Below are 72,089 nucleotides of genomic sequence, written 5' to 3' on the forward strand. Positions count from 1 at the left end.
TGAGAAGGTCTCATCATAGTCAACCCTAGCGTTTGAGTAAAGCCATTCGCAGCTAAGCGTGCCTTGAACGTATGCACTTTCCCATCCATGTTGGTCTTCTTTTGAAGATCCATTTGCACCCGGCTGTCTTACGACCCGGTACATTGTCAACCAACTGCCAAACTTGATTGTCATACATGGACTGAATATCGCTATCCATAGCATCTTTCCATTCTGTAGACTCTAGGGCCACCATCCTTGTAGTTGTTAGGTTCATCCAAATTTATCAATGTACTATCGCTGATAAACGTATCACCTTCAGTTGTTATGTGGAAACCATATAACAGAGGTGGAGCACTAACTCTACTGGAACGTCTTAGAGGTAAGGACTCATCAATTGGTTCAAGAGGAATCTCTTCCTCGAGTTGAGTGCTAGTGTTAGAGGTTCCTTCATTGCTTGACTCTTGAAGCTCTTCAAGATCAATTTGCCTCCCACTGTCCTCTTGGCATATGAGTTCTATCTCGCAGAAAACCCCTATCCTCGCAACAAAGACAACATTATCACTCGGTCTGTAGAAGAGATATCCAAAAAGACTTATGTGGAGAGCCGATGAAAATACACTACCCACTCTGAGGTTCAAGATTGACGTGAGTCATTCGTTTTACGAAAGCCTCGCAACCCCAAACCTTGATATGTGCTAACGAGGGAACCTTCTCTTTCCGCATCTCATGAAGTGTTTTGGCAACCTTCTTAGTGGGGACTAGATTAAGGATATACGCGGCAGTCACTAAGGCATACCCCCAGAATGAGATAGGTAACGAAGCTCGACTCATCATGGAATGAACCATGTCCAACAAGGTTCTATTGAGCCTCTCAGCCATACCATTTAGTTGCGGTGTCCTAGGAGGCCTCAATTGTAAAACAATTCCACATTCCTTAAGATAGTCGTGGAACTCGATACTAAGATACTCACCACCCCTGTCGGATCTGAGCATCTTTATCTTCATGTCCAGTTGATTCTTGTGGCAACCCGATATTTTTCCAAAAGCAATGTAACGCTCAAAAGTCAAATACAACGAAAATTGTTTGGAGTCAATTAAATTAACCTCAAAAATAAAGGGTTCAAATATCTAAGTTGGGATACATCAAATGTTAGATATCGTGCCAAGGTTTTCAAAAACATAAAGAGCATTCAAAACCGGGTTATATTGAAGAAATTATAACCACTCGTATATTTACGACACACCGTTAAAACACTATTTAACGTAAAAAGTGAAATTTCAATAAAATGCATTTTAGCCTTAAGTATCTAAACAAAAGATGTAGAGTTCGTTAGACTGTAAACATACATAAAAAGATCGCCCAAATTGGACCTCGTATGAAGAAGTTACGAATTTCCTAAGTTTTGTGACAGTAGTAGAGGGCTAAAAACTCGAATTGAAGATTGAGTGTTATTTAGCTATCGCCACCTAAACAGAAGTTGAAGATCTCCATAATAGTAATAAAATGATAAAAAGACAAACAAAAACCGACATCGAATAAAGAAACTATGAATTTTTAACGGACTTTAGTAGTCCCGGCTTATTAGCAATATATCATTAAAAATAAAGTCAAAACTAGTCGACGGAATCTAAATAAAAGTTGTAGAGCATAATCTCACCTACGCGTGGATATAAAGAATGCAAAAAACGGAGCCCGTATGCGAAAGTTACGGAATTTAGAAGATGAAGACTGGATTACGACTCGCGTAATCCCAGAGTACGCCCTGCGTACTAGACCCAGTGTCAAGTCCCATCGGCTCGAGTGCTCTACGCTAGCTAGACTTGAGTCGTAAGCCATGACGCATTTTTACGCCCCGCGTAACTGAAGTACGCCCCACGTACGAGGATCCTCCAGCCTATAAATAGAGAGGTTGAGCTTCGGGTTTTTGCACACAATTCTCAGATCCTCTCTCACTTTTACACACCCTAGAGCTCCAGAGAGCATCCCGACACCTCGGTTTCCATACCCAAGCCCCCGACGAAAGATCTACGCTACCGAGATCCCCGAAGAGCCCGAAGACGCAACTTTCCGCGGTCAAAGTTTTGCTTAACTCTAGCCTCTCTCTCTTCGAACCAAACGAGTGAGTTCATACCCCCTACCTTTCAATTCTTTTCATGTTTTAGGGGGGGGGGGGGGGGGAATACAAGTACATTACACGTTAAAGTATCATTTTATAAACATAAATGTAATGTCTATCTTTGAATATCGATATAAACATCTTTATGTATAAAGGGCTATTATATCACCAAGTTATTTTCACCAAATGGAACATACTTTCTGAAAAACTATAATGGGTATAGCTAATGAGTCAATCGTACATTTTACATATACATCTTGAAAAACGAAACACTTTCAAAAGAAGTAAAGTTATTCTTATTGTAAACCTATTTATACTAAGCAATGTGAGGTATTCAAACTTCAACGTACACTTATGTATGCATTTCAAGTCCTGTATTATATAACATAATCTCTTGGAGGGAGAGTGTGATACTTGTGTATAGATCTATACGGGATTGACAATCCCGCACCTAAACTATTAGCTATAGTTAGACCGGAAGGTCTGGGGTGACAAATGTCATAACACTACAACACCTGAAGAATGTTGTTACAAGCATTCAGTGTCAATAGTATGGTTATAAAACTCACATAAAAAGTATAAAAACAAGTTTGATTTACGAGATTCATATATGCATTACAGTTTTCTACATTATTTTTCATACAATGTTATCTTTATCATTCAAGTACGAAAAATACTAACGCATTCCAACTCTGGAAACTTTTCAAATCATTTATAGAAAATACTGGATTTTCTGAAAACCTCATTTACCGATTTGCTGCCAAAAAGGATATACTTTTCAACTCAAAACACTCATGAACTCACCAACTTAATTGTTGACACTTTTTCAAAACCACTTGTATTTCTCAGGGAACCAGTAATACAGGTAACCATCAACTTTTGGGAGAAGGAACGCTAAGAACATTTATCGTTAAACATTTATATCATCATATTCTAATATTCTTTTGGAAATATGTGTAACGCAACAATGTATGTTTTTATTATATATATGATGGTTGTGTACGTTCTTTACGATATTCAATTGTTATGGTACTACGTGAAGTCATCCACCCCCGAATGTTTCCGCCATTCTGGTTTGGGGGTGTGACAATTCTCCACTTACTTAAACTCTTTGAACTTTTCAAAGGTTTCCGACTTGTGCTTGGTTAAGTAGATATACCTATATCTGCTATAATCGTCGGTGAACATATCAAAGAAGCAGTTAGCATCCCTTGTGGTGGATCTAAAGGGCCCACATACATCGGTGTGTATGAGATCCAACAATCCTTCACCTCTTTCACAAGTACCAGTGAAAGGTGATTTAGTCATCTTTCCAAGCAAGCAAGATTCGCACGTATCATTCGACTTTAGGTCAAATGACTCCAACACTCCATCCTTTTAGAGTTGGGCTATGCACTTCTTGTTGACATGTCTAAGACGACAATGCCACAAGCATGCCTTGTCCAAACCATTCAACGAGTCAATATGCAACACATTATTTCCTAAGTGTTCTACAACCATCACAGTTTGATATATACCATTACAAGACAATGCTTCAAAATAAGAAGTATCATTATATAAAGCATTAATAGAACCAATTTCATTATTGAATGAAAATCTAAAACCTTATTTATACAAACCATGAAAGGAAATAATATTCCTCATCATCTCTGACGAGTAGCAACAATTATTCAACTCTAGACCTAACCCACTACTAAGAACTAAAGAATAAACTCCAATCTTGGTGATAGGCAACACTTTCCTATTCCTCATGATCAAGTTCATCTTCCCAAGCTCCACATCCCTAATTCTTCTTAGCCCTTAGAAATTAGAACAAATTTGAAAACTACATCCTATATCAAGGACCCAACAATTAGCATGTGATGAGTTGTTAGAATGAATAGTATAAATACTTGTGAAAGTGGGATTTATCTTCCCATCCTTAATATCTTGCAGATACTTCAAGCAGCTTCATTTCCAATGCCCTTTTTCATGACAGTAGAAGCACTCTGCCTCCTTTGGATTGGATGAGGGAGCAGCATAACCACCTTTCCTTTGGATCCATTTGAAGAAGATTCATCATGAGACTTTCCCTTGTGATTCTTCAAGGGATCTTTCCTTTTCTTCCCTTTCCCTTGTCCAATGGCCAATACTGGGGTAGGAGTAGGAGTGGTTGAGACATCATTGCCTTTCAAACCACTATCAGCGGTTCTTAACAGAACTTGAAGTTTGCTTAAGGTGACTTCCCCTTGTTCATATGATAAGTCATCTTGAACCGATCATAACAGGGAGGTAAAGAGTGAAGACTGATATCAATAGCCAGCTCTTCGTCAAAGTTGACATTCAACTTGAGCAGACGATCCATATAGCTTTGCATTCTTTGCAAGTAGCTCGTGATGGACTCTCCATCTTTCATCTTGGTTGTTATCAACGAGGAGACAATCTTGTACCTTTCTTGACACACACTTTGATAGTACTTTTCCATCAAGTCTTGGCACATCTCTTAAGGACAGTAGTCCTCGTAGAATCGTTGCAACTCAGGAGTCATAATGGCTACCATTATACGCGACACCTTTGTCGCGTATTTTTCGTGAGCCCTATACTAAGCTATTTGTTCAGTGGAAGCTTTAGTTTCATCTATCTCTTCAATCTTTTCATCGAGGATGTATTCTTTTTCTTCGTATTGGAGGGCCTTGAGGATGTTGCGGATCCAATAATTGAAATTGGACCCATCGAAAGTTACCCTCCCACAAATGTTCATAAGAGAAAAGAAGTTTGAGGGGTTTAAGCTTGAAGTGTTGTTTGAGCCAGACATCTGAAAAAGAAAAGGGACAAAGTTTAGATTAGATAAGCAATCCTTAATATAACACCCAAATGAAATATTAAGGCTAGGACCCAACTCTACTATTCACAATTCGGAAGAGGGATGTCGTAATCTAATTGCAAATTATATGAAGGTAGGTAAATGACGATTTACCAATTTCCACCATGAAAAATGAAATGAACAATTAAGTTTTAAATAAAATGAAATTCCTAGATTCTTTTCAGGTTCATTGAACTTTCCAATGGCATGTTTAATCTCGATTATACCCTTCAAGTTTGTGGTTGGGATATCAAGGATCACAAACAAGTTGTGAATAACCATGCAAATTAGCTTGGTACTCTCGAGTCATTTACCACCTAATCAATGTGCCAGTTAACCACAAATGCTCTATTGATCTATGATAATTCTCGAGCCACCCTTCACCACCCTTTCTAGTCCAAGTTAGTGTGTCGGATAACTACACACGCTCCATTAACAACTTGGCAAGGTGTAAAGTGCAATTTCATGGAATAACAACATTTTCACATTTTTCCTAAAGTAACTAAGATTGGGAATTTATAAAAACATTTAGTTACTTTATTACAATCATTATACTTATTAATGAGGAATTAAATGCCCTATCATACCCGTTCGTCGGGTGAGAGTGGACATCCGTTCAATCGCCATTTTATAGGCAGTTTCCTTATACCCCCCTTATAGATCAACTTCGTGAATGGGGCCTACTAACGGTAAGACTGACTCATCTTATACATACATACATACATACATACATACATACATATATATATATATAAGTATTAAGATTCTAATATTATAATAGTATAAGGGTAGTATTTTAAACTTTTAAAACACTAGAGTTTTAGAATTTAATATTTCAAAATTAAAACTTTTTATTCAAATTTTAAATTCTAAAACTTGAGTGCGGGTTTTGAAACTATTCAAAACACCTAGATTAATTTTGAAATAATCATATAATTTTATCTTTATGTAAATTTGACCTAATCCAATTTTATTTGGCAAGATAAATACAAATCAAATTTTACAAATAATTAATTTATCATATAATCTTGTAATTATCTTAAATTTGACCATTATCTTTCAATTAGATGAGGATATCCATTACCATATTAGAAAAATCAAATTTTATCAGTCAAAACAGTTTAAGGTAATTATCCAAATCTAATTTAGGCTTAAAATCCAAAAATTCTGCAATCAGACGAGTCAACTCGTCAAGTCAGGCTTTGGACTCGTCGAGTCCCACAATGGGCACGTCGAGTTCATCTATCAGAGGCCAGAAATCGATTGCACTCAGCTTTGAACAATTAACCATGACATCAAACATAATAGAAAAACATCCTAGGCACTGATACCACTGATGGGTTTTGAGCACTATAACATTCCTATGGTGTACAAGCAACCTTAATGCCTTGGATCTAGGTTTTTCTCAAGTTATACATGCAAATCTAATTATCCAAAGCATGAACCCTAACTAGAATACAACTTTTGAGATTTGTAACATAAAACAAAGTTAGATAAATACCTTTTGCTTGTAGTTTGTAGATCTTAACCTTCAAGAGCTTAGTGCCTCAGTTGTTGCATCTCTAGTGAGTCACAAACACCAAGTAGCAATTGGAAGAATATGAGAGAGGTTAGGAGGCTCCAAAAATCGGCTAGGGTATCCTCTTAGGATCAAGTGGCCGATTTCAAGGATCCAATGGGTTCCTTATATAGCTGAGCTGCTAGGGTATTTGACTAAAACCCTAATTCTCTGTTTAGGCCTTAAGCAATCCAGTAGATCCTTCTAGAAGGCCCCTTTGGATGAAATCTATGTGGAATATACATAGAATTTCGTCAACCCTTCCTAAGGATCCATAAGCCCAACTTGCAACTATCATATAATTGCAATATCAGTCCCCGTAATTTAATCAGTCTCTTTTGATCACCGAAATTAATTCCAAATTAATTTCTGATCAACACTAATTAAATAATAGGATTTCTCAATTAATATATTATTCTTATAATATACTAATAAATCATAATTAACCTCTTTCTCCATAATTCATCCGGTCAAGTTGATATGGTGAAGGCAACCCAAAAGGACCATGCTACTATCGGGTCAAGTAGGTACCAATTATAGTTATGGACTTTGACACCTAATCCAACATGTTATAAGATGTATCTGTAGAATATGTCAACATTTTGTGGTATGGGTTGAGACTTTACTGTTATGTGTGTAAGCCAATAGATTGGGGCATTCCAGTCTGATGACTGATTGGGCCGAGGCAATCCAGTTTGATGACTGTGGACCCATCATGCATGTTTGAAGTAAAGTCTGATGACTAAGCTTTGGCATACAGTTGAAGTATTATGTTTCAGGTACTTTAAGGGACATGCGCAATGAGAATGTGTGATCGTACACATCCTTCAGTGATATGTTACGGGAGATTTTTATGATACTCTGATTTTGGATATTTATAGTTGATACTTGGTTTTTATGACTTGGGTTTTTTTGAAACAATGATTTTACTTAAATTGAAAAATAAAAATTTTATTATGATTTTTGGGATGTTACAATTTGGTATCGGTGCCTGGGTTTGAGCGATTTAGATACGCATTTGTGTGAATCCATACTCAAAATAAGGATCTGTAAAGTTTTGAAAAATTGATTTCAAAATTGTTTTCAAAATTAGTTTCAAAATTGTTTTCAAAGGTAACCAAGAAGGATGTGATGTATACAATCAGCCGGAGCAAGAAAGTATACCCCAAGATACGCACGATGTTATTTGCTTATGATGATTATGATAGAATTGCATGGTAGTTTGTAGGTTAGGGATACCCATGAACTACATGATAGAATTGCCTAATGTGTGATGCCTAATAGCCTAGGAGTATTTCTTGTATGCTAGATGGAATAGGCATCATTACTGTAGTTGCTCAGTGTGTGCATCATAGTTGAACATAACTAAGATTGTATAGCCAGAGAATGTTTGATTTAGTTTCATTTCATGTTCCTTGTCTGTTTGTGGGCTTAGGGTAGAATCAAGTATTTGAATGCCTATGGAATCCAACGTTATATATGATTAGCATGCATGAGCGGCTATAGATTTGGTGGAAGTTTCATGAGTGAGTGTAGGTGTAGCAGGCCAATTTGAGGGTGATTAGCCACTCTTGAGAGAGAGTGAGTATAATTGTATGCGTATCCTAGTTGTTGGGTTTGTATACGGGTACTTTGTGATGATCCATTGAGACAAATACGGGTAAGTGTGGAAGGTAGTATGGGTCGTACTATTGGAAGAACAGGACCCATACGTATAGCAAGGAAGTCACAAACCCCGAGAGTTTAGTCTCTGCATGATGGTTGTAATATTATGAATTGTGGAATTTCTTATATATTTTGGTTCATTTTCAGTATGCTGATCACAAGAGGTTCAAGATCTAGAGATACTGGCCAAGATAGGTCGGGGTTGACTGAAAATCAGATTTGGGAGTTGATTGTCGTTGAGGTAGCTACTGTTGTCTAGGGTGCTATCCTGGAGCTATTTAGGTCTATCAATACCATGACGATTGAGCTCTTTGATGACCACTACACTGCCCTGACTGAGAATGTTACTGCTGCAGCCACCATAACTGTCACAGTTGTGGGAGGCTAAGGAGGAGGTTTATTTCAGTATTGGTACTTCAGCAACATGAAGCCCCCATAGTTAAATAGGGTCAAGGACCCAATCATTTCTATTATATGGTTATCAGATGTTGAGGGTCGTTTCTTCACATGTTCCTATCCACAGGACTAGAAGTTCACATGTTCCATGAACCTTCTTTGACTGTGCACTGAGCACTGGTGGAACCTGGTGACAGGTTCTTATGCTCCTGAGTAGAGGACTGCTTTTACTTGAGGTCAGTTCTCAGAGATTTTTGCACTATGTGTATTCCCATGGTAGAGGGAGAAGTTGGCTGAGGAGTATCTGGCATTGAGGCAGACGACGAAGTCGGTGATGGAGATCATCAAGAAGTTTACTGAGAGGGCTCTTTTCTGTCTGGAGTATGCTACTAAGGAGCAGGCCCAAATGACGCGATACTTGAGCATGCTCAAGACTGATATTCAGAACTTTGTGTCTACCCAACGTTACAGTACCCTCTCCGAGCTTCAGGATGTCGCACAAGTATGGGATATAGAGATTGAGACTCAGATAAGGGAGCAAGGGTAGGCTCTCGTTCAGTCATAGCCTGCAGTGATGTGGTTCAAGCCCACTGATTCACGATAGTGGGGACATATGGGTTGCACTTGTGGCAAGTGTTGCAAGGTTCATGAGGGTGTTTGTTGATCTTCTTCTGGGAGCCACAAATATTGATGGACATATTTCTAGGGATTTTTGTTAGCAGGCTCCATTATGAGCACCCAGATTTGTTACTATTGTGAGTAGGTTAGTCATCTGAAGGTCATGTGTCCCTTGCTAGCCGCCAAACCAGTGCATGCACCAGCCCCGACTACTTTGAGGATTACAGATGGACGGTAGGGGAGAGTTAAGGCCTCAAATTCCAGGGGTCGTGCTTTTCAACTCACATCGGAGGAGGCTAGGGCGGCACCTAACGTCGTTATTGGTATGTTTTCATTTATGATTCTGTCAAGTTATTTTATCGTATGCTTATCATTGTATTTCCGTTAGGTACCTTCTTAGTGAATGCCTTATTTACTCCTGTAATTTTCACTCAAGTGTGAGTCGGCCCTTTGTGTGTTAGTCCTTTAGTAGGAGTTTTCATACGTATCTTAGAGAGTTAGAGTGTCTGTTGCAGGTTTCCATTGCTAATGAACACGGTATGTCTGCATTGATCATTTTCTGGGATTGTACCTTGGATATTTTCGGGTTGTCTTACCTGATCGATTTGATCCCTATCTCTATAAGGGATATGTGCGTGATCGTAGGGATGGACTAATTGAGTAGATTTTGTGCTATGATTGACTGTGAGGGACATCAGGCTGTGGTTCGAACCCCAATTGGGGGAGAACTAATTATTTATGGTGCGGGTACTAGAGTTGGTTCAACTTTTTGTTTTGCTGCTAGGGCGCGACAATATCTTCAGCATAGATGTTAAGGATATCTTGCTTATGTGATTGACACTCAGATGGAGAAGGATGTTTTGGTTCCAGATGTGCCTGTAGTAAGAGAGTTTCCAAATGTGTTACCGTAGGAATTACCCACTGTGCCTCCTGTGAGGAAGGTTGAGTTCAGGATTGATTTGGTTCTTGGTGCGGCTCCGATTGCTAAGGCGATGTATCACTTAGTGCCTCTAGAAATGCAGGAGTTGTTCTCTCAGCATTAGGAGCTATTGGGCAAGTAGTTTATTAGACCGAGCAATTTACCTTGTGGAGCGTCGATCGTGTTTATGTAGGAGAAGAATGGTTCACACCGAATGTGCATTGATTACCAGGAGTTGAACAAGTTGACGGTGAAGAACTGTTACCCACTTTCACTGATTGATGACCTCTTTAATCAGTTGTAGGGTGAATCTCGGTTCTCCAAGATTGATTTGAGGTCAGGGTATCACCATATGAGGGTTAGAGAGGATGATGTGGAGAAGACAACGTTCTGAAGTCATTATGGTCATTACTAGTTCGTGGTGATGCCGTTTGAGCACCTAAATGCGTCGACAAGATTCATGGATTTGATGAATCGGGTTGCAGGTCGACGCTCGATCGATTAATTATTGTTTTTATCGATGATATCTTGCTCTATTCCAAGACCTGGGAGTAGCATGAGGAGCATCTTCGAAAGTTGCTTGGAATTTTGAAGAGGGAGAGGCTTGTGAATTTTGGTTACGAGAGCTCCAGGACATAAGACACCTCGTTAATCAGTTGAACGCCTCGTTAATCAGAACAGTATTTTGGTTGACCCAGTCAATATTAAGGCAGTTATGCAGTGGAAGGTCTCGAAGACTTTTTCTGAGATCAAGAATTTTCTGCGTTTAGTAGGGTATTATCATATGTATATTCAGGATTTCTTCAAGGTTGTTGTACCTCTCACTTGTTTGGAGAGGAAGGGCGTGGATTTCTGCTAAGGGCCTGAGCAGCAAGCTGCGTTCGCGATGTTGAGACAAAAGTTATCTGAGACCCTAGTGTTGACCCTCCCGGAGGTTGTGAAGGAATTTGTTGTTATTGTGATGCTTCTATCATTGGTTTAAGGGAAGTAATTATATAGTGAGGGAGAATTATTGTGTATGCTTGCATACAGCTGAAGACGCATGAGGTCCGGTATCCGATGCATCAACTGGAGTTGGGGGAGGTGGTGTCTGCCATCAGGATTTGGCAGCACTATCCATATAGGGTCTGATGTACCATTTACACGGATCACAAGAGTGTGAGATATCCCATATATCAGTCGAATCTGAATATGAGACACCATAGATGGCTTAACGTGGTCAAGGTTTATGACTACTAGATTCTATACCATCTTAGGAAAGCGAATATGGTCACTGAAGCTTTGAGCCGCAAATCGGCTAGTACTTCTGTTGGGGGCTTATGTATGAGGATTTCTATGGATTCGTTGCTTCTGTATTTGATTAGGGAGGCTTAGGCCAATGGAATCAATAAGGAAAAGTGGAAGCAGGAGCAAATCAGGGGTGAGATTTTTGCTCATCATGGTGTTACAGTTTCTATTATACATGATCGGGATGTTTGGTTCACTTCTCGATTTTGGTAGAGGTTACACAAGGAACTAGGTACGAGATTGCATTTAAGCACTGTTTATCATCAACAGAATGAAAACCTTAGCAATCAGACCATCCATATACTCGAGGACATGTTGAGAGCCTATGTTACAAATTTCGGTAGGAGTTGGAACTCTTACCTTCCTCTGGCTAGATTCTCTTACAATAACAATTATCACTCTAGTATCGGTGTGCTGCCTTTTGAGATTCTTTATGGGAAGAAGTACAAAACCCTAGTTTATTGTGGCGGAGGTCGGTTATAGGGTTATAGCAAGGAATGAGGAGGTCATTCTGACGATAGATATTATCAAGCAGATCAGGTAGAGATTGCAGACAACTTAGAGTCGATAGAAGAGTTATGGTGGCAGATGTCGATCCGAGTTGGAGTTCCAGGTTGACGATATGGTTTTACTAATGGTATCACCCTGTAAGGGTGTAATACGCTTTAGGAAGGGGCAAGTTGGGGCCCCAATTCAATGGGTCATTTCGAGTAGTTGCTAGAGTAGGCAGGGTGGCCTATCAACTGAATCTGGCTGAGGAGCTCAAACAGATTCACAACACCTTCCATGTTTCTCAGATTTAGAATTTTGTCGTTGATGATTCAGCAGTGGTTCTTTTGGATGATATTCAGGCTAATGATCGCCTGAATTATGTTGAAAGGACAATGAATATTTTGGATAGGAAGAAGAAGGCCTTGCACAACAAGCTGGTATCATTGGTCAAAGCTCAGTGGCAACATCAGAAGGGTTCCAAATGGACTTAGGAACCCGATGCCGATATGTGAGAGCACTACCCTGAGTTATTTGCAGCATCATACTTTTAGGATGAAGTATGATTCAAGTGAGGGAGAATTGTAACACCCAGATGTAATGTCCCAAAAATCAAAGTAAAATTTTCACTTTTAAATCACAATTCCATAAAACCACAAGTTAACAAAAACATTGTTTACAAATCATAGTAAGTCGAAGTATCAAATTATACTATCAATCAACATAAACCGTGGGATGATGTGTAAAATCATGCCTACACTTTTTCCCGCTCATCAGAAGTACCCGAAACATTGAAATACAAAGTGTAAGACAAAACTTAGTGAGCTTCCCAAAATACCCACACTATAAACAAATACATATACATTACAATCATACATATATGGTTTGTTGGTCCTTGACGTTAACCCAATCATACCGGGTTTGTTGGTTTACAACACAGAGCAGTAAAACCTCAACCCAACCCCCCAGGGTTTGTTGGCACGTGGCCTCAACCCAACAATCGAGGTTTGTTGGCACGTGGCCTCAACCCAATGATCCAGGTGTATTAGCATGTGGCCTCAACCTTACCATATCGGGACCCAATTACATACTGTTAATCCAAAATACTCTATAAGTCCCAAAGTCAAACTTGGTCAAAAAGTCAACGGTCAAACTGGCCAACTCATACCAAGTACGCTCAACGTACTTAGCACATACGCCCCATGTACTCACAACCCAAAACGGGTCTCACGCTGGGTACACTCAACATATGTCCAGGTACACCCAATGTATGCAATGTCTTAATAACCCAACTTATAAGGACTTAATCCATTAAGCCACTTGTTTAAGTCATAGACCAGTCCCAAATGACACTCCAAACCATAAATTTCCAAATTTATGGTTCTACATGTCTACATCAAGCCCAACAACAAAATTAACCTTAACTATTCTTAACCACAAAAGCTCTTAATCACTTGCATGAGGGAATCCAAGCGGCCAAGGTCACATTTTTATAACTCTAGACATGGTAACACGTCCAAAAAGATAGTCCATATATTCTATAGCGTGTCATACACAAGAAAATCATATTTTGGGGACAAAAGCTCATAATATAATCATATAAATACGATCTATCAAGTTGATCACCAAGGTATAAACTTTAAACATTCTGGAGGGCGAGAATAATCCAAGCTTCATCACCAACTTCTTCTTCCATTAAAATACACAAAACACACTCTCAAGCTTCAAAATGAAACAACAGGGCTAGGGTTTGCAAGGGGGAATGTTTCTAGTGATGGAGGCTAGAAATAGAATGAGGGAATGGAACTTAAGGTTCAATATATAGGGTCCAAACCCTAAAGATTAGGGTTTATGTCCAGACATAGTACACCCAGCATAGTCTCCAAAACGCCACCGTTTCGCCTAATGCACCCTACATCCAACATACCATCCATGTACGCCCAGCATAAGGGCCAAAGTTGCAAATATTACAAATAAAGGTAGAAAAGGGAAATTTACGAAGACTCGGGTGTAACACCGGACATAAGATGTTTTCTTATTTGACCCAAAAGTATATTTATGTTGCAAAATTGGTCCTTACGCTAAGCGTACTTGGGGGTACACTTGGTGTAGCTCAATTGAATGGGTAGTTTGTGCATATAAGTACGTCGAGCATCCGTGGAATGTGAGAAACCCATAAATTTTAGGGTTTAAGCCCTATTTAAACACCCTTATCTCTTAAAAACCTTTTCCTCCATCAACCTCCAACGTCGCTTGCAAACCATAGTACTTCGGTGTGTATTTTTAGCGTGAACAGAGTGTGTCTTCGAAGCTCAAGGAAACTTAGATCCAGAAGTATCTCACCCTCAAGCATCCCTTGAAGGTATAAAGCTTAGAACTTGATGAATGTTTTCCTTGGATCTTGCTAGTTCTTAAGTAACGTTTTCATTTTTAAAATCCAACCAAAGCCATGGTCATTTACAAAACATTGTTCCCAAAAGTAATAATCATATATAAAAGTATCCTAAAATCAAATATCATAAAATCAGAAGGATGTGCACGATCAAGCCTTCGCCTTTCCCCGATCATTTGAAGTACCTAAAACCACAACAATCAAATTGTAAGCCAAAGCTTAGTGAGTTACCCTAAAGTACCACACACAACCATACAAATAATAACATGTATATATGAGCCTTCAACATGACTGGACCACCTTGCAGTCCCTACAGTCTATCTAAACCGCTCCCAGAGCCTTCGGCCTGACTACCGCCTCATAGGGCCTACAACATATCCGGACCTCTCTCCGGACCTTCATCCTGATTAAACTGCCTCTCAGGCCTTCAGTATATCCATACCACCCTAGTGATCTTTGCCTTCAACACAAAGTTAGACGGCCTCAACCTAACAAACCAAAACACGTCGACATATAAAGTAACAATAAATGACCAACAACACAGATAATCTTATAGGTCTACCAGTCTAACACATACCCATCATAACATCAATCCAATATAATAGGATACATAATCCAGTGGGCCGATATTGGTGCCTTCGATCCATGAGTACAGTAAGGAGAACTCACCTTACAGTCTAATAAATTAGCTGAAAAATACGTTGCTCCGAATACCAACTCTACCACTCACCTTTACAACAAATAGTGACAAAATCTTAAACTACAGCTCAATATACCCAAAATATCCCTACGTCAAACTTGTCCAAAATCTTGGTCAAAGTCAAAGGTTAAAAAAAGTCAAACTATTCAACTTAAGTTGAGTACCCCCGACGTACTCAGCATGTATGCATGGCGTACACACTATCCAGAAACGGGGACTTAAGGGAGTACACATGGCTTACTCAGAAGTACGCTCAACATACTTTTCTGAGGTGTAATTCTTCAATTAAGTGCTTATTCTCTTAAGTCGTTTCGTCTAAATCCCATATCTAGCCCCAAATAGTGTTCTAAAATATAAAGTTTTCAACTTTATGACCTGGCAAGGATATTAAGTACCCAAATCTTAAAACCCTAACTTATTAAATCATCAATACATCATATCCTTTACATGGTAGGAAAAGAAGGGCCAAGATCCCATTTTTATTACTCTAGACATTTTTAAAACGTCCAAAAGGACAAATCATTTGGTCTAGAGTAGCTCATACCCAAATAGACCAAGAGTATGGGGCTAATAAGCACAAAACTTCACATCTAACAAGATCCAAAGAAATAGCCAACAAGTTCAGAGCTTTTTCCCTTCTGAAGGTTGCTCAAGGAGTGAAGAACTCAGATCTACCAAGCTTGGATTTCCTCTTTGCTTTCTAATGGTTTCCTTCCTTTAAAAGTGGACACCAACACCAAAAATGAGCTCAAAACACCACCAATGGAGATTAGGGTTTGAAAGGGACGAAGTGGGCAATGGATACTGGTGAGAGGAAGAGGTCTTAGGAGTTAATGATGCTTAAATAGGGTCCAAACTCTAAAAAATTAAGGTTTAGGTCTTTGCCACGTACTCCCAACATACATATAGTACGCTCAACATACATAGAGTACGCCCAATGTACATAATCATTTACATGTTTTTCATTTAAATGCCACTTGGGACCAATTTACAAACATATTACATAATAAGGGTCAAAAATGTAAATTAATAAGGCCTCCGTTTGATCCATTAATTGTCCATAGTTCTGAAATAAGAACTTATCGAAACAAGATGTTACAATGAGTATGGCCTACTTTAAAGCATAAAATTTGTCCTTTCAGACGTTTTAGAGTGCTAGGAACCATAAAAATGTGATCTTGGTCCCTTTCTTCCCTCCATGCAAGAGTTATGATGCTTTGGTTCATGTATTAAGTTAGGGTTTTGACTTTTGGACTATTTCTAGCCATGGAAAGTCATAAAGCTGGAAACTTATTGGCTTTAAATGATAATTAGGACTAGATATGAGATTTAGACGTGATATCTTAATGGAACAAACACGTAAGGAGGAAAAGTAGGATTAGATTGAGTACGTTGGGCATACGTGGAGGAACGTTATGTGTAATGGGCTAAGGGCCTGCATTTTTAGCTGAGGACCTATTACGTTGAGCATAGTAACTGAGTACGCTGGGCGTACTCAGTTTGTGTTGACATCTTTGACTTTTTGACTTTTGCAACTTGAATTTGACGAGGATTTTGACCAAGTTTAACTTAGGGGAATTTTAAGTAATTTGTGTAGTAGTTTGAGTTTAGGTCATTGTTTTTTGTATAGATAACCGGTAGTGTTAGCTACATTTCAAACTATAAGGTGCGTTTTCCTCATCGTACTCGTGGGTCGAAGGCAAAAATGTTGGCCCACTAGGATATGTATCCTGGTATATAGGATATTAATATGCTATAGTGATCGGTAGATATGTATGATTATATGTGTTGTTATATGCTTTATCTATTGCGTAAGCCAACCGACCATGACATTCCAGTTTGATGACTGTGAGCCAGGGATAATCCAGCCTGATGGCTGTAGACCCGAGGGTAATCCGATCCGATGATTATGGACCCAACATGCATGTTTTTATATGTTATGTTGTGTGAGGTGTTTCAGGGGAACTCACTAAGCTTTGGTTTATAGTTTAAGTGTTATGTTTCATATACTTTAGAGGAAAAGGGCAAGTCGAAGGCGTGATCGTACACAACCTTCAATGATATGTTCTGGGAGATTTTTCTGATACTCTGATTTTGGATATTTGTAGTTGATACTTGGTTTTTATGACTTGGGTTTTGTTTGAAACAATGATTTTACTTAAATTGAAAAATAAATTTTTTATTGTAATTTTTGGGATGTTACACCCCCTTATTTCTTATTTAAAATTAAGAAAAGTATTAAACTAAATGTAAAAATATACAAAAAAGAAAACGAATGGGAAAAAGTGACCTTTCTACTTTTTTCAATGGACCATAACCACAAAAAAATATTTGAATTTGTAGCATCCATACAAGTTCTAAAGTTTTTGGACCTTATCCGTATTTTTTTGCTAACCACAGATACCAAATTTGTAGTTTAGTCAAATATGTTTAAAGATATTTTCAATATATATATATATATATATATATATATATATATATATATATATATATATATATATATATATATATATATATATATAATTTATAAATACAACCAAATATAATTTTAAAATACATAAATACATATCAATATAATTTTAAAATGTATAAAAATGATAAATTACATATAAATATGTCCTAAAAATATATTTATACATTCATAATAATAATAATAATAATAATAATAATAATAATAATAATAATCGAAGTAGTAACAACAACAACAATAACAACAGAAACAATAACAAAAAAATGAATTTTATAGATATGCATTCTATATAAGAAATTAGAAGATTAAATATAAAAAATTTTGTAGCTTGGTGGATAAGGCCATGACCCATTCTACACACAAGGCCGCGAGTTCGATTCTTAGAGTCATTTGTTTTCTTCCATTGTTGCTTATTTTCTTGACAACATATTTGTTATATATAAGTATTTCGTAATTCAACATATAAACACTTTCAACCTAATGGAAACAACGCTTGTTATGTGTTTAGGAGGTCGGATCTTCGATTCTTGCAACCTACCATTACACTGACGTGGTCCACGCCAGCCACGATTCTATGTTACCGACTTGTTATCATGAAAGTCACATGAAACATGGTAATTGGAAAATAAGAACAAAAGTATGCAACTATTAGACATTAATGGACACAAAAAATGAGTTTCGGTAAAATTGACAAGAAATTGTAAACTTGAGGGTTTTTATGGCATTAACCTTTCGCTTTTTTATTGTACCCTTTTCACCACCACTCTTCCATAAATTCAAGTAGCTCTCTTTCGACTAAAATCCCTATTTTGTTTTAAATTAGTAATTTCGAGAAGGAAAATTCTATGTACCTAGTATGAAAATAATCACCAAATGAGTGTGAATGACCTACAATCCATTCTAGCAGTAAGCCTATTGTCAACAAACATCAGCAACAGACGAAATATCAGTCCTATAATCAAACTAATAAAAAAAAACAAGAGCAATAAAATAAATTAGGTGATAAGGGCAAGATCTAAATTTATGTATCGATTCCTACAATGATCCATATATATATTGGGTGTGTGTAGATATGAAAATTTTGACATAAATATTAGCATAAATATTGATTTGAGAGACAAACAAGGAGGAAATAAAGGAGGTGTGGGGAAAAAGAGACGACATGGGTAGGGATGGTGGTAGCGTTATAGTACATGGGAAAGGTGAGGCAATGAGGTTTTCGAGGTGATGCAACGAGGGATGGAGATGGTTGTTGTCAGTATCGTATAATAACCAAAAATCAAAGATGTCATCAGAGTTGTGCTTGAAGGTGTCTCCGGAAAAAATGATTTCAAGAATGGGAATGGAAGATTAGTATGACAAGAGGTTAATGTGGAAGAAGTTGTGTTCAATAATTAACTTTTAGGGTAATTTATAGTTTTAGTCCCTATTATTTTTATGTTTTAATATTTCTATTCCAAGGATAGGTTGGGGGAAGAAAATGTTGGATTAGTGTCTAAGTCCATACCTATTTTGGTATGTACTTGACCCGATGGTGCATGGTCCTTTTGGGTTGCCTTCACCAAAGCAACTTGATAGGATGAATTATGGAGAGAAAGGATTAAATATGATTTATTAATATATTATAAGAATAATATATTAAAGGAGAAATCATATTGTTTAATTAATATTAGTCAAGAATTAATAAGAATTAAGTTTGTGGCTAAAAGACATTAATTAAACTTAAGGGACTAGAACTGTCAATTGTGTGATAGTTAAATATTGGGCTAATGGACGCCATATTAAAGGGGTGGACGAATTCTATGGTGAAACCCATTAGAAATCATCCAAAGGCTTTTAAGAAAAGGAGTACATGGGTTGCTTAGGGCCTAAGCATCCAAATTAGGTTTTCCTTGTTAGATAACCCTAATAGCCTCACTATTTAAGGACCCCTTGGGCACCAAAAACGCAAGCAGCTGAATCCTTAGGGTTTCTACACGTTTTTAGGTGTCTCCTTTCTCCTTATTCTTCATTCTCTTGCTCTTGGTGTTTGTGAACCATTAGAAGAGTGACATTTGTGACTCTAAGCTTTCTAAAGTCAATACAAGAAGGAATTGAGATTGTTATTACTACATAACAATCAAGGTATGATCTAAACCCTAATTCATATGTTATATTGATTAGATCTAGGGTTATATAGTCTTGGATGAATAGCATGTACAATAGAGAAACCTAGATCTAAGCATTAGGGTTTGTATGAGCACATAGGATGTTCTTATGGCCAAAAACCCATCATAAAAGTGGTCTTTTGGTTTGGAAATTACATAGTTTCCCTTACCTAATTTTCATTTGTTTAAAGCTAACTAACCAAAACTTATGTAGGAAACAAAAAGGACTTGCTATGAAAATCCTTCCTTGAGGACAAAAAAAAAAAGTTAAAGACTAAAGCCTAGATTCTATATGTCACACCCCTAGCTCATATAGCTTGGGAAATGATAAACATAGCTCATATAGCTCAGGAAATGATCCTAGCTCATATTGTTTTTAGAAACAAGCGAAGCTCATATAGAATATCTCGTGAGTGTTGGATGCTAACAATGTGTATAGGCATCTTGATCCTAAGTTTTCCAGTATAATATTGTTGATTACTTATAATGTTTATTGTTTAGGAAAATGATCTTTGATTTAATATTTAGTATTTGAGATTTGTAATACTTAAAAATGATTTCCAAATTTAATTGTCTGATATGATAAAACTTGGGTAGCACAACAGTTGTTTTTGTAATATTTTCTTGGTTTCAACCAATGTGAAACTAACAATTCCATAATACTTATGAGTCACAATGATTTATGTGATAAAATATTCCGTAATTAACAATTTTTAAGTCTTGAAGTTAATCACATAAATTTATGCAACAAAATCCATATCTTAGTAAAAACGAACTATATTTTTATAATTAATGTAAAAATATATAATAAATTTTGCATTCCTTTTTACTTAATTTATATACTAATAGTTAATTATTTGAGAATTATAACTAACAATTATATAATTTCTTAAACTTGGTTTTTGCACCATTTATGCTAATGTACTTTCCTTTTTATGTATAATAACATTTTTAGTCATAGCTATATCTTTTCAATTCATTCCTAACATACTTAAACTTAAATATACAAGGATTAAAATTTTATGACTTTTCATAACAACTTATCTCATTATAGCATTCTACTTATAATTTATGATTCTTCTTATCTTTTATAACCATTTTTCAAACAAAATTCAAGAATATCATAAATAGCATTCTACTTGCTTATGAGACCTTTTCAATGTAAAATACCATTTTTGGTTGTTATTTCACAACTTTCAAAACATTACCAAGTTACTATTTTGTGCATGAAAAATCATAACAACAAACATATTTTTGACACACAACATGTATTCTCCCTCAAACATGAAATCTATGAAAATGGGGCCATGCAGACTCATCCTAGATGCATGAGTCGTGTTTTGTCAGGAGAACGAGAAATCGAACACTAAAGTGATTTTTGGAATAAAGAGCCTTGGGATCAATCTTGACATACCAAAAAGAAAACAATATGTTAGAACACTATAAAAATCAGTTTGCAACCAAAATCATCACCATAACCACCTCGTTGGAGCTCCACGCGCCGCTGGCCACGATGGCGCATGGCGGCTGTTCTTGGTGGTTTTTGAGCTATTTTCGACAAGGGAAAAGAGATTCTCACCTAGAAATCGATGGATGAAGCATGAAATCGATGAGGAGCTGCTGTAGGGCTGAGATAGTCGAGGAAAAGAGGAAACAAAATGTGGTTTATCATCGTTTTCACTCGATAACCGGAGCTCGACAAGGGCTGTTGATCAGAGAAGGTTGTTGACGACCTGTAGTGGTCGAAGGGAGGTGTTTGGGGCTTGCTTCTCGTCGAGAATGGAGGTAGGAAGGGCTCGAAGGAAGGCGGCAGCCTCTGATTCTGTTTTGGGTTTCCGACAGTTGAGAGAGAAACGATATATATATATATATATATATATATATATATATATATATATATATATATATATATATATATATGGCTGGGTTATAATGTGGTTGGACAACTATTGTGCGGACATGTGGACAAAGCTATTCTATGAGAATTACTAAGTGAATAAGTTTTTTAGTAATGTGAATACGTTTAACCTCACAAAAATATCATCATTTTCATACATTCTCACTAATTCTTATTCAATTTTGTTCTCATACATTGTTTTTCATTGACTTTCATTCTTACAGAATATGACTCAATAAACATTCTGACAGCATTCTAACAGAATGAGAATACTAATAAAAAATCTATAATAACTTTATAGACGATTTAATTATTGAGAATGTTTGATAATGACAATAGTTATGTAAGATTGAACGTATTCATATTATCAAACAACATATTTTCTATCATTCTTACAGAATAACACTGTTCACACGTCCGCACAATAGATGTCAATCCACATTTGAACCTAGCTCTCTCTCTCTCTCTCTCTCTATATATATATATATATATATATATATATATAGAGAGAGAGAGAGAGAGAGAGATAGAAGGGGAAGAGGGTGAGAGTGTTTGCTATGATTAATGCAGAAGTAGGAAAGATATATTATCAGATTTCTCAGTGATGTCATGGTACCAATATGATCAGTTGAAAGATCTTGAAGGTACACATACATTATTTCTTTAGATCTTTTGCATGTGTGACATAGTAATGTTTTGTAAGAGTTTGGCTTGCATGAGGTAGAGCATGTGTGTAAGAGTGAGTTTGTGGCGAGTTCAAGTGTACCATGTATATCTTATATGGATGAGTTAGTATACTGTCATTTTTGTGTGCTGATAGATCTTTTTATAAGATTTCCCATCCATTCTTTGTTTTCCTAATGTTATATACATATGTGTATTTATTTAACTTATAGAAAACAATACTATAATACATATAATGTATACATACACATTTCATTAGTTTGTTATATACATATGGATTATATTCATGGAAATCAAATTTATATACTAGGAAGTGTCAAGAACCTAAGTGCCAAGTCTTAGTCCTTTAATGTCATATATACATGACCCTTATATATAACCATGTACATTTTAGTGTTGTTATTACATTACTTATGTACATTTCGATTATTTAACATTTGTTTAATATGTATAGTGTATATTTCTATAAAAACTCTAGCAATTACAAACTTTTAATTGACCATAAATAATGTCCCTCGCACATGAATCTAGAAATATTGAACTATTTTCATCGTTAGAATTTATATTCACCGGTTCCTTGTTGAAAACAAATTTATCATTAAACATGATTTTGGACAATAAGTATAACAGAGAAATTGACGTTATATACGCAACACTTTATTCATATATAACACTTAAACAAAAGAAAAGAAACAACCCCCTAGTTAAATATTATAGCAATATGATTGTTATGTTGGTTGTTTAGAATGATCTTCAAAGTTTTGACAAACATGACTACTTATTTACTTGTTTTATTATTTTACAGTTATAATATGCATTCAATGCAAACTAGAGATATCTAATCCTTCAAAGAAAACCCAATACTACCAAAACAATCGATAAAATATAACATACCATCGTTTGAAAATAGATATTTCTGTTCATTTGTTGTAAATATATTAAGAATTTAATGTAGTATATACAATTATATGTATACTTTCGCCAGTTCGATTTTTGGCTATGTTTTCAACCGTCACTAATTTCGCCCATTGAAAATAAAACATAATTTAACTTTCAAGTCAAATTTGCCATCACATGAAGTCCAGAGCACCCCTCATAATGAACATAAAAAAGGAACCTTTTTTTTTGTTTTATAATCTTGATCTCAGTCCAATAAGTAGCAAAAGGTTTCTATTTTGTCCTGCATAATTTAAAAAAAAAAAATGATAAAAAAAAGATAAAAAGGAAACCTACATATTGTTATATGGGAAGCTGATATTTACCTCGAGATTATAAATGTATGCCCACAAAGCTTCACTTAATTTCATTTTCAAGTTAAGAAAATATATCAACCTGAAAAATATATAAACCTCAACTTGTCATGGGGATGAACACTAAACTAAAACTTAAAAAAATGTTTTGTAATTCTTTATTATAGCATCTTACTTTCATTTCTTATTTACTAAATTACCTTATTTGTCCTCTAGTCTACAAAATTTTGCAATTTTAGTCCCAAAAAGTTCTCTTGCAATTTTGGTCCTTAGTTGACGTTCTTGAACATTTTTTGTAACTATTCCTAGTAAAATGACTCTTGGTCCATGATTTTTGCAATTTTGGTCCTAAAAAGATTTCTATTGCAACCTTGGTCCTTATTTCAGGTTCTTGTAATGTTTTTTTGGTCCATATTCCACATAAAATGACTATATTTGATCCTTGATTATAGCTAAATTTTCTATTATGGTCCCATAACATACTTATTGTACATGGAACAGCCAAACATGGACCAAAAAAACATTACACAAACCTCTAACAAGGACAAAAACTGCAAGAGAATTTTTTGGGACCAAAAAATTCTTTTCAAAGTAGATATAATAATTGGGTATTCTTTTCAAAGTAGAATGTTGTAATAAAAAAAAAAAAAAAATCTATGTATGTTGCGATTTAATACCTTCAACCATAAAAACAAGACAAAAGAAGGAAGCGACTGACCTTCAATTGGGCATTCTGCAGAATGTGTGGTACCCGTAGGCATTGGATTATTGGGCATCGAAGGAGTTTGACCAGCTGGCATCAACATTCTGATCTAACAATTTTTAATAATAAATAGTAGAATTAATACGATGATTTGAAATGATGCTACTTATTTTAAAAAACAGTACCTGAAGATTAAGATCAATGTAGGCAAGTATTATAGGTTGGGGTTCCATATCTATTGGGACCATGGAAAGATTATCTTTTATTGCGGGCCCACGAAGCTTTACAAGCTCATATAAAAGAGTTTTCACCATGCGGAAAGGCCTCTCCTCGGTTCCCGCTCTATAAATAAATAGTTAGAATAGGAAAAATTAGGAATATATTTTATTAATTTAACTAAATTTCTATCATGGGTAACAAAATATAGGTAATAATTATATATATATATATATATATATATATATATATATATATATATATATATATATATATATATATAATACATGTAAGAAATAAAGTAGATTGTCTATATAGATAAAGAAAAAGAGTAAAGTACGTTGCTATTTTCTGTATATTTCCTTAGGATAATACAAACCTCCTTCTGATTTCCTCCACCCCGAGTTCTTCCAAGTATACATGAATGCTTTGGAGAATGCGGTCAATGTTGACCTCATCTATGGTATTTTCAAGAGCCTTCATCAATGCGAACAAAAGATGGTAAGTGTATAATTTACAATGTTTCTAGTAAGGAAAAGAGTAAATTATATTTATGGTCCCTGAGTATAGCTGATTTTATCAAATTTAGTCCCAAAAAGTTTTCCCATGCAAATTTTGTTCCTTATTTGACATTTTGTAATATTTTTGGTCCCTGTTACAAGCAAAATGACTATACTTTTGGATCAAATCTACAAAACCAGGTAAAACTCAGGGACCAAAAGTAGTCATTTCATTTTGAACATGGAGCAAAAACATTACAAGAACCTCAAATAAGGACCAAAACTCACAAAAAAAAAAAAAAATAAAAAAAAAAAAAAAAAAAAAAGTAGCCATACTCAAAGACCAAAAATTTAATTAGCTCTAAAGGAAAAGAACATTTTACCTTTGTAAGTTTGATCAAGCATTTGACCACTAACTCAGAGAAGTTGATACTTCTTGTAGCAAAAGACTCATTTGAGGGATCCCCTTGTGGTTTTAGGAGACTAATGAGTATCACGAACGACAAAGTCCGCTCTGCAGTATCCTGCATTTACAAAAAAGTCAATACACAGTTGAAAGTAGAGTAAATTACATTTTTGGTCCCTATGTAGAGCCGATGTTTAAAATTTTGGTCCCAAAAAGTTCTCTTGCAATTTAGTCCCTTTTTGAGGTTCTTGTAATGTTTTCTGGTCACTATCTGATCCAAGTAAAATGACTATCTTTGGTCCCTGAATTTTTACAATTTTCGTCCAAAAAACTAATCATTTTACTTGAAACTGGGATAAAAATGTTACAAAAACCTCAAATAACGACCGAAATTGAGAGAGAAATCCTTTTGGGACGAAAACTAAAAAAACAACTATACTCAAGGATCAAAAATGTAGTTTACACTTGCAAATATGTACATGAGTTCAGTAGGGGCACATATGAAAATTCACCAATATCTTGAGCACTAAAACATTTAATGCTTTCAGAAGTTGACTACCATTATCCATCCTTGGAACCCTTTCATCTAAAAGCCAAAGCAAAAGCTTCGTAATCAGATTCTCAAGTGTTCTCTCGCTGACCACATGAGCAAGTCTTTTATTTTGAAATATCTGCAAAATATATATAAAAAAACAAAAACACAATCCCATAAACTTAAAGTAAATCATATTTTTGTTCATTGGGTTATAGCTGATTTTTGCAATTTTGATCCTTATCTGAGTTTTTATTGACGTTTTTGGTCCACGATCAGTTATGCTCAGGGACCAAGAATAGTTATTTTACTTAGAACAAGGACCACAAACATTACAAGAACCTCAAATGAGGACTGAAACTGCAAAAGAAATCTTTTTACAACCAAAATTGCAAAAATCAGCTATACTCAAGGGCCAAAACTGTAATTTATTCTAAATTTAATGTAAAAAAGTTAGAGAAGAAATGTAAAGAAAATGACACCATTTCACCTGCATGAGTGTATTAAGAACATATTTACACGGCCTAGAAGATTCACCCATCAAGCTGAAGTCAAAAGTAATTGCCACCTGGCAAATAGAAAAACAAAAATAATCTTATGTGAAAAACACACATTTTCATCAAAAAAATGAGATCAAATTTACCTTATATGCTAAACAACAAACAATTCTGTCAGCATCTTTGGCTAAATCATCCATTAAACTGCCTTCGGGGTCATTGGTTGCAGTTTCCAATTCTTGGCATAAAACTTTCATACCTTCCACAGCCTGCAATCAACAATTTAAAGTGTAAAAAATTTACAAAAGTTATAGAAAAGGTAAAGAGGTTGAATTCACACCTCATCAGGAGAGCAATATGTAATGATATCTAGAGCTGTATTGAGGGATTTTAGTTGTTCAGTTATCTGCAGGATAATGATCAAAGGCTCATTAAGGTGGTTTTGGTATGCCGTAATTAAAAAAGGAATGGAATGAAGCATTACGGCTGAATGAAAAAAAATCACGTTTGGTTGCTACATCGGAATGGAATGTGATTCCGGCTTACATTCCACTCATGGGGAGGATTGTTTTTATTTTCATTCCTTGATGAAATAGAATGATATAGCATAGATATATATTAGTTGTATTTTTATATCTTCAATAAAAGTAATGATTTCATTAAAAACTATAACTTCAATATATATTTTTTTTTGTTATTTTTACATTATAAATTTATTCTAGGATTTCATGGTATTTAACTTTTTCTTGTAAACAAATGTTTATTGTAATATATATTTATTAGTTTGAAATGCAAAGAGTATATATTACTTTTCTTTATTTATCAATTTTATTTCATTTAGTTTTGTAAATTGTACATAAAAAACATTATCTTTGAATGATCTATTTCATTCCTTCAAGTCAACCAAACATGATAATGGAATGTAAAGATCCATTCCATTACTTTGTGATTCCATTACCTCAACGTAATGATTATCGAGCAAAAATCCAACAAGGTCACCACACACAGTTCTTGTTCTGTTATTTCTAGAACGCAAACCTTCCATGATATATGGGAATGTTTTAGAAGCAGAATAACAATATATCATCTGCTTCATTAGTTCCCGCATTTTTTCTAGCACATTCTCATTTTCATGACCACTCTGCACAACAAATTAAGAATAGAGTTGATATTAATATCATCAAACATCCACCATAATATAAGTTTTCAGCACATATAGATTTAGAATAACCTTTTCAATCAAACAAGGAAGAAGAATGGAGGCTTCAGATTCATTCATGGTGTAGTTCTCATTCCTCAATGTCTCAAATAGCTCTGGGAGGAATTCCAGTACCTTATTATAACCATGTTTCAAAAAATATATAAGTTTTCATACGAATTCTTGTTATGGAAAGGTTTATTCATCAAAATAATCAAAGGGGTGTGTGAGTAAACTTTTGAATTTGTTGGAGGGCTTAACATTTTCATTATTAACTAATTAAAGGATCCAGTGTCATTATTCTTAAAAGTTTTCTACATAAAACGAGGGAATGATAGAAAGTTCACCTTAAGTAGACAAGACGTGTTGGATTCACAGATTCGCAAAACAAACCACTTTAATAGTATATCTAAAACTTCAATTATCTCCTTGGTTATTGAAGAAAGTTCCTGCGTACAGAATATAAATATATACAAATGTGAGTGAAATTAAACATAAAATTGAACTTCTCAAATATTATTTAAATAGAAAACGTACCTTTTGAAGCATCTCAATCCCATCAACTTGTTTTTTGAAGTCCGTGCTCAAAAGCTGTGTGTGCAAATCCTCCCTCAAGTACTTCATCAGATCATTCTGGTTGAAGACATTTAATTAATTTTTTTGAGTTTTCAAATACAACCAAAACAATGTCATTATATATATCAACCTCAAGATCTTGAATCTGCTCTGATTGTAACTCTTCAAATTTAAACCTAAGAGCCACACTTCTCTCCCGTTTATCCTGCAAGTAGATAAAACTTTATGATTCTTATTTATTTTCCAAATAACATATAATATTTATGGGACTTAGAGGATAGTACCTTATTAGAGTCCTTGACAATTAGCAAAGCTTGAGGCTCTGGCTTAGACTCCTTTGTTGAATCCACTTTCTTGAATACATAGTAGAAACAATAAATCTGATATCTATTTTATAAATTAAAATGAGCAAATTATAAAAGATGTATCATACCGAAGATGCAACTTTGCTTCCATGTTTTGATCCATGGCCATTAGACTTTCCAACCTTTTTTTTCACTGCTTGCCAACTTGAGCTTGTTGTTTTTGTAGCATCGTGTATTTCTGTATGAACATAATTATATACATAAGGTTATCAGCCTCAAAAAAGGAAAGTAACAACAAAAAGTGTACTAAATGCAACATAATTTTCATGTATTTTGTGTATTCGTACTTTCATTTTCTTTATTAATTATTATAGTATTATAATTTCAACATTTTTTCTTATTAAAGCATTGTATTTTGTAAGATCTGGCCAACTATAACATTATACTTTCAAAACTTATTAGACAAGATAATATTAGAATAGGGGTTAGAGTGTAACTTAATGTATTATATATATATATATATATATATATATATATATATATACACACACACACACTAGTTGTGAGACCCATGTATTACATGAGTTAATTTAAAAAAAATTAAATACAAAAGTTTAAATATTTGAGAACTTTAAATTTATAAGAAAAATAATGAGTTATTATATAAGAAATGTTTTTTATCTTGTAAATTTAAAAAAAAATAAGTTAAATAAATAAATAAATAAAACTAATGAACTTTAATTTTGAAAATTTTAAAATTAAAATGTAAGTTCATTAATGTCATTGATATCTTTTTATTACTATATTTATTGTAATTATTATATTGAAAAATTATGTATAAGTTAATAAACTAGAAAAACTCATAAAATGACATTTGACAAATTGAATAAGAATATCAAAAAAAAAACATTCATTTATTAGAGACGATATATATATATATATATATATATATATATATATATATATATATATATATATATATATATATATATATATATATATATATAGTATTTTGTTACATGAATTAATATACAATCACAATTACCAAATCTGATTTTGTATCAGAGCTGACTTCAACATCGCCTACCCTAGGGTTACAACCGTAGCTTTTGATCCCCACAACTCAACCTCCAGAATCGATCGACACAACTGATGAATCAAATGGCGGCGATCATAGCCTTCTCCACAACCTAGAAGACTTCTCACATTTCTCATAAGTTCCCTTTGACCCTATCTCTTACTAACTATGGTTTTTGGAAGACGATGATTCCACTGTTTCTTATTACCAACAATCTCTTTGGATATGCTGATGGCACTATTCCAACTACACCGGCGGGAGATAAGGCCACTTCAGCAGAGCCTCAACCTAATCCATCTCATGTTGCCTGGTTATCTAATGATGCTTACGTACATATGCTTCTTTTATCTACCATCTCTAAAGCTTCATATCCCCATGCACAAGCTACAACATCCAAAGATCTTTGGCTCTCGTTACAACGAGCATATGCCCCTCAATCATCTTCTCGTGAGCTTACACTAAAAAACAACTCCTCAAACTCAAGATGAAGCTCGATGAAACATCCTCCACTTATCTCTTGTGTGCTCAAGAGTATTTTGTTGCACTTGCCAATATTGGTGTGTTGCACTTGCCAATATTGGTGAACCGGTTAAACAAAAAGACCTACTTGAGCTTATAATTTGGGGTCTACGTGAGAAATATAATGGACTCAAAGCCTCCATTCTTGCTCGCCAAACTCCTCCATCATTCCAATACCTCAACGGACTCCACTGCCCATTCCAACCCTACCTCGCTGCCTTCCTCTCGTGATAAGTTACATGCTCTTCAATAGTTCCTCTTCCAACTCGGCTTGCAAACTAAACCAACCCCCCGGCCCTTGGGCGTTTTACACCAACCGTTCCAGAGGCTGTGGGTCCTACAATCACAGAAGAGGCAAGCGTAACTTCACCCAACCATCAATGAAAATCGGACTCAGTTTTCTTGGGCTTCTACACAAAACACCGTTTTTGGCACGTGTAACCGATGCGGTATTGGAGTATAGGACACATTCCGTCACAATATCCAAACCAAGACCCTAACACCATGCGTACCCGTCAACAACCTATGGCTAATCTTGAAGAAAACCGTTGTCAAACTACCACCTGGTGCCAGATACGGGCTCAAACAACCATGTTTCTCATGATTTGTCATCTTTTAACAGCCATACACCTTACTTTGGCGAGGACTCTCTTCACGTTAGAAAATGGTACGGGTTTTCGCCTATTATTCATATTAGTTCTACTCATTTTTATTCACCCTCAAAAACTTTTTCCTTATCCAATGTTCTTCATGTTCCGGAAATCCAAAAGAATCTTCTTTCTGTACAAAAGTTTTGTTTAGAAAATAATGTGTTTTTTTTTTGAGTTTCACTCCTCTTTTTTTTGCTGTGAAGGACAATCTTACCAAAACTGCCCTCCTTACGAGTCCAAGTAACAATTAGCTCTACTCCATCAGTCTTCAATCCTTCCAGCGTCTTCCCAGAGTTGCATACACTTCTTTTAGTGCCTCTTCCAACATTTGGCATAACAGGTTGGGCACCCTTATTCGCAGCTTTTGAATTTTGTGTTCTAAATATCGTCTTCCGGTTTTTAGCAAATTTTCAGACTCATTTTGTAATTCGTGTCATATTGGAAAATTCTCAAAACTACATTTATCTACTTCAAGTTTTAATAGTAAACATCTTTTTGATCGTTGTTTGTGATGTTTGGGGTCTGCCCCTGTCACCTCTTGTGATAGTGACAACTATTTCCTACTATGTGTTGACGATTTCTTTCGCTTTATGTGGATTTTTCCTCTTAAATGCATCTCTGATGTATTTGATGTGTTTAAACAATTTGTGAGTGTCATTAAACGTCAATTCTCTACAAAACTTAAAGTTATCCAAACTGACTGGGGTGGTGAGTTTCGCAAGCTCACCTAATTTTTTTACCTCCCTTGGAATTATTCACCACCTTTATTGCCCTCATACAAGTGAGCAAAATGGCTTAGTTGAGAGGCGTCATCGTCATGTGCTGGAAACTGGTCTGACCTTACTTGCTCAAGCGGGGGTTCCGAACACTTATCGACACTATGCATTTGACACAGTGGTCTACCTTATTAATCTAATGCCCTCTCGTACCACCTCTCATATTTTACCTTTTGCGAGCATCTTTAAACGCAAATTGGATTTTTTCTTTCTTAAGTTGTTTGGGTGCAAGTGTTTCCTTTATTTACGGCTTTACAACCCATTAGGTCCACTGCTTGTATTTTTCTCGGGTATGGCTACTTTCATCACGAGTACCGGTGCCTTGATCCTACTACTAACAAGTTATATATCTCCCGACATGTTCGTTTTCATGAAACCTCATTTCCCTTTCTAGTGCCTAAACGTATGCCAACCCAAACGCCTGCTATCGACTCGCTCCATGTCGTCTTTGAAGATACACCTGCAGCCCCCACACTGCCCTCTACCGATCCTCCGGTACCACCCCCATCCTTCCGCACCTATTAACGTACCCGTAGGCACTTTGCTACTCAAACTAGTGCACCTTCAACCACAGGCGAGGCCACAGCCACATCACTCACAACCGAGACCACCATCGCCCCCACCGAGGAACTACCAGTCCATACCAAGGCCCCATCTGCTGCTCGGCCACGTCCTACCAAGTTACGCCCAAACCCAAACAAAAAAAACACAACTACAACTACTCCCGAACAAGAGTCGACCACATTTTCTGTTGCCGTTAAACATCCCCATTGGGAATGAGCAATGGATGAACATGTGGCCCTTATCTGGAATGGAACTTGGACTCTCGTTCATAGTCACATAATTCGTGGTATGCTTTGGTACGGGTACATGGTACGCAATTCACTAGGTCCCTGAAGTTCAGTACGAGGGGGTAGGCTCATTTTGGTATGCTTCGGGACACTCCGGTACGATGTACCAAATATTGTAGTACCATGTACCAAAATTCAAATCATATTAGATGAACTTAAAACTTGCAGTCAAATAAACATCAAAAATTCAAATTAGATTACATCAAATCCAACAAACATCAAAAGTCAAAACATAAAACATAAATTTAAAATTTAAAACTCAAACATGTAACCTAAACCCTAAACCCTATTATTATCTTCGTCTTCCTCGAGATCTTCTCATTCTATGTCTTCTAGCCTTGATCCTTCCAAGTTTGTAGATTCGGGATCCATATCCCACTTTTTGTGTAGCCTTTCTTTATATTCTTCTGTAAACCTTGAATGTACAAAAACAAGTTTGTCGGCCCTTTTACAGCTTAGTTGGTTTCTCTTCACATTGTGAATATAGGAATAAGTGCTCCAATTTCTTTCAGCTGAAGAGCTACTTATAGGTTGTGACAACACCTTTTTTGCCACATCAGCTAACTCTGGTGTTTTCGTGCCATAAGTAGACCACCAGTCAATTGCTTCCATAGTAACCACATCCATTTGAGTTATCGGTAGAGAATAAAGACCCTTCTTCATGTTAAATGTGGCAAAGTTCTCGCAATAATCGTTCTTCGTCTCTATTTTCAGAAATGCGATTAAATGCTTCCATTACACCTTGTATAACTTCTTTATCAAGGTTTGGTGCTTTTCTACGAGTTCCACCCGGTGCTAAACAGTGTAACGGGATGCTCATTTTCTCCCACCTATTCAACACATTCTGTTGTACTTGAGGGAAATATGATGCATACATATTTTCCTTCATCACATCTTGTATTTCCCCCAACATATTATCCATCTTTTCATAAATTTCGCCCATTTTTGGGCCTTCACCATCACAATATTTGACCAACCGATAAATTGGCTTCGTGATGCGTAAAATATTTTCAACTTCGACCCAAAAGTCATCATCTCTTATATGATTAACAGCAAGCTGTGCAATTGTTCTAGTGTGTCCATCGTCGTGTTTCACCCAATCTCTCCACAAATTACGAGCAATTATTGTAGATAGTGCCTCTCTACAAATGAATAACCTCTTCAACAAAACATAATGAGAAGCAAATTGGGTTTTTGCAACCCTTAAAAGCTCCAACTTTGAAGTCTCCCTAAAAATAGACAAAGCTTGTCCTTGATTTAGAAAATATTTGACAATCGTTTTCCCTTTTTTATATGTGTCTTGTAACCAAATAAACTCGCTTGCAAAATCTTTTAAAATAAGGTTTAAGATATGAACACAACATGGCGACCAAAAAATATGCTTGTACATCTTTTCCACTTCCTTTCCAGCAGCTTTACAATTGGCAGCATTGTCCGTCACAACACTAAGAACATTACTTGGGCCGACAGAATCAATCGCTTGGCTTAGAAATTGAGCAATTGCTTTACCTGTTTTCTCCACTCCAGAAAAGTCAGTAGCATACATAAACATAGAACCACTGCTGTTTACAGCAAGAACATTGAGTAATGGTTTATGTTTTATGTTTGACCACCCATTAGATACAATAGAAATAACGTGTGAATACCATGTTTCTTTAAACGGTATCAAGTCTTTCTCAACATCTCTAACACATTCGTTTAGTAAAACAATTCTTGCTTTCTCACTTGATGGCGCTTTATAACTTTCGGGAGCCTTTCTTAATGCGTTTACCATGTCACCGAATTAAGGATTCCGCAAAACATTAAATGGAATCCCATTAGCACATAAAGCCCTCACAATTTTCAAATCAACTGCACTTCTCTCCATTATTGCAAAAGATTGCTCTATTGGTTTTTTAGAGCTCAAACTTGGTTTTTTTTTGTTAAAACAGAACTTCTTAGGGATTTAGAGACTCCAAACTTTTCAGCTACTTTCACTTTCTTTTGCAACCTTTCATAAGTTTCTTGGTTTTTTAGTACCTACCCCAGAGATTTATGTGATTATGCTCTCGTTCCTCTTCCAACTAACTCCAACTTTGTTGACTGCAAGTGGATGTATAAAATTAAACGGCGATCAGACTGGTTTCGTTACACGCTACAAAGCACGCCTTGTTGCCAAAGGCTTTCATCAACATCAACAAGTCGGTATTTGATTATCATGATACCTTTAGCCCGATTGTATAATTCACCACTATCCGGGTTGTTCTCTCTCTTGCGGTATCTAAAAAATGGCCTCTCAGACAACTGGATGTTAAAAACGCCTTTCTTCATGGTGATTTCCATGAGATGGTTTACTTGCACCAACCTCCAGGCTTTATTGATGCCCATAACCCTAACCATGTCTGCTTGCTTCATAAGTCCTTATATTGGCTGAAACAAGCTCCACGAGCTTGGTTCAATCGTCTCTCTTGTGCGCTATACGCTCTCGACTTTCGAGGTTCTCATACAGATCCTTCACTTTTCATACTTTCAGCAAAGAGTACACAAGTTTATATGTTAGTTTATGTTGATGATATTATTACTGGTAATAATCTGAGGGCTATATACCAGATTGTTCAGAGTCTCAGTCAAACCTTTGCCCTACAAGACATGTGGCCTCTATCCTACTTTCTTGGTGTTTCAATTACTTACTATGGGACTGACATTTTCTTATCTCAACAACATTACGTGTTAGATATTTTACAACATGCAGGTCTTACTAACACAAAGCCAACCACCACTGCTCTTCCCACCGACACTTCTCTTACTCTTGATGAAAATCCTCTCTTTGAGAACCCGGTTCAGTATCATCCAACAGTTGGTGCTCTACAATATGTCACTTTATCTAGGCCATACATTACTTATGCAGTCAAGAAAGTTTGTCAGTTCATGCATTCTCCAACTGTTAATCACTGGTCTGTTGTTAAACGGATTCTTCGATAACTCGAAGGTACCAGCACTTTTGGCCTCCGCCTCACACCATCACCTGACACCACCACTAACACTTACAGTGATGGGAAATCCCTTTTGGTTACTGCCTATTCTAATGCTAACTGGGTTGGATGCCCGGATGACTGTCGATCCACAGAGGGATATGTTATATATCTTGGTGAGAATCTTGTTTCTTGGTCACAAGGAAACAAAAGATTGTCTCTCGTTCATCTACCGAGGTTGAATACAATGCTCTTGTCGATACTACTGCTGAGATTACTTGGCTTGAAACTCTGTTACGAGAACTGTGCATTCCAGTCACAACAACACCGGTGTGACAATCTTGATGCCTCCTACCTTTCTGCTAATCCTGTATTTCATGCTCGCACCAAGCATGTTGAGATTGACTTCCATTTTGTTAGAGAGAAGGTTGCAGCGAAGCGTCTCTCAGTCCAGTTTATATCTACCGATGATCATATTGTAGATATATTTATTAAACCATTATCTTCATTAAGATTTGAGGGGTTACGGTCCAAGCTCAATGTCCTTACCCGGCCTTAGCTTATGGGGGGATATTAGACAAGATAATATTAGTATACAGGGTAGAGTGTAACTTAATGTATTATATATCCCTCTTTTAATTTGTTACATGAATTAATATACAATCACAATTACCAAATCTAATTAAATTGTTTCTTATTAGGACATTATAATTTGAAAACTTTACCTTATTTATATCAGTAAAAATTGTTTTGTATTTAGATGTCACTGATACATTGGGTAAGTTTTTCAATGTTGTAGCTAGGGTTCTTCACTATTTTATTAAACCAAATTGTCCAATTAGGCAAATTGGATTTGATTGTATGGTATGCATATTCAAATTTTTGGACTGGTTTGAATCAAAACCAAATTATTATTTTGGATTGGTTGTGGTTACTAAAATGAGAAATGGATATTCGAGAAAAACTGAATAACAATTTCTTATTCATTTGTTTGAACTTTTTATATTTAATATATATCTTTAATCATTTATTAATATGTTAGAGTTGGTTTTTAATTATATTAGAGTCAACATTAAATATATGATGGATACTTTTACAATCTGTTTCATTTTAGATAGTAGTTATGATGGAATTTTTTGTATTGATTGAATACTTTGTGACAAATAAAGCTTGTTAATCTTCAACTAGTTATATATTTTTTGGAATGTTTCGACTTTTGAACTATATGTTTCGTAAAAAATGAACCAAATTGTGAAAACTGATCCAACCTGATTGTAATTTGGTTGGTTTGGGATCGAACAGATCCATTCAAGCAAAGACCCTTAGCGTTAATAAGAAAAATGGAAGTAGGATGCCATAACTAACAAATCAATGGAAGCATGTTGCTATTTATTGCATTTAAACCATATACAAAGTCATACCTGGAATTGGACCATATGACTTCAACCGTTCAAGAACAATTGTCAACGCAGGTCCTTGAATATCTTGTACATTTTTCATGACCTAAAGTGGATAAAAAATTGGTTATTGTAAAATAACATAATTAACAAAAAAAATCAAAACATGCAGATTACATACCATATCCGCTCCACAGACTCTCACTAGTTCTCCAAAGAATGTTTCTGCTGCTTTACGAACATCCACTGACTTATCCTGATGACAAACATAAATTACTTAACGATGTCTCAAGTGAAATTTTCATATTAACAAATGAATATAATATTTCTATAAGGTTTAAATGTCATAAATGGGTCACTAACTATTTGATGTGTTAAAAAATACCATGGTTTGAAAAGGTAACTATACTCACAAAATACCCTTATTTTAATGGTATTATCTAAAAAAAATCAGTTGCTTACCTTCTGATAATACTTTTCAAAAACAATATTAAATTACATTTTTAGCCCCTGGGTACAGCTGATTTTTGCCATTTTGGTCCCAAAAAATTCTCTTGCAGTTTTCGTCGTTATCTGAGGTTCTTGTAATGCTTTTGGTCCTTGTTCCATTTAAATTAACTACTTTTGGTCCTCGGGTATAGCTAGTTTTTGCAACTTTAGTCCCAAAAAATATAGACATTTTACTTTGAGCAGTGACCAAAATCATTACAAAAACCTCAATAAGCTCACAAGAGAAATTTTTTTGGGACCATATATTAAACATGAGTAATACATAATAGCGACCAAAAATATAACTTACACTCAAAACAATAGTGGTTTGTAAGAAAAAATAAATAGCTTGTAACCCATTTATGATATTAACCCTTTCTTTAAAAAAATAATTAAATACCGTCATAGCAATAGCAACTGGTCTCAGCAAACTAATGGCATCAGGAAACTCTACTAATCCTGTAAGTTGTCTACATAACCAATCAAAAAGATCCTTCCTTCCTTCCACACCAAGTTTAGCATCAGTCAAACAAGTTGCAATATATGGTACCTAAAAAGAAACCAAGAGTCAAAAGGTAATAACATAAAATAAGGAAAAAATAAAACATGAAAGACACTGACCATTTTATCGAGGTGAGTAACAGCAACCCAAGAATCCAAAGTTGCCAATGTACATTCTCTCATCTGCTTTTTGTTGTCACCGAGACATTTCAAAACATCTGATAGAATTCCCTGAAACACATATTAAAAATCGGTTGCTTTTACAGTTGCAATTTGTAAACTATGGAGCATATATAATTATATATATAGATGGAATATTGAAAGGCATATTGAATGGACCTTGCTTGACTTGTCAACTGCAGGTCCCATAGCAGATGCAAGACCACTTATACAGGTCAAAGTAGCCATTGTTATATTTTTGTTGCTGTCATATAACCGACTTCTAAGAGCCCCAAACAATTCCACTGAAAAACAAAGACAATTTAACACAGTGAAAAAACATGGAACAAGGTCCATAAATGCAAATTATTACTATATTAATTACCAGTTCCATTAGGCTGAATACGTTTGTTGGCTTCTTCCACGATTTTATTTACTGCTTCAATAGATTGCAAACGAACCTTCACTCGATTAATAACCAATAATCTTAGAATATGATTCAAGTATGGATTTTTCATATGCTTCACTAATTAGTAAAACAATAAAATTGAAATTCTCACTTTCCAATTAGAACTCTCGAATTCTTTAAGAAAGGCTGGTGGTATCTTTGAACTAATGTCCTCACGTGGCAAGCCATCCAAACCACCACCAGACACTGATGATGATGCAGCATCTGATGCCTTGACAGTCTTCTTTGGTTTTGTGGCTGCACCCTGCAAGAAAAAGTGCTTGAATGTTAAAGATAACCACAAACTATCTGAGTTTTTTTTATTGAGTTACCTAAGTTCAAATTGTATTAAAAAAAGATCACTAAGACATTAAATAAAAATTCAATGTTGACATAACATGTTGTAGCAGGTATAACAGGTTTTATGCCTACGTGGCATAACTTTTAATGACATAGAATGGCAGCATACTATTTGAAATTTGTTCATGAATTCATTAAAGTTTTAATTGGGTCTAATAGAGACTTAAACATCAAACTTTGTTACAATGTTGGCAACCAGACCTTATATAGAAGTTTGTAACCGGTATCCATGCCAATGTGGCATCCATTGTGGCTCCTATGTGGCAAACTAGTTTCTATTTCTATTTTATATTTTATCTATCTTTTATTTTATAGTAACTTAACACAATTTAAGTTGGACTTATTTATGGAAATGATTTTTACCTGAATGGAGACGATGTATTCAACAATTTCATCTTGGTTTGTTTGGAAGAAATTATAAAAGAAAAATCAAACCTAAAGATAAAAAAATCAAGGTGTTTATTTTTTGTTGAATGGACACAATATGTTTATGTACTGGGGTTTGATTTATTTTCTTGGATAACTTTCCAAACAAACTAAGATGAAATAGAAAATATAGTTAAAAACTAATTTGCCACGTACAAGCCAAGCTGGCATGCATACCGGTTACATGAGGTTGGATTGCCAACATTGTAACAAAACTTGATGTTTAGGGCTTTATTAGAACCAACTAAAAATCTGATGACTAAATGTACACTTCTCAAATATTTTGTTGTAAATATTTCATTAAAAAAAAATGTTATGTTGGCATAAAAGAGAGTGGAGACTCCCAAAGTATATAGACAACTATAGGACCCCAATGTGGGATACACTAACACACAACAGTTAGTTTGCAAACATTGATTTTCTTTTTATCTTTAGTGATCTATAATTGAACACAATTACAACTTAGATGGCCGAATGAGAAAATCTCAGATTGTTTGTTACCTATTTAAGTCATTAAAGCTATGTTTGGCAGACTAGCTGATAGACGAAAAGTTGGCTGCTAGCTGATAAAAGAACATTTATTAAAACTAGTTGATAAGCCAGCTAAAATATATGAAATGACATAAAAGAGCATACATAAGATAGAGTTTTTTTTTATAATTAATAAATGATATATTTGGGAGAATTATGAAAAAGCTCAATAAGCTCGTTGAATCGTCATTTTGAGTAGCTTTTTAAAAAGCTAGGATATAAGTTACATTTTTGTTTGCCAAACATTACAACCTAAAGAAAATCGAAAAATAAGCTAGCTTATAAACTAGTTGTGGCGTGCCAAACATAGCCTAAGAACCAAATAGCCAAAAACAATAAAAAAAAAAAAACACGGACAAACCTCAAAAGGATTTTTTTGACACTCTGCCTCAACTGCAGTAAGGAGTGAAGGCTTGACATCTGAAAAGAACGCTTTAATATCTGCAGACAAGTATGAATCAGTAATAAAAAATATAACAGAAAACTAAGTAAGAACACATATATACCAGGACCAACAAATTTGTGTAATGCACCAATAAGTTTAATGGTAGCATTTCTAGTAGCAGATGCACTTGATTGTAAGCCGATATTTTTGCAAAAATCAATTACATCCTTCAATTTAAGATGTGCGACACCAAAGTCTTCAACAGCAGAAACCATCCACAACAACAGGCCCTCACTAATCTTAGGGTTCTTCTGCTCTTTCATTATCTTGAACATCTACAAAGAATATGGAATATAACTTCATTGTAAATTAAACTAAAGGGCTGGTTCTTTTTTTATTTATTAAGTCATATATGGGTTAAGTGGTAGAATGGGTAATGATGTATGTATTTATAGTGTTGTATACGTAAAGATTGTTCCTTTTTTGGACCCAATGAACGGTCTGAATCTAGTAAGACTATTTTACCCTTCTATGTATAATTGATGGTAAAAAACAAATAACTATGTGTCTAAAAATTGTTATACATCAAAGTTTAGTTTCTATAAATAATGATACAAATCATAATATGATTAGTAACTTCAAATGAACATGATAAAGAAAATCATAATATTATATATTTTTTTAAGCCAAACATAATAGTTAATAACTGTTTTAATTTGTTTTATTTTAAACGAAACATAAATTGATTTATCATTGGATAAATAGTTTATGTTTTTCAATTATATCAATTGTATTATTCTTATTAAACATTAATTAAATTGTATTATATTAGTAAGTTAGTAACAATTATGATGTTTTAACATTTTCTCATCGAGTTGGTAAAATTAATAACAGTTGTGAGGTGGAAACAAGAATAACAGCAAATAGATAAAGGTTAGTGTCTTAATACATTAAGTCATTTTGTCCACATTAAGTCAAAAAGAAACAGCCACATATAGCTTTCCAGATTAAGTGCTTAAACCCTTAAGCTCTTTAAGTCCAAAAAAAATAACAACCCCTACACATAAAGTAGCAAAATTCGATACACTTACCCTTTCAAAAATAAAACCTGGGCCCACCGCCTCGGAGAAAGTAGTTAGACATTTCATAGCTTGAGTACGTGTCTTAATATCAGCCAATCTTTCATAAAGACCTGTAGACATGTGCCAAAGCTGTAGCATGATTTGTATATATTTGCAAATAACTGTTATCAATAAAAGTTCACATAAGTGATCTTTTTACCTCCTATGCAAAGTACAACACACTTTTTTGAGAACTTTGATGTGGTAGAAGCTATATGGTTGACAACTTCAATCACCAGTTGCTGGACCTGCAATTTCCAATAATCCAAAACAACATATCATAAACTCCATAATAAATTATAAAGAGCAAGATTAATCATAAATCAGAATTTTTGTTTTTTTTTTTATCAAAGCTTCAAGTACCTTTATGTGTTTATCACTCCAACCAGGAACAACACAGAGTAGACGGATTAAAATCTCAACTGACTTGTCAAGTTGCTGGATTGCTTCAACTTCTTGTTTGAATGAATTAAGTGCTACATAAAAAGAACATCATAAATCAGAACGTTATATATATATATATATATATATATATATATTTTTTTTTTTTTTCATTTTTAAATATGAAAATCAGAAAAACGAAAAACCTTCAGATCGTTTTTGCCATGCATTGCTTTTCAAATCAGCAATAGTTTGTGCTTGAATCAGAGATTCTAATCTTGTTTCAATCTCTTCAAGACTCATTTCACTTGGCTGCAATCAACAAGCCCAACATGGTATTTGCTAAGTCAAAGATCATGTGTGTATGTGTGTGTGTGTGTTTGTGTAAGTAACTAACTCACCTCAACATCTTCAGGTTGACCAGATGTTTTGGTTTGACTTTGACTTGGTCCATCTGCTTTCTTGCTAGCACCTGTTTTTCCCGAAGCCACCTTCTTACCAGTAGGCTTGAAAGTGGTAGAGAAAATTATAAATTCGGAAGTAATTAAAGATTTACAAAGAATAAAAAAAAATAAAAAATAATAATAAGAATGATGGATTATATGTGAAACTCACAGCAGCAGGAGCAGGATTTTTCCCACTAAGCATGCTTGCAGCTGACTTTTTAACAACAGTTCCATCAGAAGCCTGCAAGTATATATACATATATCACATTACTCTTAAACAAGTGTTACTTGAACATATTCTTAAACAATATTAACAATAAATAAAGATTGAAGTGATGAAAAAATAAAACACACCTGGGCAGATGATACAGTTCCACCTGAGGGTCCCACAGTTGAAGCACCAGATCCAGAAATACCAATCATTTCTGAGAGCTTCTTTCGTCTGATATCATCAAGTTTTTCCAATGACTTCTCCAAAGGCCTCATGCCAACAATCTAAAAAGAGGAAACAAACAAGTGATTTATTTACAGTTTTACCCCCACAATGCAAATAATTATTGTCAGTATGATGTATAAGTATACCTTTCCTATTGATGCCAAAACTGAAAATGCAGCATCCCTCACTTCAGGTGTTCCATCGTTCAGACACTATAAACCCAAATAAGTTCTGTCTTAATAACTAAAAGCAAATAAAGTGGTTGAAAGACATAAAAGGATGTCACCCCACTATGTAATAACAGCATAACTTATGTTACAACATTTTTTATATACAATAATAACGTATTTTAGTTTTCGTTTATATTAGTCAATTAATAATCTTTTGTAATTTTACGTAGTTGTCAACATACTATATCATATCAACAACGTTTCATTAGCGTATTGTTGTATTCCTATTTCAAGTTTTAAAATTTTTTTAGGTGGTGTAAATAAAATCTTCAAAACTCACAAAGAAAGAAACTCTATAAAGATTTATTGAACGTAAATAAACTGAAGTTCCTTTTATTGATTTATAGAATTATGTACAATTACACAAAAAGGTATCTCGTAACAATTTCTAGTTTTATTGATTTACTGGTTAAAGTTCATAAAAGAGTTGAGGTTGCTAGGTGGAGCAAAACTGAAAGTTGGGGATTAGTCAAATACGTTCAAACTGATAAACAAGTTGCCTTTTACCTTTTGGACACAAATAGATCAAAAATGAAACTTGAGTGCTAAAATCTCTTAACAAGTTGCCTTTTACCTTTTTGGTTACTATGTGATGACATTAACTGTAAAAACTAAAGGCAAATAAAATGGTGGAAAACCTATATCAAAAGTGCACCTATTTGACTAACCTCCATGCAAATTGGAACATAGTCCTTGTGCACTTTAAGAATAGTAGCCTTGTTGCTCGTTTCAACACAATTTGCTACCCAATTCAATGTTAGTGAACGCACATGTGGAACTTTATTTTTGACAGCTGTTTTAACGTCTGTTGTAAAAACCATTTATTAGGACACTAATAGAATTTCAAAATGAAAAAAAGAAAAGAAAAAATCAAATTAAAAATAAATAAATAAAGCCTACCTTCAACAATATCAGCAAGAGTCAAACATTTAGCCTTGTGCATTGCTTTGAGAGTATGAGAGAGTGCCTCGGCCATGGTAGGCTTTTTCTCTTTTAGTTTTTCCTATAAGTCACAACTTGTTAACTAAAATTGAAGTCAAAGTAAGTGATAGCAAAAGGAAACAACTTGAATGTAATAAAAAGGGATAGCACCATTATAAAAAACATGAAAGAATGTAGACTTACGAGTAAAACAGGCAACAGGAAGCGTGAACTTGCAGAAAAATGTGTTCTTAAGCCCGATGCAAGATTCCCAATTGCCTGGACTGCTTCTACTGATACAGCAAGATTTACATCCATAACAAGCTGCATAGAGAATAGAAATTTCCTTATTTGTAAAGTAATATACCAGAAATGTCATCTCTTACAAAGAAGAAGCTTCATAAATTGTTTTTGCTGCTTATTTATATATTCTCCATCTAAAGTCTAAACTTGAAGATTTAGTATATATGCAGTGTCAATCCAACAAACGTCCTTTTATTAACTATTGTTGCATTTTTAAGTTCTTCTACCATTATAAGAAGTAGCCCTATTTCTTTCCATCACATACATTTAATTTTTACCGGACTTGATTCTAATGATCGGTTTGTTCGATTAGCTTTAATACCCAAAAAATCTCTTGAAAAAGGGGTTGTTTGGTATGATGGAGTAGAATCATAAAAAATAGGATGAACAACTTAATGGAACGGCATTACATACCATTATATCGGTAAAAGTACGCATATAAATAGATTTCATTTCATTTTAAATACATAACATGTGTTAAAATAGTAAAAAATAAAAATAAAAAAAAAGTTTATTTCTCATTTTAAAAAATTGTTTACCTAAACAAAAGATAAAATAACATTAATTACCATGAAATCTTAAAAGGAAAAATGTCATTATAGTACAATAAACTTATGTCTATGGCTCGATTTAGTCACTAAAGTTTTTTTTTTATGCAATATGTCATTAAACTTATAACTTACCTTCTATTAAGTCACGTTCGTTAGTTTTTAACAGATCACCACTTAACCAGTTATTCTAAATTAGATGAATGGTCCTTATGGTTTCAGTTTTTTTCGTGTTTCGTCCAGATCACCATGGCTTGTCTCGAGGATGAGTTTCGTGGTGTGTGCCTTTTCTCCTTTGTACCGGACCCCACCGGCTATAATTCACATAGTTGCGGTTCCGACCAACCTAAAACCTTCCTTCTCTTGGAATCGGATAGTTATCGCTTTTAGCAATATTTGCAGTGTACATCGTCAACTCGACTTCATTGCTATAACTCTTGTTTTGCCCTTGCATTAACTCAACTGGGGATACACACAATTGGATCTCACTCTGTGCAGCGTTTATAGAACTCTCAGCTTCAGCTACAATGTTTGAGTTTGACCCTAATTTTTCCCTGTTACTAGTTGTAATATTTTTTTCACAAGCGGTGTGGCGGTGGCTACGACAGTTCTAGATGGAAAGTTTATATCTACGGAATTTGAGATTTTGGATTTTTTTCATTTTCCGAAAAGGAGTTGAGGTCAATTTTGGCGATTAGTAAATCTTGGGATTCGAGATTCCTTGTGTGCAAGTCATATCAAGTGGTGTTTCATCTTGAAAACTATCGGGGAACAACTTGTTTGGGACTGTTCTTTTGGTTTCGGGAACATATTTTCTAATGATAGAGTTGTTGCTTCGTTTGCATCTTTAATCGTTTTAAAAACTCGTCTTTTTGTGAATGAAGAGCACAAGTGTTTGCTTTTTTGGCCTGCCAACATCAACCTAATGATCAGAAGTTTTGGTTTGTTTACTAAATCGTCGAGGTTCCCTTCCTAATGCTGGTTTAACCAATCATAGATTATAGGAATTGGAATGTCGAATTGATTTTGGGATTCCTAATTGAAAATGATGTAGATGAAGGATTACACACCATGAAACTCATCCTCGTGACGATCCATTGTGATATGGACGAAAAATGAAAGAACATGAAACCATAAGGACTATCATGTAATTTAGAATAACTTGTTAATGCGAGATCAGTTTTAAAAACTAATGAAAATGATTTAATAGACAGGTAAATTGTAAGTTTAAATAAATTGTTATTGTTATTTTAAATTATTTAAATAAAATGATTTGTAATTATAATATATCATTTTATTCCATCAAGGAATAAAAAACACCCATTACCAATGGAATGAAAATCTTCCCAAGAGAAGGAATCAAATTCCCATCGGTGATTGTGGTGTCGCCATATCATTTTGGTGTTTCTAGAATTAACACAAGTGCTAGAGGGTCCATTCTATGATCTAGTACAAGTTAGGTGGAGCAGAGTGCACACTTGTATAAGGCGATTTTGATCCGAGCACGAAGAAAGTTGGGATCTAGGGGTGGAAACCTTTGGAGCAGAAGCGAGTAATGTGAGTAAAAATACACATTCTACTCCACATTTTGACATACCTAAGATTTCGAGCAACTTGCATAGAGATCTTGTGCTTGCTTAATTTCTTGTGCCTAACAGTTTATGTGTTTTTTTTTGTAAGGTTATCTTACGAAATTATTTGCAGATTCACAGGCACACATGGAGCAACTAGAATTTGAAGAGAACTGATTACATGATCCTCAACTATGCAAATGATTTGATTGTCAATAAATCCCTATTTCACCCCATAAATTCCAACAATTCCATGAGGAATGCTCCATTTCATTCCTACATGGCAAACAAACACACACTTTTTCATTATGTCGTTTTGTTCGTAATTATGGCCTTATCGCTCGCCCTTTAACAAATCTCACCAAGAAAGACGGATTTATATGGACCGATGAAGCTTTTACTGCCTTTAATGCACTCAAGCAAGCCTTGGTTTCGGCTCCAGTACTTCAGCTCCCCGATTTCTCTTCACCGTTTACTGTTGAATGTGATGCTTCATCGGACGGAGTGGGAGCCATTTTGACTCAATCTGACCATTTGGTGATACCTTATTGCTTGGATATAGCTGACATTCAAAAGGGATTAACCCACGACCCGTAAACCAGTAATTAATCTTTTAGCAGCGCTCGTGGAAGATTCCTCTTCAGTTCCTGGTTATTCACTCGCGGGTCAACAACTCCTATATAAAGGGCGTTTGGTCATGGTGGGTTTCTAAAAACACTAAAACGGGTTTCTTCTCAATACTATTGGCCTCAATTAAGTAAAAATGTTCGAACTTTTGTTCAGCGATGTCTTATTTGCCAACAAAACAAATACGAAACCTTATCCCCAGAAGGGCTGCTACAACCTCTGCCGATTCCTGAGCGTATATGGGAGGATATCTCATTGGATTTCATTGTGGGACTGCCTCCTTCGCACAAGTTTGACACAATTTTAATAGTAATTGATCGGCTGAGCAAGTATGCACACTTCCTTCCTTTATCTCATCCTTTTACAGCCAAAAGTATTGCTACCCTTTTCTGCAAAGAATTAGTCCGTCTGCATGGTTTTCCCCTCTCCATTGTATCCGACCGTGATGTTATTTTTTTAAGCAACTTTTGGCAGGAGCTCTTTCGGTTATGTCAAACTAAACTCAAAATGAGTACGTGAGGTGCATGGCACTTGGAGCTAGAAAGAGGGCATTCTCTTGTGTTAATTTTAGTGGATTAATGGTTCCTTGTTCCAATATGAAAGGAATAGTCATTGTAGAACTCCAATCTTAAAATATCAGGTTGTAATGATTTGTACTTAGTAATAAAGATTCACAAATTAAGCAGCCTAAATAATTTATTCAATTGGATCAAAAGATTGTTGTTCATAATACCTTCTTAAGTGCACGACATACTTCTATAAAATCTCCAGGAGCAATCCTCTTTGCTGACGCAAGCTTATTCAATCCCTCAACAGCATTTTTCCGCTCCAACCATTTGCTAGATTTCTGGAAAGAGAAAGTAATAAAGAATTAATCTAAAAATAATAATAAAATATGGACATGGATGCTAATTCTTATAAAGCAGGGAGAAGGTGCACTTACCACATCTTTCCAGAACTTTGACTTCTCCAATGGTGTTAAGATATCAACAGGGTCAACAAGTTCATACTCATCAATTTCCTCAGGAACTGGTACACAATTTCAACTCATAAAAAGAAATAAAAAGAAATAATTTTTTTTAAAAACAAACCAATAATTCAATAAATATAAGGTTTTGTTTCATTAGATTCATCACATACTCTCGGCAGCAGATTCTTCACCAGCTGGGCCAGAGCCTACAACTTCCTGTTCTAATTCCTTGTCTTGCTCAGATCTGGCAACAAGTAGAGAATATATTCGTAGTTATTATTGTCAATATAAAAAAATATATTAATTACTAAATAACACAATAAATTTGTGTAGGCAACTTAAGAAACGAGTCACAAACCTTATTTTCCGTGTAGGCATTGCAGCTCCCGTAGCATTAACAAGCTCAGCCTCCAACTCTTTTTTCTTTAAAAAGTTCGAAAAACAAATATGAGTTTTTTAAACGAATTAAACATGTGTAAATCATTCATCAACATACCATTGTATCCCGCATTTTCTCAAACAGTATGGATTTAACATTGTCTCTACCAATCCAACGACAAAGCTCAAGTGTTAACCCTTTAGATGAAGCACGAACATTTTGATCTTGATGATCAAAGAGTTCCGGAAGCATCTTCAATATTCTCTTTGGTGGCACAACTTTTGAACCAAATTCACTAGTATTTGGAAGCAAGATTTTAATTTTATAAATGATAAACAAATAGAAACTAACAAAGTAACTCAGTTGCAAACCTTAAAGCTTGAAACATCACATCTATGGCAGGAACAACAGCTTTAGCAACTTTGTTTTTTATCGCTTTCTCCATAACATCCTATCAACAAACATTCCAATAACAAAAATAGCAACATTTACCTAAGATTACACTATTTTGTCAACTTTGGTGCAAAAAATGGTGTTATGTGTTGGAGATGATTTAATAGAGGGGCCAAACTCATATAAACCGAAAAAAACAAGATTCCACATTCCTACCTCATAAGATAAACATCAAATTCAAAATAACTATTTGTCATCAAACTTACAAGGAATGCATCCACAGCCTCCAATTCCACCCAAAGCATAAACACCATTTGTGCCTTCTCCACTGTTTTTGGCCTCCCAGTAAGACATTTTGACACAATTGCATCACAAACTTCCTTGGCATACCTACAAAACCAAATTATAACTACTCTTCTGTCTTTGAAATGGAAGAAGTTAAACATATTGAATGAAATCTTAAAAACACTCATGAAAATTTTACACTTCAGAAGACTGGTTGTATAGAAACATCCAGCTTCTCGTGCATGGAGTGTTGTTAACGTAGGTAATACAACTTATCAAAATCAAAGAGGAAACAAAATGGGTTAAACCTTCCAGCATCAGCATCCGCGGCTTTTAAGTAAGCAATTAGGGCATCAAGCGCCTTATCTTGTACAGGAGCATTCGAATCAGCAATGGTTTTCTTAAAGTAACGACCTGATCAAACCCCATAAAGAATCAACAAAAAAGGCAATATTTGATATGCATTACGTGATCGAGGTTAAAAAAGAGCGAACTTTGGATCTACGATGATCAAGGGAAAAAAAAAACATAATGAGAAGCGAAACTGACTAACCCAATTCACGGATGCGATTATCTTTAGGATCAGTGATAGAGTCGCAGAGGGCGGCAAGGTCAATGTTGGCATCGTTACGCACCTTCCAGTTCTTGTGTAACAATCGAGCCTCCCATGGCAATTTCTTGGCATCTTTCAGCAACTTCTCCTCTTCCGACATTGTTACAAATTATATATACGTATAAATATGTATATAAATGCGTGTATCTATATACAAAAGACGATCAAATGAAAGTCTGTAAATTGTAGTGTGTGGGAAGAAGAACAATAACGTTTTTGTCCTTGTCTTTCTCCCCAAATTTGAAAACGAAGAAACATGGAGATTTGGGGGGGAATGTCGGGAAAGGGATGAACTTTGAGTTTTACGAATTGGTGTGCGTCGGGTGACGTAAGACCGTTAGAGGTGCACATAACCCTATGATCCGGATTTAAACCCAAAGTGGCAAAACCAGTTTTACAAAAATGCAGATCGGATTTATACGAATTTGGCTTGGGAATGTTCGATATAACTGAATTAGGATCGGATACAAAGTTACAAACCTTATAATGGGAAAACTCAAGTAAAATGACATGGTGTATTCTACCTACCCAAGTTTAAACAAATATAGTTTCATTGACTGGGGGTGAGTATTGGCATTGTTAGAACTTAGAAATTTGGGGTATAATAGCACTTGGAATTCTGATAATTGTGTAAAACACTTTCAGGTTGAAGTATTTGGTGGTACTTCATAAATCATTAATCGGATAAGACCAGATTTAAGAACATAGAATGAGAGATTATCAATTTCGTATGTACCAAAAAATGAGAGAACTTGCGAACTCTAAATTCATAGCTGAAAACTACATGCATAGTTACTAGAAACACGGTACGGTACGGGGAACGAGGTATGGTACGATACGGGGTTCGCGACATATAGCGTATCGGGTACCAGGGGTAGGTTCATTTTGGTACGAACAAGTACAGTGTATTGTATAGTCCGGTACAGTGTGCCTAGTTTTTAAGACAAATCATAAAATATATGGATATTATTACTTAACAATTTAACACTTCAAAGTTCAAACATGAAATTAATAACAAAAGTACCAATTACCAAAACAGGAACAAAAGAAATATCACAATTACTTCATCATAATACTTTATAACAAAAATATTAAAATACCATAAACTAGTTTCTCCGCTGCCTTTTTCCTCTTTCATTCTCCACGCCTTCATCATCAAGGTTCTCCCACACCATTTCCTCTAGACGAGCACTTGAACATTCAATGTGATCACTTTGCGGATTGATGTCCCATTTTTTGTTGGCTCCGGCTTTGTAAGATTCTAAAAACCAGGACAAAAGTCTAATATTATAGCGAATATACACAAGTTTATCCGCTATTGGGCCATTTAAATGATTCCTTTAGATGTTATGTATATGAGAGTATGTACTCCAATTTCTCTCAGCCGAAAAGCTACTAATCGGCTGCGAGAGGACTCTTTTTGCCACGTCCGCCAGATCCAGAGTCTCGGCTCCATATGTTGCCCACCAATCAATTGCATCCATAGTCACCGCATCGGCTTGCATCCCGGCCAATGAATAGATTCCTTTCTTCATGTAAAAGGTTGAAAATTGCTCTCTTAACTATCTCTCTTCTTCTTCACTCTTCGAAATTTTTTCAAATGCTTTCAAAACACCAACAATAACTTCTTTGTCTTCATTGGGAGGATTTCTTTTCATGCCTCCTGGTGCCAACTTTGCAAGATAATGCTTGTCATAATATTTAGGATTTAAAGCAAATCCTAAACAATGGAGGGGGATAGTCATCTTGTCCCACCTTTCGAGCATAATTTCTTCAACTTTATTTAATACATTGAGAATTTATTATCCATCATAGTCATAGCCTCTTTGATTTGACCCATCATATTGTCCATTCGTTCATATATTTCTGCCATTTTCGGACCTTCACCATCACAAAACTTTACCATGTAAAAGATAGGTTTTGTGACAGCCAAAATGTGAGTAATATCATCCCAAAAGTCTTCATCTTTAATTGTATCTGCCACTTTATTATCAAGTAACCGAGTATACTGGTGGGTACACTGGGCGTACTAGGCCCAGAGTGAAACCCTAATTATTAGTAAGCTCCCTATTTAAAGGACATGATGGCCTCGTCCCTAGCCACCATACCCAGACACCAAGCCATCCTAACCCTAAATCTTCGTCCTTATAGCTGGAGAATGCATTTGGGAGCTTGTGAGTGTGACTTTGTGTTATTAAAGAAGAGAAGGAGCTTGGAGAAGAGGGAATGAGAGCCCTAGGAGTTTGGATCTAAGCTTAGCTATGTGGAAAGCTTCACAAAAATGTATAAAGCTTCAAGCTTTCTCATTCTATGGTTTGGTTCATTCTTATGGACTATTTTAGGGTTTTGGTCCCAAAAGATGGAGACTTTATGAGATAATGAGCTCCGGAGACCTTGATCTACCCCTTTTTAGTGTATTTTGTGAAGTAGAGTCATAAAACTCCAATATTGGATGTTAGGAGTGAGCCATGCATGAGTTATGAGCTTCTTAAGGAAAGGGGATGGGTGTTTTTGAGTGTTTGTGACCTAATCAGCCATGCAAAGGCTTAAAGTCATTGAGTTTATGGATTAAGAGACGTTGGGGAGTCTAGATCTGAGATATGAGCTTATGTCTTATCTAATTAAGACCAAAAATGTGAGGAGAGTGAACTGGGACGTACGTTGGGCGTAATCCGAGTACGCGCAGCATACAGGTTGAGCATCCTCGATGCCTGCATGGTAGCTGAGTACGCCCAACGTAGAGAGTTGGTACGCGCAGCGTACTCCCTTCCATTGACTTTTGGTTGACTTTTAGGGTTTGGTCAACATGTGATCTATTGAGCCCATGTAGGGGTAAAATGATCTTTTACCCTTCTGTAAGTGCATAGAAGGGTTAATATAGCCTTGTGAAAGCCGTTATTAATTAGGGACAATTATTGTGTGTGTTAGGCAGAGGTTAGATCGGTGATTCGAGTTCAAGATTATCCTAGTTCTTACAAGGTGAGTCTTCTCATTATACTTTACCATGAGTGGTATTTTGTGTGATAGAGATGTCTTATGTGATTATATGTGTATCATGATATCCTGCATTATTTCTTTGTGATTTATGCTATGTATTATTCAGAGTTTACAGAGTTAGGACCGGAGGGTCCACAGAATTAGAACCAAAGGGTCCATCAGAGTTGTGGGACTGGAGGGTCCCACTGAGACACGTTAACCAGAGGGTCTTACAGAGCTATAGCCTCGAGTGGCTAATTATATGTGTGTGGTATTTTACGGAACTCACTAAGCTTCGTGCTTATCGTATTATATGTTTTATGTTTCAGGTACCTCCGGGGATCGCAGGAAGGCACCGGCTTGATTGTACACACACACCTGAGCTGGAACTATGTTTTATAGTGGACCCTGGATTTGTAGAAAACCTAATTTGAAATATGTTTAATATTGAGACTTAAAGTTTTTGGAAAATATGATGTGTGATTTACCGTGTTTTAAAAATGAAAAATTGATTGAAAATTTTTATGTCGTTACATTTGATGTCCGATACAAGGTCTATATATACTAATCTCAAATATTTGCAATTTACAATGTAAAATTAACATCAAGAATACTAAGCATCGATCTATCGTATCTAGGTGAGTCGACGATTGGAGAAATCAAACAGCCATTATAGAACGCGACCTTATCTCCCGCCCAAATCGACGCATAAAATCTGATCAGCAACAACAATAATCGACTTCAGGGACGCTCGATTTTGATTCTAGGGACACTCGATTTTGACTCCAGGTACGCTCGATTTTGACTCCAAGAACGCGATTAGGATCGATTGGGATCGCTATTAGGATCGCGATTGGGATCAATTGTATCCAAATTGAGGTTCGCCAATATATCACGTACCGGACCGATTTTGTTTCGATTGGGTACAAGGCGATTGGGTTCGTGGGACGCCACTAGTTGAGCGTTTCTGGCAACTATGACTACATGTCCATAATCATATAACTATAGATAATCATGCATATGTAGTCAAAATGGTTGTTGATTCATATATATATATATATATATATATATATATATATATATATATATATATATATATATATATATATAACGGCACGAGCTGACGACAGCCATGCACCACCTGTGTCCGCGTTCCCGAAGGCACCCCCTCTCTTTCAAGAGGATTCGTGGCATGTCAAGCCCTGGTAAGGTTCTTCGCTTTGCATCGAATTAAACCACATGCTCCACCGCTTGTGCGGGCCCCCGTCAATTCCTTTGAGTTTCATTTTTGCGAACGTACTCCCCAGGCGGGATACTTAACGCGTTAGCTACAGCACTGCACGGGTCGATACGCACAGCACCTAGTATATATATATATATATATATATATATATATATATATATATATATATATATATATATATATATATATATATATATAATCAACAGTCATATATGCATCTTATATGTATCTGCAGTCCATATGATTGCTGATTAATAAATATGCATGCATGCATATATATGAATAAAAAAAGAGAATATGAAGCCAAAGAAAATCGTTAAATCTTTTTTTAGCCTAGATAGGGCTTAGATGTTGCATTTCGTTAATATTTATGGTTTTGATTTTGAAAAATGATGTGTGGATTAGTAGTTGTCAAGTTCGCACAAATTTTTTGGTTCTCAAAAGAACTTGTGTCATGTACATCTTTGTTTGAGAACTTTCACTAAAAAGTTTTATGTTTGAAAACCATCACAAGACAGTTTTCAACAATCATAAAACTGTCACAAAATCGGGTTTTCAATAAGGGTCTGGAACAAAGTTGAAATCGGGACGATTTTCTAGAATCCGGATTTCTCAGGCATTTTTAAGGGTCTACAATAAAGTTAACCTTGGCGAGGGTCTTTGCCCCTTAGACCTTGCTTCTAGGGGCTCTATCTCGGTCCCTCGTTTATTTAGGGGCTTCGTCCCTTAAATAACAATCTACTTTGAATCTTGACCAAACTCAAACAAGTGTGCACACTGCACCATCCTTATTTGCTTAACGTTTATCAATATAATATTTGGTCAACATAATAATCCATTACACTTAAATACATATCGGTAATACAAATCGCCAACAAACTCCCCCTATTAATTGTAATCTTGATTAACTTAAAAACAAAACATAACAGCAACAAACTGATGAATAAATGAAATGTCGTGACAATCAAATTTCACATTAGTATAATATTCATTCCAAATATTTGAATATCAGGGTGCCACTAAGGATTGAACCCTTTATATTCATAGTGAATACATGAAGATAATACACACAACATTTTACACTCATAAGTTCTAACTTGACACTATATTTTACTAGCTTTATGTCTTATTCTTCAATAAGTATATCAAAGCCAAGTCCCAATTTCTTGAAGCAGCTAAACTTCATGCTTATATAGGTAGTCATTTTATTATTAAACTTGCAAATGCAATTTTTCAAAAGAACTATTAAGAAATAAAATTTCAACATCCTTTACTTGCAATACTAAACACATACATTGGGATAATGATAATAATTTGCTCCAATTTTCAAATATCAAGCTTTCCACATTGAATTCAACATGTAATATTACATTAGATGGGCATTGGGTATCTCAATACGAAAGATTTTAGGTGGACTTTAAACTCATCCCTACAGCTTGTGTACAAGATCTTGTAACATCCCCCTCTGGCATGTATCAGAATATTGTATGCTTTGGGCTCCCGACATGAAAACTTCCAGGAGGTCATCCTGATGGGTTTTGGTCATAAGACATCCTATGTGCTCATACAAACCCTAATGCTCGGATCTAGGTTTCTCTATTGTACATGCTTTGAATTCAAGACTATACACCCTAATATTAGCATATGGAAATCGATATCACCATATAATAAGGTTTAAGAACATACCTTGATTGTTATGTAGCAATAACAATCCTAATTCCACCTTGAATTGACTTTGGAATGCTTAGAGTCACAAGTGTCACTCCTCTAATGGCTTACAAACACCAAGAGCAAATGGAGAAGGTATAAAGAGAGAGGAGAGAGGTTAGAATTCGTCCTTAGGACTCCTTGGGAACAAGTACCTGAATTCTAAGGCCTTAGGGTCTTTATATAGGTGTAGAGATAGGGTTTCAGTCATTATCCTTATCTAGTTGCTTATCCACAAAGCAACCATAAGATAAGCCTTGAAAACCCTTATCCTTTATCCTTTGGACGATTTCAAGGATCCTTATCTCCTTGAATTCGTTCAACCCATATTTAGGATAACCATTACCATATTTTGTAACTATCACATAATTACAATTCAGCCCCTCTAGTTTAATTAATTACACTTGATCACAAAATTAATTCCTAATTAATTATTGACCAATATTAATTAAGCAAATATGATTTCTCCTTTAATATATTATTCTTATAACATATTAATAAATCATAATAACCTCTCTCTCTTTATTCATTTCTCCAATCAAGTTGCTTTGGTGAAGGCAACCCAAAAGGACCATGCACCATCGGGTCAAGTACATACCAAAATAGTTATGGACTTAGACACTAATCCAACACATCCATCTTTGGATTGCTCTCGCACAAGGACACTTAACTGCAGAGTTCTTATGGGATCTGTTGCTCGCACGACTTTAAAATGTGTTGTGACATGGAAGGTATCCACACCTCCTTATAAGGAAATGTTTTGTTCTCCTTTCCAAGACGATGTAGGATCAAGTGCAACCCACCTTCACCCGCCATTATAGGGTTCTCCTTCCATTTGTAACATTCTCCTCTAGTACGAATCACAATATTGTCCGCTTTGGGCTCCAGACAAGAAAAACTTCCCAAGGGGTCACCCATCCCTAGATGTCTCTCATCCAAGCACGCTTAACTGTAGAGTTCTTATAAGATCTGTTGCCCATGTGGTTTTAAAACTCGTTGTGACAAGGAAGGTATCCACACCTCTTATAAGGAAATGTTTCGTTCTCCTTCCAAGGCGATGTGGGATCAGGTCCAACCCACCTACTTGAAACGTCCCAAAAATAAGAGCCGATTTTTTTTTTCATTTTTAGATTAACAAAAATAGTAAGCCATATCATTTTCATAAAACCAAGGTAACAAATAGTGTCAATACATCATCAATCATCAAAGTAAATCACAAAATGTGGAATCATGTGGTGTGTGCTTTGCAATCATCCGAGGCTCTTCCCTTTGGAACCTGAAGTACCTAAAACATAAATTGAAAATCATAAGCATAAAGTTTAGTGAGTTTCCCAAAATACCACATACCATACATACATAAATAAACACATAATGGGCCCCACCCAACATCAGGCCCTGCTCGGTATACATGTAAGATCCCGACTCCTAGGTATAAAATTTAAGGGTTTTTATGCATTTCAAAAGACCTAATCGACGAGTTATAGGCCCCAAATCGTTGTGTAGAGACCAAGATGGCCTCGTAATTTACAAAGCCTACTCGAAGAATTAGAACCCAACTCGACGAATTGACACCAGATCATGAGAACCCTAATTTTTAGGGTTTGCACCCTATTTAAAGGACCTTAAGTCACCAGCCTCCCTTACCACCTTATTGCCCAGAGAAACCCTATTTTGTTCATCATATCTCATCATGTGTGTGTCTATGAAAGCTTGGAAGGTGACTTTTGGTGCTCATTTGGAAGGAAAATCAAAGGTTGAAGAGATTGGAGTGAGGAGGAGGCTATAGATTCTACATCTACTCTGTTTTGGCAACCATCTTGAGGTATAAAGTTGATACCTTGACCTATTATTGCTTAGATCTCCTCTTATGAAAGTATATGGTCATTTTTGGTGCAAAATGGAGTCATTCTCGGATTTGAGCTTGTCAAGAGGATGTGGTTTTAGATCTGGACACCTCTAGGCCTCCATGAACATAGAGTTGCCCACTTTATCTATTCTTGGCCCTCCCTATGCTCTAAACCTCCTATTAATCTTAGTTTTAGCGTTTGAATCCGTTTGGTGCCTTGCATGCACGTAGAGCTAGCAACTTTATGTGGTATCGCAGTCCTAAGAGGCTAGATATGTAGTTTGGGCCTTGAATTCGACCAGAAGGGGCTGAGCACATTAAGAAAGGAAAACTCGATGAGTTGCTTGGCAAACTTGACGAGTTGATAGGGTTATCCCACTTTCTATATGTTGAGTGAACTCAGCAAGTTGATGAGACAACTCGACAAGTTGATTGAGTTTTCCCAATTTTCTAAACACTGAAGAACTCGACGAGTTGCTCTGGTAACTTAGCGAGTTGTTTCGAGCTTTTTATGAACTTCTAAGATACGAAGGAACTCGACGAGTTAGTAGATGCACTCGACGAGTTGGGTCAACATGGACTGTTGACCTTGACTTTGACCAGGGTTGACCAAGTTTAACTTCTGAGGGTATTTGGTTAATTTGGGATTTTAATGGAATTAGTCATATAGTGGTTACACATAGTTGAGTTTGGAGCTATGAGTTGGGATTCGATTTATCGATTTAGCACTACTTGTGATGTGAGTTTTCATCACTATGCCAACAGGGTCGAAGGCACCAAGGCCGACCCTTTTTGGATTGTTATCCTTGTTATCGCATGATGATATGCTTACTGGTCTGTTAGATCTGTATTCTGGTATATAGGATGATGTTATGTTTGCTGACCTATTAGGTCGGTATCCTGGTATATAGGATGATGCTATGATTAGTGATATGTTAGATTTGTCTGACTGTTTGTACATGCTATCTAGGGTATGATATTTATGTGTTGATTGTGTGATTGTGAGTGGGTTGAGGTAGTCCTGCTTTGTGCTCTAGGCCAACAGACCCAGGGCGGCCCGGATAGATAGAATGCCCACCGGGGCATACTAGTCAGACCGAAGGCCCGGAGAAATAATCACAAAGATACATAACATACAAAATAGTCATCGGTCCCCACCCGGTAAGCATATGAGCACATAACACATGCAAGAGTCACGCAGACATCTAGCATCCTAACATAACAAAATCATGGGCCAAAATTGGTGCCTTCGACCTGCTAATCATAGTGCAGAAACTCACCTCGCACTGCTAAATCTCACGGATAAATCTCCGCCTGTTGGCCCACTAAAAATCCTCGTGCTATAATCACAAAACATCATCCAATTAATAATTGGATCCCAACTCACCCTATGAGTCCAAACTAGGGTAAAAGACCTTTTTACCATTTACCCAACTTGGCCCAAGGCCAAGGCCCAATTCAATTGTCCAAAAAGCCCAAATTCCAAAATAATCACCCAACGCCCAATATGGCCCAAATTTCCAAATTAGGCCCAATCTCTTTCATGAGCCTTCATCCATGAGATTCCAATAACATATCAATAGCCTAAAAATGGAATTCAGATGGCCCAACAAGGCCTAGAACAACTAAGTTCCAACATGGCCCAAAACCGTGAGCCCAGATGTCCGAAGCCCAAACTGCTGAGTACGCGGGGGCGTACTCAGCTCGTACGCTCAGCGTGCTAGCTGGAGGGCTTGTACGTGCAGCGTATCTACTTTTACACTCAACGTACTCCACCATCTTGACCCACTTCCCATTTTCATCTCTTAATCGATTAAGACTTCAACCCAAACTCCAATCTAACTTCCTTAAGATAGTTTATCACGTAAAGTTGCCAACTTTACATGCATGCATGGCTTAATGGGGCTTTAGAGCTCAAGAGAGCTTAATAAATGACTTAACACATGCATGAGACCAAAACCACCATAAAGTTTGCACCTTTATTCTCAAGAAAGCCTTAATGTGTCCAGATCTACAAGGATAAGCTCCAAAAACATCCCTAACTCACAAAACCAACCTAAAAGGACCAAAATGACCATAAACAAGCTAAAGAGTAGATCTATGAAATGAGATGAAAAGCCTTGAACTTTATACCTCAAAAGCCACGAAATGAAGGTGCGAAAGCTGGATCATAAGGCTCTCCTCCAAAGAATGAGTCTTCAAGCTTCTTCTTCTATTACCTCAAGATGCATAACACCCACGAAAAGCTTTACAAGAGATCAAAACCACCACAAAAAGGCTAAGGAAAAAATTAGGGTTTTCAAGGGTTTGGAGGCTAGTTAAACAAAGCAAAAAGATGTTATCTTATGGTTTATATAGGGTACAATCCCTAAAATTAGGGTTTCTAATTTTCTCACGTACGCCCAACATACATGGATGAGCTCCACGACCAACCTGCATAAGTACGCCCATTGTACACCAACTTCACCGAAGTTAACAATTTTTCCCCCTAGGGACCAAATCCGCAAAACCTACCATTAACTGAAAAGCACAATGAACCAAGTGTTACAGATCTCTTGCTAACCCTTTGTTTAGATGATCGGCTAAATTCAACTAAATTCTCACAAACTCTACAAAGATCACACCAGTCTTCATGAGTTCACGAACCATGCTATGTCTGACACTTAAATGTCTAGACTTCCCATTGTACACTTTACTATAAGCCTTAGCTAAGTTTGTTGCACTATCACACATGAGAGAAATGGTAGATATCGGTTTTGTCCATAATGGAATTTCATAAATCAAATTATGTATAACGCTAATCTAGGTATAAATCTAAAACACGAGACTAGTGCAGAATCCTAATCAAGTGATAAACACAAAAAAATAAATACAAAACAAGAACATAAACATGAATCTTCAATGCACACTATTATTGATTAATAGTCGGGTACATAAGATCAAATTATTTCTCTCTAACTATTAATGCTCTCTAAATATTTCTCTGATAAAACCGAATCACTAACTCTCTTCATGGTTGAAAATAACACATTATATACTAATACCTAATTATTAAAGCCCAACCCAACCAAAAACATCATTAAGCCCACCGAAATCACATGGTGATTTTGGTCCAAGTACCATCGAGATCATAGTGATTTCGGTCCTAAACCGAGAAATCTAAAAGCCTTGAGAAGCAAAGTATAAACCAAAATTTTATGTCTTAACAATCTCCCCCTTGGTTTATAGCTTTCTTTTCTTTTTAGTCTTCCTTGATCTTAAATTTCAACTCTTTCCTCGATATCTTCACGACTTGACTACAAGATGTACATATGAATATTCTACATAAATAACTTCATATTTAGTAGTTAGACTTCCTTCAAAATTTAACTTTTAATACACACTGGGCGTAGAGGCTTCTTGTATTAATTCTTCAAGATCAACACATTCAACTTTAAATTTATTCCTTAATAATTACATAGAGTTTGATGTTTCTTGATCACTTCAGCAGGTTCATAGATAGTAGCAAATTGATTGAGGAGGCTTTAATGAAATTCGTCACATAACTTCAAATACAACTTCACCTTGCTTCTGGGGTTGAAAGGTTGTGTGCTGAAAAATAATTTTCACTTCATGTTCCTTCAAATGAATATTCTTCATTGATCACAAATGCATCTTGAAAAGTAACCATGCATAAAAGTCCCTGTGGATCACAAAGTCATAAATACCCTTCTCATCATAGTTGTTTAAGGACCCAGAATTGGCTCAGATGGAGACTACTCGTGGTATTTGTGTGAACACGGAGGAACGCACTGCGATTTGTTGAGTATCGGAGAACTACTCGTGGCTATTTTCGATGCTAGCCCTTGCATATCCTCGATCAAAGATCTCAATACAATTTTTCAAGTTAACAAGTTAACTTGGCCCTTAGCGAGACGCTCAATGGTTTCTAAATCTCAGCTGAGTGTACCATTCTAGTGCCAGTGATAATTAATGAGGATAACCCACAAAAATATTCATGCGACAAATGTACCTGAAGACATATTTCCACAGTTTAGCATGATACGAGGTCAAGGCCCTTGGCGGGACATTCAACGATAATCGTGCCTTGCGAGGTGCATCGCCCTGCTGCCAATACCGTTTATTCCTTACCTGCGAAGAATGTATCCTAGAATACATTTGAGTCTTTGTAGTTTTGCATGAGAAAAAGAATGTCAAGAACGTGGGTGAGATATTTAGCGATATCTATGTCCCGGTTGGGTGAATCGCCCTGGTGTCATGACAGTTCTTAGGTTACATGAACTGACAAGACCGACATGGAGACTTAACTCCTAACCACTACTCGTTGAATGAACATGGTTAGCCTGTAAAGGGCGACGCCTGTCTTAACAGGGTATGACATGACAATTTGTACAGTTTCATGCATTCAATTCCTTAAATATAATAGTTCTTAAGAAGATACTGCCAAAACCGACTTGAACATAAAAAGTTACCATCTTCTCTCGCTTATTGAGAGTGAGTGCGTGCCTTTCGGCTGCATTGGATTAACCAAGGAAATTAAGCTCGGACATCCAGAGTAATTTGTAACAACGAGATCAAGAAACTTAAACAATTTAGATCCGCACGCTGTCAATTCCTTGTGAAAGTAGTGTGAAGTGTAATGTCCATCAATTCCCTTCCATGTCTCTTCTCATTGTTCATCCACGTTTCAAGAGAAAGAAATTTTAGAAATAAAAATAACTAAGAATAAAAATAAAATTAAAATATTTTTTTGGAAAAAATAATTTCTCCCCCTAAATTTGTGCATAACAATGAAAATATGTATAAATTTAAATAAAAACAAATGTAATAAACAAATTCTAATAAAACAAAGACTTTTGGGATCAAACTTTATGAAGCAAATTAATGAGGTTTATCAGCACACACGTTCATGAAAAGCTCTGGTCAATCATTGATATTGTGATCCACTTAAGCACAAATGACATTTTTCAGGACAGATCATGAGTGAAGATATATAGCTACTATATTCCTCAGATAGACCATTTTATCTGACGATGATCAAGGATATTGTTTTCCACTTAAATTTAGCTAGTAAAATCTACCAGTCAGCCTTTAGTTGTGGGTGCAGTTAATCTTAGTACACTAGAACATGTTCCCCACTTCATGGCATACACCAGTAATCAATGAAATTTCTTCGGAATCATTTACTTTAGGTGAGTAAATAATCATTGTGGAATGCATATGTTGTGTCCCATGTCGGATCTATCGATCACGTAGAGGGGACAACATATGACTAACATAGAGAATAGGATATATGTAGGAGACAATATACTAACTTAAAAGTAGTGAACATCATTTGAGTGCATATTTTGTATCCTAGGTTGGATCTTCTGATCACGCAGAGGGGACAACATATGGCTGACTAAGAAAGAAAGAATAACGATTTTAAACAGACCCAATTTATCAGAACCCCTTAATTACCCCCTATCAATACAAGAATTAAGGACACAAGTCCATATGCCAATGAAGTGTTGAGCCACAAATCCAGATGATAGTTAGCTTCAATTTAACTAGGGATGTCAAAAATCCCCGTGGGACCCCGATACCGTACGGGACTAATTTTTAAAAAAATTCGGGAGCGGGAGCGGGACCGGGGGCGATATTAATTCCCGTTTATTTTCGGGACCGCGAGCGGGAGTGAGTATTACCGTCCCGTACTCCCGCGGGGGCCCCGTTTATATTTAAATAAAAAAAATATATATTTAATTTAAAATAAGAAATTTTGGCAATTAGGGCTTGACCACTTGAGTACTTGTCTTGACCGCAGAGGCGTAGAGGACTAAAGGTAGAGCCGCATACCCCTTCAACTTTTCTGTGTTCGAATTCGAACTTCCAAGTTCCAATTTCCATCGGTAGTCGGTTCCAAATTCCGTCAATACACACAAGAATTGAGGTAGAGCCGCAGACCCCTTCAACTTTTCTGTGTTCGAACTCGATTAGATGATTTCTGTGTGCGACGCTGTGAAGAGTGAAGCACTGAAGTTGTGACCGACTGAAGGCTTGAAGCTGTGACCATCTGACCGAGTTCCGACTTCCGACCGTGACTTGAGAGATAATCCAAATTCCGACCGAGAGCAATAATCCAAGTTCCAACCGACGAGTGAGGAATTGAAATCGGGAGACTGAAGACGAGGCAGCGACCCAGCGTCGCACCAATTTCTTCCCGACTCTTAGGCAACGAACGAGGCAGGCAGCGGACCAGTGGTAATGTTTACTCTTCTGCAACCAATTTCAAACCTGTATGATTGTATCCTGTATGATTGTATCCAGTATGATTGTATCCAGTATGATTGTATACGAGAAATATATGAAATTGCCCCTGTTATTATAATGAGATTTGCATGCTCTACATAACATGTTTGGAAACATATTTCCTTCTGTTTGTGTTTCTGTTTATGAACCTTGTTTTGACTTTTTGAGATCAAATGCAATGGAGTTTATTTATATAGTAATATGAAGTGCGTAACTCCACAAGACTGTTTGTGTAATAAAACTTGTGTGAAATTAATAAATGCTGTCAAATTACTAAATGTCTCCATACATGTATTTTTTAGCTAGATAAGTCATATACATGATTTCTCACTGATTGTTTGTGTAAATTATTTTCAGATTTTTGTAATCATGTCTTCAGCAGAACCGAATCAACCCAATGATTCAAACACGGTTAATGATACTGCCAATTCTGCAGTTAACTGTAACGAGAAACAAATTAAATTCACATCTCCAATGTGGCGTCATTTCACTTACGAAGAAGTTAATGGAACCAAAAAGGCTGTTTGTAAGTATTGTAGAAAGGAAATTACTTATACAACCAAAAATGGAACCAAAGGGATGCATTCTCACCATAAGTCATGCAAAATACGAATTGGGCAAAAGAAAATTGATGATTTTCAGAGTCAGTTAACTGGAAAAAGATCTAAGACGGATGAAAGTGGGGGATCAATTTTAGCAACACATCGGTTTAATTATGACGATTCGCGAACCGATCTTGCTAAAATGATCACAAAACATGATTACCCACTTAGAATTGTTGAACACGAAGGCTTTAGAGATTTTTGTCAGGGACTTCAACCACTTTTTAGGCCTATTTGTAGAAACACAGCTAGATCGGATGTCATGAAGTTGTACGGGGAGGAAAAGACAAGGATGATGCATTTTTTGGAGAGTATTCAAGGTAGGATTGCAATAACTACCGACATGTGGACTGCCAACTACCAAAAAAAAGGATACATGACAGTGACAGCCCATTTCATTGATGATTCTTGGCAATTACAAAGTCGTCTTTTAAGGTAATACTTAATTTATATTGATTTCTTTAATCAATCAGTATGCATTCTTTAATTAAATTGAATTTATTTTGTTAACTGGTAGGTTTATATATGTGCCATGCCCCCATACTGCTGAGAAACTAACTAATGTGTTGATGAATAGTTTGTTGGACTGGAACATAGATAAAAAATTATCAACTTTAACTGTTGATAATTGTTCAACAAATAATTGCATGATAGATTTGATGGTAGACAAACTACCTTTTGATAGCTTGATTTTGGGTAGAAGCTTGTTTCATATGCGATGTGCTGCGTATATTTTGAATTTAATTGTGAGGAGTGGGTTGGAAAGGTATGTATGAATTTGCTTGAACCATTGTTTTCTAATTCATTTTAATATATTATGCTTATTACCTTTATTTTTTTTCTTTCTTAGGTTGTGTTATTGATGGTGATGATGTACATTCCGATGAAGACGATGAGGGACTTGAGGTAAGATTGTTCAATTTGTCGTTTTCTATTGAATAAAATAATACAATAATTTATTTTATTATTATTTTTGTTATTTATTTAGGGAGGATATTCGAATGTCAGTGAATGAAGAGTTGAAGGAAATTAACGGATACTGAAGATGTAGTGAATTGTGTTTTATATTTGTCATTTTGGATTTGTCGTATTTTGCATTTGTAATGTTAGATTTGTATTCGTAAGATTGTTGGATTTATTTTTGTAAGATTGTAAGATTGATGGAATTGTTGGATTTTTAATTTTTTTAGTTTCTAAAAGATTAGGTTTTAGGCTTTTAAATTTATTAAAAATAGTATTTTTGCCAAAAATAAAACAGTTTTTTAGCAAAAAAAAAACCCAATTTTAAGTCGGGGAACCGGGGGAACGGGGGCGGGACCGGGGGCGACGGAGGTAACCGGGGGCGGGACCGGGGGCTATGTAAACGGGGGAACCGGGAGCGGGAGCGGGGTAACAATTGATTTCGGGGGCGGGGGCGGGGGCACCTATTCCCGCTCCCGTTTGCCCCCGTTGACATCCCTAAATTTAACCAACACATAAATACATTTTTCCGTGATTTTACCTGAAGTACTAGAGGAACAACAAATTTTTTTTATAAGAGAATAATTGTTGGTCTCCTAAACCGATTGTAGGAGATGAAACATATTGATTAGTAATCGACTGAGAATATATGCAATCACTAGGTTTTGCTAATCGAATATGAAAAATATGAAATTATAAAGAATTGGGTCATGAATAACCATATTGTAAATAAGGATATTGATTATCAGAGAAATTGAAAATGTGTATTTTAGTAATTTAGTTATAATATAGTTAAAGATAGTGTTTTTATCTTTTAAATATATTAATTATCATAAAATTAGGTATTTAAGTATATATGTGAGTTTATAGATTCTATAAAGATATACATATAATTTGAAGTTTTACATGGATACAGATGTAGTTATAAAAATTTATAAAAACATATACGAAATTATGAAAGTTTATAAAGCTATAGACGAAATTCTCCTTATTTTGATTAAAGAAAAGATATTGTCAAACATAAACTAAATAAGAACTACACTGTAAAATACCAAATGATCAAACCATTACCTATCAATGTATTGTATATATTTTGATTAATGAAAATATATTGTCCACCATAAACTACATTAGGGATGAGAAATTGGGCCGAAAACCCGAACAGAACCGAGAACCGAATCGAACCGAACCGAATTAGATCCGAATAAGCAATTCGATTAAGTTTTTAGGTATCTATATAAGGCTTATTCGGTTTTTGGGTTATTCGGTCCGGGTTACCTGAATAAGGGCTTATTCGGTCCAAAAAACCGAACCGAATATGAAGAGTCGTTTTTTCTCTTGCACATACGTATTCGGTTCTGTGAGTTTGACGTTACCCAAAAAACAAATTGCTCCTACAGAAAAAAACCAAATCCAATTGCACCAAATCGCATATCCTAATCCTATTACACCGAATCGAGTCGACTACTTCCATATTGATGATTTGCGCCAATTTTTTTTTTATCCCAATTGATTTAGAATTGCTCCTTCCGATTTTTTTTTTTTTTTGATCGACAATTGGTCCTTGCTGCCGGCTTTGATCGACAATTGCTCCTTGCGAATTGCGACAATAGGCTTTGATCGACATTAGGTTTTGATCGACTTCCCTGCTTCAAACTTCTATGAATCGTCTCCTCATCTTGTTTTCTAGTTTATACTGTGCTTAAACTCCGTTCAATTCATGGAAAATTGGGTTCCAAATCAAGAAACACAAGTAAGTATTTGTATCTTAATCTACTACTCAAACTTTCAAAGTGTTATTATGTATGTTACTCATTGAAAATGGGATGTGTTAATCTAGTACTCAATCTTTCAATGTGATATTATGTATGTTATCAATTCAAATTTGAATGTTCTATGTTAACAATTAACTTTTTTTTTTCTATAAGTCCAAGCAACGGGGACTTTGACCTTGAATGAGAACCTTGAATAAGAGAATTTAATGAAAATAACCATATATGTTCTTTGACTTGTGTCATTCCATATTGATGAATTTATTTAAATGTTATTATGCTTTAGATTGATGATGAATCTATTTTGTTATCATGCTTTAGATTGATGATGATGATGTGTTTGTTGATAACACACAAGTTGAAGGAACAAGTCAAGCAACAAAGTCGAAGAAAAGGAAATATGCCCAAAGGGCAGCTTGTTGGAACGATTATGATGTAGTTCATATTGACAAAGTTAGACATAGCAAATGCAAAAAATGTGGAACTTTGCTAAAAAACGAATCCGGTGCAAACGTACGTCTAGTATGATTAAACATACGGAAAGATGTAAAATGAACCCAAAAAATTCAGAAAAAAAAGCTAGAAAACCAAACCACTTTAAATTTCAAAAAAAATGAAAATGGAGAGAATAGTATTGGGACTTTGAAGCATGATGAGAAAAGAATAAAAAAAGCTTTGTTAAACTTATTTGTAGTTGGAGAATTACCGTTCAAGTTTGTGGAGAACGAATCATTTATTGAGTATACAAATTCATTGAACGGGAAAGTAATTTTGCCATGTAGAACCACAATTTCAAATAGAGTCACCGATACTTTCTTGAAGAAAAGGCTAAGTTGTTTAAGTTATTTAATAATCCCCTAAGTAATGTGCATTTGACGACCAATTATTGGACAAGCTCATGTCAAAGGTCCAACTATATGGTGGTCACGACCCACTTTATTGATGAAGATTGGGTCATGCACAAAAGAATTATCAACTTTAAATCTTTAGATAGTCATAAGGGAGAAGATATTGGGCGCACGTTGTTGACTTGTCTTCAAGAGTGGGGTATCAATAACGTAATGACCATAACCGTTGACAACGCTAGTGCGAATGACAAAGCAATCGAAATTCTAATGAAAAAGCTACAAAACTTGTACGATGGGGGGAAACAATTACACGTAAGGTGTATGACCCACATCCTTAACCTTATTGTTAGGGATGAGTTTGATCAACATCAATCTAGTATCAAGTGCATGCAAAAGGCCATTAAATACATTAGGAATTCTACACAACGGATTCAAAGGTTCAAAGAATGCATGTAAGAGCTAAATGTGGAATCCAAAAAGTTTTTGTGCAATGATAGCCCAACTCGATGGAACTCCACATACGAGTTATTGATGATTGCGGTAGAGTTGGAGAAGATTTTGGCATGTTTGAAGTCAAAGGTAATTTCATATTCCATTCCATTGTTGTTGTTGTTGTTTTTTTATTTATTTATTTATTTATTTATTTATTTCAGCATGTTTGCAAATTTTTATCCAACTTTGAAGAGTCATAACGTGTTCGTTATTTGTCCGATTAGCCCATTTTTTTTCAGCTTGTAGTTTACAATTTGAACTACATTTTACACTATTTATACGCGTTATTTGGTTGTATAGTCAGTGAGTTATAGGCCTCTAAACATTGGATATTAAATCTAAGTTTTTATGTTTCAGCATTTTTCCAAATTTTTAGCCAACTTTGAAGAGTTATAGCGTGTTCATTATTTGTCCGATTAGACCGATTTTTTTTCCAGTTTGTAGTTTCCAATTTGAACTACAATTTACACTATTTATACGCGTTATTTGGTTGTATATTAAGTGAGTTATAGGCCTCTAAACATTTGATATTAAATCTGAGTTTTTCTGTTTCAGCATTTTTCCAAATTTATAGCCAACTTTCAAGAGTCATAACGTTTTCATTATTTGTCCGATTAGCCCGATTTTTTTTTCCAGATTGTAGTTTACAATTTGAACTACAGTTTACATTATTTATACACGTTATTTGGTTGTATATTCAGTGATTTATAGGCCTCTAAACATTGGATATTAAATCTGAGTTTTTCTGTTTCAGCATTTTTCCAAAATTTTAGCCAACTTTAAAGAGTCATGACGTCTTCGTTATTTGTCCGATTAGCCTGATTTTGTTTCCAGCTTGTAGTTTACAATTTGAACTACATTTTACACCATTTAAACGCATTATTTGGGTGTATATTCAGTGAGTGAGTTACAGGCTCCTAAATAAGCGGTATTAAAGCTGTTTTTTTTTTTTACAAAAATAAATACTAACATTTACTTTATTATAATAGATCCTACATTTGTTTGAGACGTTTTGACCCCTTCAAAAGAAGATTTCAACATTTGTAGAGCTATGGTTGGATTTCTTGAGAAATTCAAGGTGAAAACCGACATAATATCGACGTCAATAAAACCGATGACGTATCGGTTTTTTGGAGAAATATGTAATGTATACAAACACATTAAGGAGTGGGCGGCTAGTCCCCAATTTTGTTTGATCGGGAAGGACATGATTGATAAATACGATAAGTATTGGGGTGATCTTGAAAAATTAAATGATTTTTTGTATTTCGCGGTCATATTAGATCCACGGTTCAAGTTTGATTTTCTTCAACAAGCTTTTGAGAAGTTGATTAAGTTGAAGAATCCTCAAAAAGATCTTATGCTCAACTCGAAAGTCATTTTGAAGGCTAAGGTCTTAATACGGGGGTCTTCAACAAAGATTTGAGAATTTTTTTTATTTCCACAAATCAAAGTTTGACAATACCGACTCTTCTCAAAATCAAACACATGGTCATGAAGATGTAGTTGTGATTGATGATGAGAATGACTTCATGGGTGATTTAATAGTACAAACTGATTACCCATCGGCATTAATGGAAACGGAGTTGACACGATACCTAAACAAGCAGTCAGTTAAATACAATAAATATTTTGATATTCTACTTTGATGGAAACAAAATGCATCTCGTTACCCTATTGTATACCATACGGCGAAATGTATAACTTTATTATTTGTATACTTTTTATATAATTATATTTTAACATTTTCTATGTTTATGCTGATAGATATTTTGGGACTGCAAATCCTATCGTGGCGTCAGAGGCAGCGTTTAGTACAAATGGGCGGATATTGGATCCATATAGAACAAATTTGTCTGCAAATATAGTAGAGGCTTTGGTTTGCACTCAAGATTAGGTAAGGAAATCAAGAAAACAAATTGTGGACAACATTGATGAAATTTTGAAAGACGATGAGGTCGCGAAAGCTTTAGAATAGGCGATAAAGAACGGAGATGGAAAGGAAAAACAACCAATTAATATTCCCGAATAGTTAATTCGTGTTTGAAAAATGTTATTTTGGATATTGGATAAAAACTTAAGGTTCGTATTTTAATTTGGGTGTTGAATGTTTAATGTTTAACTTATATACTTATAGATAGATTTTTGGGTGTTTAATTTTTAATGTTTAATTTGTTTCTTTAAAAGGTTTGTTATGAAATCATAAGCTACAAAAGTCATAAAAAATACAATATTTATTCGGTTTATTCGGGTTATTCGACTCCTTAATCATCTTGTACATGTTATTTGGGTTATTCGGTTTATATACTTATAGATAGATTTTTGGATGTTTTGGATGTTTAATTTTTAGTGTTTAATTTGTTTCTTTAAAAGATTTGTTATGAAATCATAAGCTACAAAAGTAATGCAAAATATTCAGGTTATTCGGGTTATTCGACTCCTTAATCATTTTGTACATGTTATTCGGGTTATATATATATATATATATATATATATATATATATATATATATATATATATATATATATATATATATATATATATATGAAATCATAAGCTTCAAAAGTAATACAAAATATTCGGATTATTCGACTCCTTAATTATCTTGTACACCTTATTTGGGTTATTCGGGCCGGAAGCGAACCGAACCAAATAATACCTGAACCGAACCAAACCCGTATTGTCTATTTGGTTCGGTTTTCGGTTCATTCAATTACCCTTATTCGGTTTTCGATTTATTCGGGTCGGTTCGGTTCCGATCCGAATAATATCCCTAAACTACATAAGAACTACACTTTACACCAAGTAACCAAACCAATTTACTATTTATTAAATACATGTTACGTAAACAAATAGATCTACTTAATATTTAAATGATCATGTATTAAACATATCGAGTGAATACGTTTGCTATATTCATAATTTGAATACTTTATTATTAAATACAAACCACACTAGTTTTAAATATAAATATGAATAACTTTTTAGTAAATAACTTTTTAGTAAATAACTTTTTAATGTTTTGGATACCTGGATGTATATTTCTTGTATGTGGACACAACACCTTAATGTATATAAGGGTCAATACATCTTGTCAATGGCTTAAGAACCTTCATAACGTAACATTAGTGGGTTAGAAAATACATGTGTACATGACTTGCGGGCTTGACTCATTTGGACTCACAGAGTTGTATGAGCCCAAAAAATACATGGATCATGCTGATGACTTGTAAACTTGAAATAATGGTCCTTTTAATATTAAATTGTTAAGAATGCTTTTAAAATATATTAAAAATATAGTAAGATGTTAGAAAAAAAAAAAAGAAAGAAATGCAACACCTCAACATAAATGATCGGTTTCGTGATGGTTTGCAAGTATGGTGAATGGGCCCAAAAGGCTGTGGTCCAAATAAAAGACTGAGAATGAAGACATTCATTTCCGGACCCTCAACTTCAATCACCTTCACCAACTACTACCAAAACTTGTGGTTCTATCTCCAACAATCCTTACTTCTCTCAAAAACTACACCCACAATAAATATTATTTTATTTTTAATATAGATAAAATAATTAGAAATTTAAAATATGTCAAAACAAGAAACAACCGTATTATCTCGGTATTATAGTTTTTTTAACAGTTTGATCAGAACAACACAGAAAGAAAAAATATAAATTATAAATCTATATAATACAAGTTTTGTGAAATATCCAAAACACATTATGTGTGGAGATAGATAATCCATGTATAGTGTTGTTTGTAGGCAAAAATACGAAGAATTCCACAAATACGTGTACCAAAATTGTAATTTACTCAATATATTAAAAAAAAATAGATAGCATATTCTAAAATGAGATATGGTTGATACATCCCATTTAGTGGGAATGGCTTTTTTGAACTATGCATGATAGCAAGTGTCATGATATCCATATGATAAAGTGGAAGGGCATGGTGGTTTATTTACTTCAAAAAGAACACGACAATCATGAAATAAAAATAATTTACATAACTTTATTTGTTATATATATATAGTTTTATCAATAATAACAACATATATTTATTTTTTGTATATAATACTAATACTTGTCATATAAAACTTTCAAGACATAAGTCACAAAGTGTAATTATCAGTATAGAAATATCATTATATTGTAATTATAAATAAATTATATGATTATAGAAATAAAAATATTTACTTTATTATTGATACTAATAGTAAATTGTGAAGTTATACACTTAATTCAGTTGCATGTTCTTAATAAA

General features: G+C 35.2%; 1 protein-coding gene and 1 pseudogene across 1 annotated transcript; both read right to left on the minus strand.

Moving 5' to 3' along the window:
- Window positions 1–23,153: 23,153 nt before the first annotated feature.
- On the minus strand, window positions 23,154–49,191 carry LOC145006957 (protein MOR1-like). The gene is made up of 46 exons (XM_078965970.1): window positions 49,032–49,191; window positions 48,787–48,892; window positions 48,460–48,583; window positions 48,172–48,251; window positions 47,918–48,095; window positions 47,780–47,844; window positions 47,592–47,665; window positions 47,395–47,480; window positions 47,185–47,298; window positions 43,607–43,726; window positions 43,382–43,484; window positions 43,150–43,286; window positions 42,398–42,463; window positions 42,170–42,310; window positions 41,985–42,056; window positions 41,771–41,875; window positions 41,576–41,681; window positions 41,352–41,464; window positions 41,149–41,236; window positions 40,959–41,059; window positions 39,989–40,202; window positions 39,844–39,923; window positions 38,278–38,430; window positions 38,103–38,178; window positions 37,898–38,022; window positions 37,679–37,789; window positions 37,458–37,607; window positions 36,750–36,824; window positions 36,593–36,674; window positions 28,475–28,584; window positions 28,326–28,394; window positions 28,172–28,246; window positions 28,003–28,098; window positions 27,813–27,914; window positions 27,499–27,600; window positions 27,226–27,408; window positions 26,608–26,673; window positions 26,414–26,536; window positions 26,261–26,338; window positions 25,751–25,909; window positions 25,216–25,356; window positions 24,712–24,809; window positions 24,302–24,458; window positions 24,132–24,225; window positions 23,426–23,495; window positions 23,154–23,343 (listed from the first exon to the last, which is right to left on the minus strand). Exons 1-45 carry the CDS (start codon window positions 49,189–49,191, stop codon window positions 23,491–23,493), a joined length of 4,863 nt encoding a protein of 1,620 aa, XP_078822096.1. The 3' UTR covers window positions 23,154–23,343; window positions 23,426–23,490.
- Window positions 44,600–46,339, minus strand: LOC145004874 (uncharacterized; annotated as a pseudogene).
- Window positions 49,192–72,089: the final 22,898 nt, after the last annotated feature.

This window comes from Lactuca saligna, chromosome 7 (genome assembly GCF_052625555.1).
Source record: "Lactuca saligna cultivar CGN05327 chromosome 7, ASM5262555v1, whole genome shotgun sequence".
In the NCBI taxonomy this organism is placed as follows: domain Eukaryota; kingdom Viridiplantae; phylum Streptophyta; class Magnoliopsida; order Asterales; family Asteraceae; genus Lactuca; species Lactuca saligna.

Bases quoted from the DNA above. Each gene is read 5' to 3' on its own strand.
- LOC145006957 (XM_078965970.1), bottom strand. From the start codon at position 49,191: ATGTCGGAAGAGGAGAAGTTGCTGAAAGATGCCAAGAAATTGCCATGG. The intron at 47,666-47,779 runs GTTTGTGACTCG...ACTTGTTGCCAG, and splicing joins ATGCCTACACGGAAAATAAG to ATCTGAGCAAGACAAGGAAT. The intron at 24,810-25,215 runs GTAAAATGTTCT...GCATTGATGAAG, and splicing joins GCTTGATCAAACTTACAAAG to GCTCTTGAAAATACCATAGA.